Source organism: Solanum verrucosum, unplaced genomic scaffold (genome assembly GCF_900185275.1).
Source record: "Solanum verrucosum unplaced genomic scaffold, falcon-dt-bn FXZP01000160.1, whole genome shotgun sequence".
Classification (NCBI taxonomy): domain Eukaryota; kingdom Viridiplantae; phylum Streptophyta; class Magnoliopsida; order Solanales; family Solanaceae; genus Solanum; species Solanum verrucosum.
Genome location: NW_026020443.1, coordinates 614,767 through 686,855, shown reverse-complemented (window position 1 = coordinate 686,855; position 72,089 = coordinate 614,767). Strand labels below are relative to the sequence as shown.

Here is a 72,089-nt window from a genome sequence, read left to right as displayed (position 1 = left end):
TTTGAGTTGAGTATGCATGAGTTTAGTATAGCTGAGGCAATAGTTCTTTTTAGATTCCTTTCAAGCTTATGTCATGTTTAGTTTCCCCTCGCATGCTCGTACATTTAATGTACGGATGCCATTTGTCCTGCATTGCTTTATGATGCAGATACAAGTAACCGGGATTAACATCTTGCTCCTCGTTGATCCAGTTGAGCACTTAAAGTCAGTAGGTGAGCCTCCTTGCTTTTGGAGGACCCCTTTTTAATGCTTTATAGTTATTTCATTAGGATGTCGTGGGTCTTGTCCCGACGTCCATCTCAGTTGTTAGAGGCTTCATAGATAGTCAGATGTTGGTTCTTTAGTCTTTTCATTTTCATTCTATTATGTTGAGACTTGAGTTGTCACTTTGGCCAGTGAATGTTATTTTATTACATTCTTAGTTATCTTTAAGTTTCAGTTTACTTTTAAAGGTACAATATGTTGAGTAAAGTCTTCCATTGAGTAGTAAGCTAGGCCAAGGGTTATCTTAGAGCCAATAATGGTTCTTGAGTGCCAGTCCCGCCCAGTGTGTAGGCTCGGGTCGTGACAAACTTGGTATCAGAGCATAGAGTTCAAGAGTCCTAGAGAGTCTATGAAGCCGTGTCTGTAGAGTCCTAGTTATCGGTGTGAAGCGCACCACATCTATAATTAAGAGGCCGTAACATTTAGGAACTATCTCACTTCTTTCATACTCATTTCATGCGATAGAGTTCATCTCTATACAATTTCTTTCTAACTCATGCTTACGCGTAATCGATAGTGATCTGGGCTATGGTCGAGAGTGTCTTCATGGGGAGTTTCTTTTCCCGTGAGCTAAGAGAAGCAAAGGTAAGAGAATTCCTCTCTCTTAAGCAGGAATTTATGAGTGTTCATGAGTACAGTCTGAAGTTTACCCAACTTTTCTGCTATGCTCCGGAGATGGTTGCGGATATGAGAAGTAGGATGAGTTTGTTTGTTGCAAGTTTGTCTCGTCTGTCAAGTAAGAAAGGTAAGGTTGCGATGCTAATAGGTGATATGGACATAGCAAGGCTGATGATTTGTGTGCAGCAGGTTGAGGAGGATAAGCTGAGGGATAGAGAGAAGTTTAGAAATAAGATGGCTAAGACAGGGAATGAGTCCGGGTAGCAGAAGAGTAATGCGAACCGTTCTTCCTTCCATCAAAAGCAAAAGGAACCTGCTCCATCATTTACTAGTGCACCTGCACTAAGGAACAAATGTGAGTACAATTGTTAGAATTCGCAACACTTTAGAGCTAGACCTGCGCAGTCTCAAGGTAGTGTGGCACAAAGAGGTAATTGGGCACTTGCATGTGCTAAGTATGGCAGAAACCTCCCCGGTAAGTGTCGTGATGGTTCCACTGGTTGTTTCAAGTGTGGTCAAGAGGGTCACTTCATGAAAGAGTGCCCTAAGAGTCGGCAAGGTAATATTAATCAGGGCAATAGAGACCAATCTTCATCAGTTGCTCCACCAGACAAAGCTGCATCTAGAGGAGCTACTTCAGGGGCTGGCGGAGAAACAAACCGCCTATATGCTATCACGAGTCACCAAGAGCAAGATGATTCGCCAGATGTTGTCAATGGTATGATCCAAGTCTTTAACTTTGATGTTTATGCTTTGCTAGATCCAGGAGCGAGTTTATTTTTTGTAACTCCATATGTTGCAATGAATTTTGATGTTATTCCTGAGAAACTTCTTGAGCCCTTCAGTGTTTCTACACCTGTTGGTGAGTCTATTCTAGCTGAGAGAGTCTATCGTGATTGTACAATTTCTGTCAATCACAAGAGTACCATGGCTGACTTAGTTGAGTTAGATATGGTAGATTTTGATGTCATTTTAGGTTTTGTCTGACTTCATTCCTGTTATGCATCAATAGATTGTAGAACTCGAGTAGTCAAGTTCCAGTTTCCAAGTGAACCAGTTAGAGAGTGGAAGAGTAGTTCAACAGTGCCTAAGGGTCATTTTTTTCGTACCTTAAGGCGAGGAAGTTAGTTTCCAAGGGGTGTGTCTATCACTTAGTTCGAGTTAATGACTCTAGTGTTGAGATACCTCATATTCTGTCAGTTCCAGTAGTAAAAGAGTTTCCAGAAGTCTTTCCAGATGATATTCCCGAAGTCCCTCCTGAGAGAGAAATATACTTCGATATAGATATTCTTCCTAATACTTGTCCTATCTCTATTCCGCCATATAGAATGGCACCAACAGAGTTGAAAAAGTTAAATGAGTAGTTGAAAGATCTCCTTGAGAAAGGTTTAATTCGATCAACTGTCTCTCTTTGGGGCGCTCCGGTCCTATTTGTGAGAAAGAAAGATATTTCTCTTATAATGTGTATAGATTACCGTCAGTTGAATAAGGTTACTATCAAGAATAAATATCCTCTTCCGAGAATTGATGATATCTTCAATCTACTTCAGGGTGCTTCTTGTTTTTCTAAGATAAACCTCAAATCAGGCTACCATCAGTTGAAGGTAAGGGAATGTGATATTCCAAAGAAAACAATCAGGACCCATTATGGTCATTATGAGTTTCTGGTTATATCGTTCTGTTTCACTAATGCACCGGATAAAATTTAATATTACCTTCTTCTAGACAATATCAGGAATCAGATTTCATTGTCTAATACTTTTCTCATATTTATTTGGCATGAAACTGGAGCTGAAGAGTTTCATTTTGAAACTCAACGACGCCGCTACCACTTGGAACTTGCATATCCCTCACTTCGAGTCGACCATATATATTTTTTTAATTCGACATCTTATCCAATTTTATATTTCTAAAGATGTATATGGGCAAACGAAAGTTGTCGCTATTATATTATCTAGTCTACTACTTACTGTCGTGAATGTTCTTTTTATTAGTTGCTCTAAATTTTAGAATCTAGACATATTTAAATCTCTATTTGAATACTTTATTAGCCAATCACATCTAGTTTAATAACTTGAATAAAAAAAATCAGCTTGTTCTCTAGAGTCATGTTTAATAGTAAAAGGAAAAGAAAAGATTTTAATTACCTAAGATCTTTTTAACTACTCATGAATGTAAAACTAATCAAAGATGCTTGTTTCAACTTTGATTGTAGACTCACACTTTTTCTTAAACGGATCGATACATTTTAAATGATATCTATAGTTGATTAGGCTCACAGTTTTATGTTAAGGATAACAATATCAAAATCATTTTGAATATAAATTGGTTTCTACACTTTTCTTTTACTTTGGGTCCATTTGGCTAGGCAAAACGCGTATTTTTCAACTAATGAGACCATCTTCAAAATTTTAAATTTAAGAAAACTTTCATATCTATTATTACTTTCGTATTTCCAAAAACCTATATTGTATCTTTACGTTAGCTTAATTAATTAATCAAGTTCGATCGGTCAACCACTTTTAATGGATCTTGAGGGTGTTTAATACCTTTCCTTTATATTATTTGAACCCTTACCTAGAATCTTGTATTAATTAGACCTTAAAATGAAGTTAACTTTAGACAATAATTTAATCATTTATGTAACATATCGCTAAGTGAAAGAACTAGAATTAGAAAGAGTCATTTTTGGAAAGAATGAAAAATCTGGAAAATTAGTTATGTTAAGTATGAGTTTTTGATCAACTTCAAACGACCATAACTCCTACCTCAAGATGATTTAGGTGTTCTAGAAGATACCGTCGGAAATATCTTTGAATTATCTTTCCAACGCCGCCAAGTTTGTGCGATTTCGAGTTTGTATGAGGGAGATATCCCCATTTGAAGTTGGGCTGTCTAGATAAGGAAAGTCAAAACCGGATTTGAGAGGGGTATTGTGGTCTTTTCACTACCCAATTAATTAAATTTGTTTTTGGTAATTAAGTTGGGGTCTCTATTGATGGGATTCAGTTTACGCTTTTGAAAATTGAGTTAGGGTTTTGAGAGAAGAGAAAAGAGAAGACGAAGCAAGGAATTGCCAAGTTCTTGAAGGATTGCTTGTGGATTTCGTCAAAGGGTGATCCCTACGAGGTATGTGAGTTCACATAGCATTGGGTTCGTTCACCCACGCGCCAAACATGTTTATTTCAGTATGTTTTTTGTCCTAAAAGATTGAGAATTTGATGTTCTTGAGTTGTGTTCTTGAATTGCCTTCATTCTTGAATTTGGGATGAGACTGAGGAGTTCTTGAGAGTTTAATGTCGATTATTAGAATTGTTTTGAGTTAGATTCTAGTGTATATGTTCTGGGTATCTGAATCTAAAGAGGAATTGAGAAGAAGAATCGAATTTAGGCGAATTGGGGTTAGAAAATGAAGAAGGAACAAGTCGGGTAAATCTGGGTACCAGGTCCACGAGTTCCTCAGGATTGACAAAATTTTCTCCACGTTGCGGAGTGATCATGGACCGTTCTGCCTCAAAATTTATTTCGTGACCAAATAATTAAATACATCTCCACGTCGCTGACTTGCTTCCAGGCTATGATTTCTTGATCGTTTCTCATGTTTAACTATCTAAAAACACTCCTAAACAAATGAGATCTTTCCTATAACAAAGCACAATTCTTGAATCCATAAATTCAAATTCAAGGAAAGTTAAGAGCCAAGTCAAAAGAAGTTCATAGAGTCTTCCAAAAGTCTTTTACAAATCTTTGAACTTTGTTTTAAGACCTGTATTTTGAGTTCGGTAAAGAATAAAGATTGAAGTTCATTTCTTCAAAACAGTATATCGGTACTATGTATTCCAAAAGAGTAAAGACGTTTTCAAATTTAAACAAGAAAGGAAACTGAGATTTCCAAAAGAGACTTTGAGCTAGTTTTCAGTAAAGAGTAAATGCTTTCACAATTAAACAAGAGATGAAACACTGATTTCCAAGAGAGCCTTCGGGCTAGTTTTTGAGTAATTATCTGAAACCACAACAAGAGTTTTTGTTTTAAACATATGAGTTGAGTATTTTGGGAGTAGTATTTAGCACCGATGTAGGGACAAGTTCATATTAACTCAATGTCTCCATAAACAATGTAGCTAATGTGGGTAGAAAATGATCATACTTTTTAGATGATTCCTTAGTGCTTTTTAGCATAGACTAGTGGATCCACTTAGTTGAGGCATTCTATATCATGGTAAGGTATAGCACAATTCTAGCAGCATGGGTGAGACAATGTATCATTGCATTCGCTTATAGTGATGGTTGTCAGTTAGAGAAACTTCCACAATATTATATTAGTTTTATGTAAACTGAGTTGTTATTGTATTTCTTTAACACCTTGAGCTATCACATACTATTTTAACTGTTTTGTATAAACTGCACCTTTATTGTTGTTTCACTTTACATTTGAGTTGAGTATGCATGAGTTTAGTAAGATGAGGTAGGTGTTCTTTTCAGATTCCTTTCAAGCTTATGTCATGTTTAGTTTTCCCCTCGCATTCTCGTACATTCAAGATACAAGTATCCAGGATCAGCATCCTGCGCCTCGTTGATCCAGTTGAGCACTTAAAGTCAGTAGGTGAGCCTCCTAGCTTTTGGAGGACCCTTTTTACTGCTTTATGTTATTTCATTAGGATGTCGTGGGTCTTGTCCCGACGTCCATCTCAGTTGTTAGAGTCTTCATAGACAGTCATATGTTATTTCATTAGTCTTTTCATTTTCATTCTATTATGTTGAGACTTGAGTTGCCACTTTGGCTAGTGAATGTTATTTTATTACATTCTTAGTTATGATTGAGTTTCAGTTTACTTTTAAAGGTACAATATGTTGAGTAAAGTCTTCCACTGAGTAGTATGCTAGGGTAAGGGTTATCTTAGGGCCAGTAATGGTTCTCGAGTGCCAGTCCCGCCCAGTGTGTAGGCTCGGGTCGTGACAAACTTGGTATCAGAGCATAGAGTTCAAGAGTCTTAGGGAGTCTATGAAGCCGTGTCTGTAGAGTCTTAGTTATCGGTGTGAAGTGCACCACATCTATAATTAAGAGGCCGTAACATTTAGGAACTATCTCACTTCTTTCATACTCATTTCATGCGATAGAGTTCATCTCTATACAGTTTCTTTCTAACTCGTGCTTACGCGTAATCGATTGTGATCTGGGTTGTGGTCGATAGTGCCTTCATGGGGAGTTTCTTTTCCCGTGAGCTAAGAAAAGCAAAGGTAAGAGAATTCCTCACTCTTAAGCAGGAATTTATGAGTGTTCATGAGTACAGTCTGAAGTTTACCCAACTTTTCTGCTATGCTCCGGAGATGGTTGCGGATATGAGAAGTAGGATGAGTCTGTTTGTTGCAAGTTTGTCTCGTTTGTCAAGTAAGGAAGGTAAGGTTGCGATGCTAATAGGTGATATGGACATAACAAGGCTGATGATTCGTGTGCAGCAGGTTGAGGAGGATAAGCTGAGGGATAGAGAGAAGTTTAGAAATAAGATGGCTAAGACAGGGAATGAGTCCGGGTAGCAGAAGAGTAATGCGAACCGTTCTTCCTTCCATCAAAAGCAAAAGGAACCTGCTCTATCATCTACTAGTGCACCTGCACTAAGGAACAAATGTGAGTACAATTGTTAGAATTCGCAACACTTTAGAGCTAGACCTGCGCAGTCTCAAGGTAGTGTGGCACAAAGAGGTAACTGGGCTCCTGCATGTGCTAAGTATGGTAGAAACCTCCCCGGTAAGTGTCGTGATGGTTCCACTGGTTGTTTCAAGTGTGGTCAAGAGGGTCACTTCATGAAAGAGTGCCCTAAGAACCGGCAAAGTAATGTTAATCAGGGCAATAAAGACCAATCTTCATCAGTTGCTCCACCAGACAAAGCTGCATCTAGAGGAGCTATTTCAGGGGCTGGCGGAGGAACAAACCGCCTATATGCTATCACGAGTCACCAAGAGCAAGATGATTCGCTAGATATTGTCGATGGTATGATCCAAGTCTTTAACTTTGATGCTTAGACTTAGCTAGATCCAGGAGCGAGTTTATCTTTTGTAACTCCATATGTTGTAATAAATTTTGATGTTATTCCTGAGCAACTTCTTGAGCCCTTCAATGTTTCTACACCTGTTGGTGAGTCTATTCTAGCTGAGAGAGTCTATCGTGATTGTACAATTTCCTTCAATCACAAGAGTACCATGGCTGACTTAGTTGAGTTAGATATGGTATATTTTGATGTCATTTTAGGTATGGACTGACTTCATGCCTGTTATGCATCAATAGAATGTAGAACTCAAGTAGTCAAGTTCCAGTTTCCAAGTGAACCCGCTATAGAGTGGAAGAGTAGTTCAGTAGTGCCTAAGGGTCATTATATTTCGTACCTTAAGGCGAGGAAGTTAGTTTCCAAGGGGTGTGTCTATCACTTAATCCGAGTTAATGACTCTAGTGTTGAGATACCTTATATTCAGTCAGTTCCAGTAGTAAAAGAGTTTCCAGAAGTCTTTCCAGATGATCTTCCCGAAGTCCCTCGTGTGGTAGAAATAGACTTCGGTATAGATATTCTTCCTGATACTCGTCCTATCTCTATTCCGCCATATAGAGTGGCATCAGCTGAGTTGAAAGAGTTAAATGAGAAGTTGAAAGATCTCCTTGAGAAAGGTTTTATTCGATCAAGTGTCTCACCTTTGGGCGCTCCGGTCCTATTTGTGAGAAAGAAAGATGGTTCTCTTAGAATATGTATATATTATCGTCAGTTGAATAAGGTTACTATCAAGAATAAGTATCCTCTTTCGAGAATTGGTGATCTCTATAATCAACTTTAGGGTGCTTCTTCTTTTCTAAGATAGACCTCATATCAGAGTACCATGAGTTGAAGATAAGGGAATGTGATACTCCAAAGACAACATTTAGGACCTATTATGGTCATTAGGAGTTTCTGGTTATATCGTTCAGTTTAACCAATGCACCAAATATAATTTAACTATTAGCTTCTTCTATACAATATCAAGAATCAGATTTCATTGTCTAACTCTTTTCTCATGTTTATTGGTATGAAACCCGAAGCCGAAGAGTTTCATTTTGAAACTCAACGACGCCACTACCACCTGGAACTTTCATATCCCTCACATGGAGTCGACCATATATATTTTTCTGATTCGACATCTTATCCAATTTTATATTTCTAAAGATGTATATGGGCAAACGAAAATCGTCGCTACTATATTATCTAGTCTACTACTTACTGTCGTGAATGTTCTTTTTGTTAGTTGCTCTAAATGTTAGAATCTAGACATATTTAAATCTCTATTTGAATACTTTATTTGCCAATCACATCTAGTTTAATAACTTGAATAAAAAAAATCAGCTTGTTCTCTAGAGTCGTGTTTACTAATAAAAGGAAAAGAAAACATTTTAATTACCTATGATCTTTTTAACTACTCATGATTGTTGAACTAATCAAAGATGTTTGTTTTAACTTTGATTGTAGACTCACACTTTTTCTTAAACGGACCGATACATTTTAAATATTATCTACGGTTGATTATCCTCATTGTTTTATTTTAAAGATAACAATATCAAAATCATTTTGAATATAAGTTGGTTTCTACACTTTCTTTTACTTTGGGTCCATTTGGCCAGGCAAAACTAGTATTTTTCAACTCATGAGACCATCTTCCAATTTTTAAATTTAAGACAACTTTTATATCTATTATTACTTTCGTATTTCCAAAAATCTATATTTTATCTTTTCCTTATCCTAATTAATTAATCAAGTTCGGCCGGTCAACCGTTTTTAATGGATCTTAAAGGGTATTTAATACATTTTCTTTATAATAATTGAACCCTTACCTAAATTTTGTGTTTATTAGATCTTAAAATGGAGTTAACTTTAAACAATAATTTGAATCATTTAAGGTATCCTTTTTCACCGTAAATAATTAGGTGGTGACTCCTTAAGTTAGTTTATTACGTTAGGAATCATCAAAATATTGTACACTATTTTGACCCGGTTAAAATGTGGTATAACACCATCAACTCATCTTTTTTCAAAATGACACTAATGATTTATGGACATACTCTGGTATCAAATTTTCTACGTATCTTAGGCTGCATGAGCATTTATACCACATGTAATTCAACAACGCTTGATTTTACGCATGATGTTTTAAGATTTTAAAAGGTATCTTGGTATCAAATTATTGAGAGACCGGGATGCTTAGGAATAAAATTTAGATCGATTGTTGAAATACAACTGAATTTTCAATTTTGAGCATGTCTACATATTCCTACACTTGGAAATCTGACTGGTTATAGTTTAACTCAATTGGTTGAAAATATTATGATTGAGACAACCTTTGGTTAGTTAAAGTGACAAATAAATTTAGTATGAGGAAGAGGCTTGCAAACATCTCAACTACGAATGTGGAGCGCTTCACACCTGTAACACCCCAGATTCGTGAAGGAAAAATTTGCAGAATTTTCAGATTTGGCAGGTGCCCAATCCGCATCAGGATTTGGACAACTTTTAAGTCAAGGGTGTTTTTGTCTTTTCCCACTCTTCTTTTAATTCCTAAATTAAAAGGGTTTTAGTTAGTCATTTAAAATCCTAGAAACCTAACTAGAACTTACCTAAGTCATTTGATTAACTAAAACAAAAGAAAAGAAGAGAGTAGGGAATGATCACGGAAAACACTAGAAAGTCACTGGAAAACCCTAACCGCCACTGGAAAACGCTAGAAAGTCACCAGAAAAGTCAAGTCCATCCCTAGTTGATATTTTTTCGTGGAGATTTCGTCACCAGGTATGTTGGATTTCATTAATGGGTCCTTTTCGCCCGTTAGATCCCTAAAATTCAGACGATTCTTGATTCCTTGCTATGAACGAAATTAGGGTTCTTGAATGTTTCTTGATTTTGGGTTTTAAATGTAAGAATGATCCAAATATTGATTGGTTTTCAATGATTATGAATGAACCCTGGTAGTTTCTAAAGTTACAGCCAATTTTCATGAAGAGACTGTTTTAAAAATGTTCAGATTTAGAAATCACATTTTTAACTATATGCTCTAACGTCCAAACAGCATGTCACGTTTTAGCTATGTTTTAATGTTCCAAATTAGCATGTTCCGTCTTCTTCAGATTATCGTATGAATGTCAGAACCCTAGCTATGTATTTCTTTAGTTCTTGAATTACATGTGTTAGGTCAGACTTTATCAGAAATCAATTATACATGCCTCAGTATTATGCATCAATGTCAGTTTAAGTTGTTGCGATTAGTTTGCATGTCTAGTTTTGAGCTATCCAGAACAATTATAGAAAATCAGTCATAATCAGTTTACTACTAAATTCATTGGGACTAGCATAATACCGAGTTGGACTGGGGTTTAGCGTACCCAAATAGTCCCAAAACTACTAGACAAGTAGGTTGTAAGTCCCTTCCATGGGCAATAGATTAGTGATCACGCTAGCATGCCTTTATATCTCTGGCAGGGTATATTGGGTCCTCTCGATGAGGCGTATACATCGGACTCCACATTTAGTTCGTGTGGTTTTATTATCGGTGATTAGTAGCTCCCACAAATTAGTCAGACTCCATTTACATTGACCATGTTTAGTATTCAGTTTCAGCATGTCATAGCTGGTCATTGCATAGAGATCAGTCATGTTTAGTAATTTTCGGCATTCTATCATATCCGTATGTATGTCATTGCTTTTTGCTTGGTCAGTTATATATGTATTTCAGCGATACTCCATCCTCATGCTCGATACCTTTCAGTATTGATGCATATTTTGTGCTACATCTTTTTGTTATGTAGGTTCAGACTCTCAGCATCCAGATTGCACTTAGATCATTTTCCGATTTTCAGCTCAGCAGAGTAGTAGTGGTGAGTCCTCATCCTCCGAGAACCAGAGACATGATATCCTTACTGCTTTCAGTTTTTAGTTTCAGTTTTGCTAGATCTAGTTGGGGCATGTCCCAACATTTCTATTCTGTTTAGAGGCTTACTATTAGACATAGTTAGTTTCAACCTAGTATAAGTTAATATCTTTTGTATTAAACTCTCTCAATTATAGTATATGGGTATTCGCCATCTTTTTTTTATTTATGATTTTAGCTTCAGCATCAGTTATTTTTATTCATGTTAATTATTGTATGCTCAGATTATGCCAGCATGGTTAGCTTGGGATCACTTATAGTCCTAGGTCCCGTGTCCGCGTCTCGGGGGTAGCTCGGGGGGTGACAAATTTGGTATCAAAGCATTAGGTTTAAGAGTCATAGTATGCCTGAAAAGCCACACTAAGTAGAGTCATTTTCATGGGTGTGAAGTGCACCACATCTAATGAGCAGGATGCTACAAAGTGTTTTAGGAAAATCTTCACTTTCTTGTTACTCTTATCGTGCGTAAGGTATGATCTAACGATGTTCTACGTTTCAGTGATCATGCCTCCTCGTAGAGTTAACGCTAGGAGAGCTAATGCCAGGAAGGCGAACGCAGCTCCTCTAGTCCCAGATTAGGAAGTTTCAAATGCAGAGTTCAGGAATGCCATTCAGATGTTGGCTCAGAGCATGGCCAATCAAAACAACCAGCGGGTTCAAGCTCCTGTGAATGCTAATGTTGGGTCAGCTACAACTTGGGTGAGAGACTTTGTTAGAATGAACCCTCCAGAATTCTTAGGGTCACAAGTTGGAGAAGATCCCCAAAACTTTATTGATGAGGTCAAGAAGATCTTTGAAGTGATGCAGGTAACTGGGAATGATCGGGTTGAGCTAGCTTCTTACCAACTTAAGGATGTGGCTCATATCTGGTATACTCAATGGAAGGATAGTAGGGGTACAAATGCATCTCCTATTACTTGGGATTGCTTTAGTGAGACTTTTCTGGACAGGTTTTTCCCTATTGAGTTAAGAGAGGCAAGGGCCCAAAAGTTTATGAATTTGAGGCAGGGTAACATGACTGTTCAGAAGTATGGGCTCAAGTTCAACCAACTCTCCAGGTATGCTCCTCACTTGGTTGTTGATTCTAGGGCACAAATGAACAAGTTCTTGTATGGACTGTCAGACTTGGTTAAGACAGAGTGCAGAAATGCTATGTTGTTGGGAGATATGAACATCTCTAGGCTCATGACTCATGCTCAGCAGGTTGAGGGTGAAAAGCTTAGGGAACGGACCAAGGAGAACAAGAAGGCTAGAACAGGCAACTATGACTACTCTCAACAGAAATCGGGTGGTGGTAATCGCTAGCAGCAGAAATTTTTAGCATCTTCATCAGCTAGTGTTCCATCTCCCAGGTTCCATAATGATCAGAAGGGTAGGGTGTCAGGCTCTAACTCTCATGATGGTGTTTCAGGTACCAAATCATACCCTACTTGCCCTAAGTGTGGTAAGAACCATTCGGGCGAGTGTCTTGCTGGGAAAGAAGGATGCTTTGGGTGTGGTCAGTCGGGTCACAAGTTGAAGGATTGTCCTTCTAGACAAGGTCAGAGAGGAAATAGTAGAGCTCAGTCTACTACTACAGCAGCACCAGCAGGTCGCCCGACTCAGCAGGTTAACTCTTTTGGTACAGGTGGCGGACAATGCCAAAACAGGCTCTATGCTCTTCAGGCTCGACATGATCAGGAAGGTTCTCCTAATGTGGTCACTGGTACATTACGAGTCTTTAATCTTGATGTTTATGCATTGTTAGATCCAGGGGCTACTTTGTCTTTTGTAACTCCTTTCATAGCAGTCCATTTCAGTGTTAATCCAGAAACTCTCTCAGAACCTTTCTCAGTCTCTACTCCATTTGGTGAACCAGTTATAGCCAGATGGGTATACAAAAATTGCCCTGTCATAGTCTCTCAGAAAATCACCTCAGCAGATCTTGTAGAGTTAAAAATGGTAGACTTTGATGTCATTCTAGGCATGGATTGGTTACATTCCTGTTATGCCTCAGTTGACTGTAGAACTAGGATTGTTCGCTTTTAGTTTCCAGACGAACCAATCCTAGAATGGAAGGGTAGTAGCTTAGCGCCTAGGGGTCGATTCATTTCTTACCTTAAGGCCAGAAAGATGATCTCTAAGGGTTATCTCTATCATCTAGTTCGGGTGAAGGACTCTAGTTCTGAAACCCCAACTCTTGAGTCAGTTCCAGTGGTTAATGAGTTTCCAAAAGTGTTTCCAGAAGATCTTCCCAGAGTTCCTCCCAATAGGGAAATCGACTTTGGAATTGATCTACTTCCAGATACCCAGCCTATTTCTATCCCTCCTTACAGAATGGCTCCAGCTGAGCTTAAGGAATTGAAAGAGCAGTTGAAAGACTTTCTAGATAAGGGCTTTATCAGATCTAGTATTTCGCCATGGGGTGCACCAGTGTTGTTCGTAAAAAAGAAAGATGGTTCTCTCAGAATGTACATTGACTATAGACAGTAGAACAAGGTCACAATCAAGAATAAGTATCCCATTCCCAGGATTGATGACTTGTTTGACCAACTTCAGGGTGCTAGTCATTTCTCAAAGATAGACCTCATATCAGGTTATCATCAACTTAAAGTCAGAGATAGTGACATTTCGAAGACAACCTTCAGAACTTGGTATGGTCATTATGAATTTGTAGTCATGTCATTTGGACTAACCAATGCTCCTGCAACTTTCATGGATTTGATGAATAGAGTGTTCAAGTAGTATTTGGACTTGTTCGTTATCGTCTTTATTGATGATATCCTCATTTACTCTAGGAGTGAGGAAGAACATGCAATTCACTTGAGAGTGGTTCTGCAAACTCTCAAAGATCACCAGTTATTTGAAATTTAACAAGTGTGAGTTTTGGTTACAAGCAGTTGCTTTCCTTAGGCATATTGTGTCTAGTGAAGGGATTCGAGTAGATTCCCATAAGATAGAAGCGGTGAAAAAATGGCCTAGACCTACCTCAGCTATAGATATCAGGAGTTTCTTGGGTTTAACATGTTTTTACAGAAGGTTTGTGGAAGGATTCTCATCCATAACCTCACCATTGACTAAGTTGACTTAGAAGATGGTCAAGTTTCAGTGGTCAGATGATTACGAGAAAAGCTTTACAGAATTGAAAACTAGGTTTACTACAACTCCTATCTTGACTCTACTAGAGGATTCAGATGGTTATGTGATTTATTGTGATGTGTCCAGAGTCGGCCTAGGTTGTGTGTTGATGCAGCAAAATAAGGTTATAGCTTATGCTTCCAGGCAACTTAAGGTGCATGGGAAGAATTACCCAACTCATGACCTTGAGCTAGCAGCAGTGGTGTTTGCACTTAAGATTTGGAGACATTATTTATATGGTGTTCATGTAGATGTGTTCACAGACCATAAGAGCCTTCAGTATGTGTTCACCCAGAAAGAGTTGAATCTTCGCCAGAGAAGATGGCTAGAGTTCCTCAAGGATTATGATATGAGTGTGCATTACCATCCTGGTAAGGTAAATGTAGTAGCAGATGCTCTTAGCAGACTATCTATGGGTAGTGTAGCACATGTTGAAGAAGAGAAGAAAGAATTAGCAAAGGATGTTCACAGATTTGCTCGCTTAGGAGTTCGTCTTATGAGCATATCAGATGGTGGTGTAACAGTTTAGAATGGGCAGAATCTTCTTTGGTAGTAGAAGTTAAGGAAAAGCAAGACAGTGATCCAATATTGCTAGAGCTAAAGGGTGTGGTCCAGAAGCAGACAGTGGGATATTCTCCCAAGGGAGAGATGGTGTGCTTCTATATCAGGGTCGATTATGTGTCCCTGATGTGGGTGAGTTGAGACAACATATCCTTGCAGAAGCCCATAATTCCAGATATTCTATTCATCCAGGTGCCACTAAGATATACCGCGATTTGCGGGAAGTCTACTGGTGGAATGGTATGAAAAGAGATATAGCAGAATTTGTGGCTAAGTGCCCCAATTGCCAGCAAGTCAAGGTAGAACATCAGAGACCGGGAGGTATGACTCAAGAGATTGATATTCCTACTTGGAAGTAGGAAGTGACCAACATGGATTTCATCACAGGGTTACCTTGTACTCGCAGACAACATGATTCCATTTGGGTGATTGTTGATAGAGTTACTAAGTCTTCTCACTTTTTGGCGATTAAGACTACATTTTCAGTAGAGGATTATGCCAAGCTTTACATTAATGAGATTGTGAGGTTGCATGGAGTTCCTCTGTCTATTATCTTAGATAGAGGTCCTCAGTTTACCTCTCATTTTTGGAAGTCATTTCAGAAAGGTCTTGGTACTCAGGTTAACCTTAGCACAACATTTCATCCGCAGACAGATGGGCAGGTAGAGCGTACCATTCAGACCTTAGAGGACATGTTGAGAGCTTGTGTGATCGACTTCAAGGGTTGTTGGGATGACCACCTTCCTCTTATAGAGTTCGCCTACAACAATAACTACCATTCCAGCATTCAGAAGGCCCCTTATGAGGCATTGTATGGGCGTAGATGTAGATCTCCTGTTGGTTGGTTTGAAGTAGGTGAAGCAACATTGATAGGGCCAGATTCAGTCCTCTATGCTATGGAGAAAGTGCAACTCATCAGAGATAGACTTAAGACAGCCCAGAGTCGCCAGAAGTCTTATGCAGATGTGAGAAGAAGGGAATTAGAGTTCCAAGTTGATGATTGAGTTTTTCTGAAAGTGTCACCTATGAAAGGGGTGATGAGATTTGGCAAGAAAGAGAAGCTCAGTCCTAGATATGTAGGCCCTTACAAGATCTTGAAAAGGATTGGGAAAGTGGCTTACGAGTTAGAGTTGTCAGCAGATTTAGCAGTAGTGCATCCAGTCTTTCACATCTCAGTTTTGAAGAAGCGTGTGGGGGATCCAGCATCCGTGGTTCCATTAGAAAGTGTTGCGGTGAAAGATAGCCTTTCTTATGAGGATGTACCAGTAGAGATTCTTGATCGTCAGGTTAGAAGATTGAGAAATAAAGAGGTCGCTTCAATCAAGGTTTTGTGGAGGAGTCAGTCCGTAGAGGGAGCTACATGGGAAGCAGAAGCAACCTTGAAGTCCAAGTATCCTTACCTCTTTCCTTCCAATCCTACTCCAGCTTGAGGTAATAGTTTCTCTTCAGTTTTTCAGTCGTTCAGGCATCAGCTCAGTCTTAGAATCATGTTCCTTCAGTTGTACTTGCATTTTCAGCGTATTTGCATGTGCTTGGAACTCAGTTCAGTTAGAAATTCAGTCTCAGTGTTTAGTGGTAGGGATTACAGCTCTCTCCCTCCATTTTCAGCTAGTTTAGTCTTCATTCGAGGACTAATGTTTCCAAAGTGGAGATAATGTAACACCCCAGATTAGTGAAGGAAAAATTTGCAGAATTTTCAGATTTGGCAGGTGCCCAATCTGCATCAGGAATTGGACAGCTTTTAAGTCAAGGGTGTTTTTGTCTTTTCCCACTCTTCTTTTAATTCCTAAATTAAAAGGGTTTTAGTTAGTCATTTAAAATCCTAGAAACCTAACTAGAACTTAGCTAAGTAATTTAATTAACTAAAACAAAAGAAAAGAAGAGAGTAGAGAGAGGGGCAGCCGAAACCCTAGCCGCCGCCGAAAAATGCTAGAAAGTCATCGGAAAAGTCAAGTCCAGCCTTAGTTGATAGTTTTCGTGGAGATTTCGTCACCAGGTATGTTGAATTTCATTAATGGGTCCCTTTCAGCCATTAGATCCCTAGAATTGAGACGATTCTTGATTCCATGTTATGAACAAAATTAGGGTTCTTGAATGTTTCTTGATTTTGGATTTTAAATGTTAGAATGATCCAAATATTGATCCTTTTTCAATGATTATGAATGAACCCTTGCAGTTTTTAAAGTTACAGCCGATTTTCATGAAGAGACTATTTTAAAAACGTTCCGATTTAGAAATCACGTTTTTAACTATATGTTCTAACGTCCAAACAACATGTCACGTTTTATCTATGTTTTAATGTTCCAAATCAGCATGTCCCGTCTTCTTCAGATTATCGTATGAATGTCAGAACCCTAGCTTTAGTTCTTGAATTACATGTGTTAGGTCAGGCTTTATCAAAAATCAGTTATACATGCCTCAGTATTATGCATCAGTGTCAGTTTAAATTGTTGCGTTTAGTTTGCATGTCTAGTTTTGTGCTATCCAGAACAATTACAGAAAATAAGTCATAATCAGTTTACTACTAAATTCATTGGGACTAGCATAATACCGAGTTGGTCTGGGGTTTAGCGTACCCAAATAGTCCCAGAACTACTAGCCAAGTAGGTTGTAAGTCCCTTCCATGGGCAACAGATTAGTGATCACGCCAACATGCCTTTATACCTCTAGCAGGGTATATTGGGTCCTCTCAATGGGGCGTATACATCGGACTCCACATTTAGCTCGTGTGGTTTTATTATCGGTGATAAGTAGCTCCCACAAATCAGTCAGACTCCATTTGCATTGACCATGTTTAGTATTCAATTTCAGCATGTCATAGCTGGTCATTGCATACATATCAATCATGTTTAGTATTTTTTGACATTCTATCATATCCATATATATGTTATTGATTTTTGCTTTGTCAGTTATATATGTATTTCAGCGATACTCCATCCTCATGCTCGATACCTTTCAGTACTGACGCATATTTTGCGCTACATCTTCTTGTGATGTAGGTTCACACTCTCAGCATCCAGATTGCAGTTAGATCATTTTCCAATTTTTAGCTCAGCATATTTGTAGTGGTGAGTCCTCATCCTCCGAGGACCAGAGACATGATATCCTTACTGCTTTCAGTTTTTAGTTTCAGTTTTGCTAGATCTAGTTGGGGCATGTCCCAACATTTCTAGTCAGTTTAGAGGCTTACTTTCAGACATAGTTAGTTTCAGCCTAGTATGAGTGAATATCTTTTGTATTAAACTCTCTTAATTATAGTATATGGGTATTCCCTATCTTTTCTTTATTTATGATTTTAGCTTCCACATCAGTTATTTTATTCATGTTAATTATAATATGCTCAGATTATGCCAGCAGAGTTAGCTTGGGATCACTTGTGGTTCTAGGTCCCGTGTCCGCGTCTCGGGGGTAGCTCGGGGAGTGACAACACCCATACATAAGAGCTTACATGGACATAGTTTCCAAAGCTCTAAGTACAGTTTCACTCGGCATTGAAAATTTACTTTAGTGTCATTCCTGAAGCCTACACTCTAGATGTGGTCGGCAATTAAGAACCATTGCTGGTCCTTAAGCAAACTCTTGACATGACTGACTAATTAATGGAAGACTTACAAGTGATAATAGGCTTAGAAACAGAATTTAAAACATTCAAACTCAAAGTAAATACTCAACTCAAACTGTCTGTAAAATACTCAATAATACAGGTATAATAAGTTGCAAAACATCTCAAGAAAAAGTAAATACTAAGAGACTTTCAACTCTATCTATCTATGAAGCCTTTATAGTTCAACATAGATGTTGGGATAAGACCCACGACACCCTAAAATGACTATACTGAAAAAGAAAAGCGAAGTCCTCCAGAATGCAATGAGGCTCAGCAAAAGCTAATTGGAGTGCAAAATGATCTCAATGAAGTGCCTATTGATGATTCTAAACATATGTATATGCATCATAAAAAGATTGTCACGACCCGAGCCTACACCCTGGATAGAGCCAACACTTGAGAACCATTGCTGGTCCCCAAGCGAACCCTCATCCTAGCTGACTACAAGTGGAAGACTAACTCAAGCATACATAAGCATCAAATTGAATGAAACATTTTAAAACAGTTTATTGAAATAACAAATAACGTAAAGAAAAGACTGAAATAGATAACAATGTACTTAAGCTGAAGGTAAAGAAATAAATGAGTTAAATCATTTAAAACTTTAGAAAAACACTTACTCATCTCTGAACCTCAACATAGTAAGTGATATAATAAAAAAACACTTTTAACTTTATTTGGGAGATTCTCAAACCGATAACCATCACTATGAGCTACGTGATGATACATTGTCTCGCCCAGCCAGACTGTCCTATACCTTGCCAGGGTATAGAATGTCTCAACTAAGTGGATCCACTAAGTTATGCTTAAAAAGCAATAAGAAATCATTTAAAAAGTATTACCCTTTACCCATGTTGGCATACATGGTTTATGAGGACTTTGAGTTGTTTGAACTAGTCCCCATATCGGTGTTCAATACTACTCCCAATAATATATACTCATGCTCATATGTTTAAATACATAGCTTTTCCTCTGGTTTGAGATAATTGCTCAAAATACACTCTTAAAAGAGGTATCTTTTCTTGAAATATCTTTTGAACTCATAACTTATTTAGAAATTTCAGTTTCTCTTTTATCAAATGTAAAAATTGATGCCTCTAGGAATAACTAGTCCCCTTAAACTCTTATTCAATTCATACTTGAAAACTCTTTCTTAAAAACATATCAAAGTCATTTTTTAATATGATCATTGATGACTCGGGAAGTCATACTGCATAAACATTGATGGTATATCTAGATACCATATTGCTCATACATTGATGGCATACTCGATTGTCATATTAATCATGTTTTAGAAACTCTTTTTTTCAAAACTCATCTTTACTTTCTCAAAACTCAGTTTAACAACTCAAGTGTTGGCTTTAAAAAGCTTTTCAAAATTTATAACTCAAATCATAGGGTTCATGTGGAATTATGGACATGAACGACTCAACTCAGGGATCTTAATAGCAAAATGAAAACTCAGTACTCAAAACTCAAGACTCAAGAACGCAAGGACTCAAGAACTCAAAACTCATAACTCAACGATATTTCTCCTCTAAAAAATACTCAATTCATAGGGTTCATGCTGAAATATAGACATGAACGAATCAACTCAAAAATCTTAATGCATAACATATATCAATTCAATAATTAGGAAAAGAATTTCAAAAGAAATATGAACTCAAGAACTCAAAATCAACTTATCTCAAGAATACTCAAATCTAGGGATAGAATCCTAGATTACTCTTTTATTGATTTGAAAGTAGATGTAGGGCGTGGGGAAAACTAGTTCAATACTATGTTATACTTACATACCCTGAAGAACAAGGTTCTTGAAGAATCTTGAAGAAGAACTTGATTAAAAGCCTTGAAACCCTAGCTTGAAGGAGAAAAATCAAGAAAACCTTTCTTGAGATTTCTTGAATTAGTTTCTTGAAACTCTATGGCCAAGAATTAGGATTCTCATTAGTGATTCATAATTGTATGGAGGAGTTTGAGTTGGAAATAATGAAATTCTTGGAGAAAGACTTACCTTGAAGAAGAATCTTGAAAAAGATTGAAAGAATCTTGAATTGAGTCTTCTACTTTAATTTTTCCTTAGGGTTTTGCCTTAGGGTTTGAGAGAGAAGATAATGATGAATTAAGAGATAAAAATCTGATTATTTTGGGTCTTTAATTATTCAAGAAATTCGTTTAGGGTTTCTTAGAGGTAGAAAGACAAAAATGACCCTTTTTAATGTTTTTCCGTCGGCTAATTTATCACAGTAATGTATCAGGTTACTAATATGGTCATAATTTTTTTACTCAAACCTTGAATTGTTGATAAATTGGTGGCATTGGAAAGAAGATTCAAATACCTTTAATTTGATAGGTTATGGGCCACGTAACTCTTTATATTCTAATAGATATGGTCGTTTGAAGTTGACCCAAGTAGAATCTTACATCAAAACTTAATCGATAAGGAAACTTTCAACTCTACTTTATGCTAGGAGTTTATAGTGACCTTAATTGATATCCAAAATCATTCCCACACTAAAGAATTTACCTTTACACATATAGGCAATTTAAGAATCACCCGATATGACCCTACAAGTAAATGAAGAATGGTTCGAGTCTTAACTTAGAAATTTTTGGGGTGTTACAAAGATCCAGGTCGAATGACATCAGTACATTGAAAGAACGAGTATGTAATAAAGCTGAATGAATGATGACTGAAATTATAAGGCCGCAGAACTACTCACCTCAACTCATCTCATCTCAACTCAACTCAACTCAAAGCATAATTAAAAGATAGAATGTTTAAAGCTTTACAAGTAAAAGAGGCTAACTCAAGGATGTACAAGAAAATACAATGAAATACTCTTTAATCTATTAGGGAGATTTTATAACCAACAACCATCACTATGAGCAACATGAGGATACAACGTTTCGCCCACGCTGCTAGAACTTTCCTATACCTCGTCGGGATATAGGAAACCTCAACTAAGTGGATCTACTAAAGCTTTGGTCGAAAGTAATAAGGAGTCATCTAAAAAATATGATCCTTTACGCATGTTGGCTAAATGGTTTATGAGGATTTTGAGTTGTCTGAACTCATCCCCATATCGATGCTCAATATTACTCCCAATAAATATACATACTCATTCTCAAATGTATAAGACATACTTTTTCTCAATTTGAGGTGATTGCACAAATTATCCTAAAGAGGTAACTTCTCTGAAGTATCTTTGAAAACTCTTTATGAAAAAAAAAAGTTCTCTTTATCAATGTAAAACTAATACATTTGGGAATTAATTAGTTCCATTAAACTTTACTAAAAATCTCTCTTTAAACTTTACTCAAAACTCTTCTTTACTTTCTTAAAAAATCAGTTTATGACTATTGTTTGATTAAAAAGATTCTCAATAATAACTCCATGAAGACTCAAATACTAGGGTTCATGTTGAATAATAGTCATGAACAATTAACTCAAGAATCTCAATGCATATCATACAGCAACTCAAACTATTAATAATAGAAACTTTGAATTCAACAACAACTAATCTCAAGAATGATCAAAACTAAGGATGTAACCCTAGATTATTAATTACTGATAGAAATTAGATGTAGGCGTGAGACGAACTCAGTCCATCACTATGGTTAGCTTTACATATTTTGAAGAACAAAGTTCTTGGCTAAATAATTGAAAACTTGAAGAATGCTCAAAACCCTAGCTTTCTCCTATTGGATCCTTGCTATAAGACTTCGAAACGTTAATGAATGTAAAAGGAATGTTTTAAAACTATTTACATCCTTAACAAGGTTTAATAAAGTCGAGGTTTAGGCTTAGAAAGGGTGAAACACTACTAAAATACCTCTCTTAAAAGCTGACAAAAACTTTTTACGGGTCCATCTACGATTTGTGGTTTGTTCTACGAATCGAAGATCCCATCCGTGAGATTTATATTGAATTTTATGGCTCAAAATCTCATTTTACTGGTCCAATCTACATTCTGTAGAAGTTTCTACGAACCGTAGATCCAATCCGTAGAGTTTATATAATTTTCAGGCTTAAAAGTTCATTCTACCGGTCCAAACTACAGCCCGTAGAAGTTCCTATGACTCGTAGAATGGATCTCTAGGAATTGGACCTTAAAATTCAAACTCTCTGATGTTTGTGACGAGTTCACAGTATGTTCCTCAAAATTTCAACGGCCTGTAGAAACAAGTTGTAGGAACGGACTTTAGGCAACTCTGATATGATAATCTCTGGGAAAACGACCATAACTTTGAACTTCGAACTCAAAATAAGGTAAATTTGCTGGAGTTGGAAAATGACTCAAAGACCTTCAATGTGGTAGCTCATGGGCCACCAAATTCATTATGTTCTAGGAAATATGATTGTTTGAAGTTGACCTAAGTAAAATGTTACATCAAAACTTACTCAGTAAGGAAGTATTCAACTCAACTTTGTGCTAAGGGATTCTAGTGACTTTAATTTATTTCTAAATCCATACCCACACTAATGAATTAACCTTTACACATATGAACAATTTAAGAATCCTCTGATATGACCTTATATGTAAATAAAAATGGTTCAGGCGTTCGCTTAGAAATTTTTGGGGTGTTACATCTAGTGAGGGTTTAAAAATTACCCTAGATGCAAAACTAAAACCCCAAGAAATTCCAACATGCCTTATAACTAGGCTTCAATTTTATTGTGGTGGAAGTTGTTTCTCAAGTCACATCCTAAGAGTTTGATATTCTTCTTCAGAGTATGTCTTAGTCCACTGCTAAAGAAAATATCATGTTGTGTTGCATCCTTGTTATGCAATCTGCACTTGTGATTTGATGTGAGAATACATCCTCTTGAATGTCCTAGGAAAAAATCAGATAAAACTCATTAGTATAAACTTTAATTCAAATAGAGAAGTAATGTCGTTTATCATGTTTTGAATATAGTTTTCTCTTAAGATATTTGACGTCAGCTTTTTTCAATTTGACATATAGAAAAATAGGGTACACATCTTTCATTTTAAAAATTGATATGATTGGTTATTGCCTTTCAAACGTCAGTCTCCTAATTTTGACGTGACAGACGATGAGTCTATACTATGCAATATGCTCATTTCCTTCTTGGTAATATTGTCTGATGTTGGTGGACCTCTCAGCAATGCTATAATGATGTCACCACTTCTTATAATATAGTATGAATGACCCTTTCAACAAATAATATCACCACCTATGGTAATATAATATGAATAGACTTCTAGGCAAATGATATCACCACCTCCATTATAATATGAATCGCCCTCTCTAAAATTTGAATATGTAATGGACCTCTCGACAAATTATATGTGTAATGGGCGTCTCGACAATTTAAGTATGTAATGGCCTTCTCGGTGAATAAGATGTGTGATGGATCTTTCAAAAATTAGAATATGTAATGTCCCTCTCAATGAATGAAATGTGTGATGATGCTCTCGATAATTTGAGTATGCAATGGCCCTCTCAGTGGTGAATATGTGATCTTTATAAAATAGATGGTGATGAATTGGTAGGACAAATGTTTGTCCATGTTAGGACATATATGGAGCCATTGATAGGAAAAATTAGGTCCTTATTGATGGTTACTTATGGTCCTACTGCATACTCTGCATTCATATGCATTGTCTATCAACAATATACTTGTTTGTTTACTGCACCATCCAGTTTAATGGGGGGTGGTTGGGTTTGTTTGTTGTTTGTACCTATCGGGTTTATGAAGGTTTGGTTTGGTTATTGTTTGATTATATTCTCCCTATGTTGTTGTTGATCTAATAACTAATAGGTTGTGGCTTTAGATTTTTGGTTGTTAGTCCTCCTAACCTAGAGTCCTCCTAACCTAGAGTATTTTTGTTGCTTGTAAGTAGGTTATTGGCTTGTGCCAGGTATGTTCTTAACTTGGTTTCTTATTTCTTGTGTCCTACTTCTGTTCCTTATTGCTTGTCTATCATATTATATTCTGTTTAGGTATATGTGATATGCTTTCCTTATTGCTTGTTGTATATACTTGCTTCATGTCACACATTGAGCCTACATCCTTGATGTGGCCGACACTCAAGAACCATTACTGGTCCCCAAGTGAATCCTTAGCTTAGATGACTAATTAGAGGAAGACTAACTCAGGCAAATTTAGACATTAAAACTGAATTAAATCATTAAGTCAAAGTACCCAATTATATTATCTAAAACTACCAAATGAAAGCAGTAATAGTTTTAACAAAACATCTCAATAGAAATACTAAAAGACTCTCAATACTAGCTATCTATGAAGCCTCTAATGTTTAAGATAGGCATCGGGAAAAGACCCACGACAACCTTAAACAACTAATAAAAGTAAACTAAGGACTGTTGTCCTCTGAAAGTTAGGAGGCCTCACCAAAAGCTTTCTACGAGTGCAAGTGATCTCAATGAAACGCCTGTTGATGATCCTGAACACCTGTATCTGCATCATAAAAAGATGCAGGTCGAATGACATCAGTACATAAAATGTAAAGAGTATGTAATATAGCAAAAAAAAAACAATAATTGAACTGATGGTGGAAAACATGTCAAGTAAACAATATATGAACATGTAGTGAAAACCATTTGTACTTTACAATAAGATATGTGATAACAAATATGAGAATAGAAAACCTTACTTTATGGGGAGTTTCTCTAAAAGTTAACTATTAATATGAGCCTAGAAATGATACAACATTTCTCCCACATTGCAAGGGCCATCCTATATGTTGTCGGGGTATAGGATGCTACTGTAACTATGGATCCATCTAATAGGCCTTCTCAGAGGCAGTGAAGAGTCACCACAAATCGGTGCGATCCTATCCTACATTAACTATGTAGTTTTATGGGACTTAAGTTAAGAATATACTCTTACCCAATTCGGCGTTCGATACTACTCCCAAAATATTCAATATCCATTATACTCAATCACCTATTTACAAGGAAAGGGACTATTACTTTACTTTACTATTCACTTTGCTTTGCTTTGTTGAAGTACTTTTCAGAAACATCAATTATACTCTTTATGTTTCTCAACTGTCAAATACTACATATGAAAACATTTGATTCTTTGTTTAAAGACTGTTTAAAACTTGCATTTAAAATATGTACTTATGGACTTATCTTTCAAATCCAAAATCATTATATAAGAAAGTCTCATGTAGTTACCTTTGAAAACATGACTTTAATAAATCAATTGGGTGCATGTGATACTAAGCATGAACAACAATTTAGAATTTTGACAACAAAGTAGAAATCAAAACCTCAACTGATAAGGAAACTGAACTCAGAATTTCCAAGAAACTGTGGGTAAAACCCTAAACATAACTTTTGCTGACTAAGTTTAGATGTAGGGGGTGACAAAGAAAAATTCCAACACTATAAATAGCCTTACATACCTGAGAAGAATAGGCCTACTTTGAAACCTTGAACTAAGGCTTGAAGCCGAAGAACCCTAGTTTCTTCTTTGAGAGAACTTAGAATGTGTGAATTTGATTTGTCTGAGGGTTGGGTGTGAGTGAGGAGGTTATTAGGCCTTGAGATAGACTTACAAAAGTTAGTTGAGGGTAAAAGGTCAAAAATACCCTTCTAGGAAAATAAGGGGAGCATAAAAATCATATAAACGACCTTTTAACGAGTCCCCTCGGCCAAAACAACGTTTTGGAGTCCTCCTCACTGAAAATACTCTGCGGATAACCCATTGAGACTTTAGATAGCCCAAATGGAAAGAAGCTTAACATTTTTGGGATATTTCGGTTAGCTAACTTAGCGATTCACCAACCTATTCGGTAGATCGCCAAGTGGGCAGGTGAGATCACCTAATTTCCCAGCCCGGGTATGTTCTAGTAAAACAATCATAACTTTTAACTCCAAACTCAAAATATGGCAAACTTGTTGGCGTTGGAAAGAAGAATCATAGACCCTTATTTTATAGTTCATGGGCTACCTATTTCATTATTTGATGAGAGATATGATTATTTAAAGTTGAGCTAAGTAGAATCTTACGTCAAAACTTAAATGGTAAGGAAGCTTTCAACTCAACTTTGTGCTAGAGGGTTCATGTGACCTTAATTCATATCCAAATACATTTTCACACTAAAGAATTTACCTTTACACATATGAAAAATTTAAGAATCATACGATATGACGTTACATTTAAATAAACAATGGTTCGGGCCTTAACTTAGAAATTTGCAGGGTGTTACACTTTATCTTTGAAGCTCACTTAATCGATGCCTACTAAGTAATATTTTTGGTACTCAAACTACATTTCTGCTCCGTGCAAATTATAGTTTTATTTCTTGCTGTTGATTTGGAGTCCTTCGTACTACGGAGCAACTTAGAGTTCAGAGACTAGGGTGAGCTCCTAGCATTCAGAGTTATCAATTTCCATCTATTTTGGCTAGGCTTAGTCTTAGTCTTTATATTATCTTCAGAGACAAACTGTACTTATTTTGTAATTGTAAAACTCCTTGTACTCTTCTTTTTCATCTTTGTTCTTAGTAAACTTATTCTGATCCATGGAGTATATTCTTAGAGGGTATTTGACAAACATGTTGTATTGATGAATTTGTTGGGATTTTGAATTTCATTCTTATGCTTGAACTTGTTATGGGAATATTGAATTAAATTCCAGCCTTGTTCATTATTTTATTTAATCGAAAGAGGAATATCTTTGTGAATATTGTTGCACAATTTTGTTGTATTGGATCAATATATTTTCTCTAAAGTAATCGAAAGAGCTTGTAGGGGTGCACCAAGTTGATACTTACACTACCTTGCAGGCGCATATCGCATCAATTGCAAAGGATGTGAAATAGTTGACTCTAGCCCAGGCTCAAATGACACAATAAATAACGTGTGATTTTTGTTCAAGGAGGCATCCTACTCGTGAATGTCAACAAGGTTCATTTACAAAAGATAAGGTTAATGTTGTTGGAAACTTTTACAAAGGGAACTACCAAGAAGTAAACAATTTTAATGCAATGGGGCAAAAGCATCCCGAATTCTCATGGAGCTTACCAAATGGTAGTTTGAATGCGTGGTAGCAGAACAATGTGAGAGGCCAAGGACAAACACTTCAGGGGTACCAAAATCACCAGCAACAACAATATCAACCTCAACAAGGGAACCAATCCAATTTAGAAGAGATGTTTAAATGTTTCATCTCTAAGGATGATGATCGTTTTGAAATTTAAGGTGCTTATATTCAAAATTTAGAAAAGCAGGTTGGAGAGATTGCTAATCATATATCTGAGAGACCACTTGGAAATCTTCCAAGTGACACAGTAAGGAACCTAAGGAACTCAAAGCTGTGACTTTGCGAAGTGGAAAATAGTTAAACGATAATTGCAAAAACAAAGCTTGTGAAGTAACAAAGAGCCAAGATGAGAAAAAAGGAAGTAAAAAAGTAGTATGGAAGTCCAACAAAATTTAGAAAGGAAAAGAGAAGTTAGAACTAGAAATTGATTCTAAATACATGCCTGCATTGCCTTTTCCTCAAAAGATGAAACGGGAGAAGCTTGACAAGTATTTTGGTAAGTTCTTAGAGATGCAGAAGCAACTACGTGTGAATATTCTTTTCACTGAGGTAATCACTCTGATGCTTGCATATGCTAAATTTTTTAAGGAAATTTTATCCAACAAGAGAAAAGTGGAGGAAACATCAGTAGTCAAGTTGAATGCTCATTGTAGTGCCATACTTCAAAATAAACTACCTCAGAAATATGGTGTTCCAGGTAGTTTCATTATTCCATGTGCATTAGGGACTGCTAGACTTGAGAAATCCTTGTGTGGCTCAAGAGCTTCTATCAACCTCTTGCCTTTGTCCATATTCAAAAAGTTGGAAGGAAAGCTCAGAATCATGAAATCTATCCCAATGTCCTTACAGTTGGCAGACCAATCCACCATTATTCCTGAAGGGATAGTTGAAGATTTTCTAGTTAGGGTGGACAAGTTTGTGTTTCCAGTATATTTTAGCGTGGTGGATATGGAAGAAAATAAAGAGGTTCTGTTAATTCTTGACCGACCATTCCTAGCTACTGGTAGAGAAATACTTGATGTGTATGAAGAGAAACAGATGCTTAGAGTTGGAGAGGAAAATGTAGTATTCAATATGAAGAAGGTGGATGAGCTCAGAGTTATGACAACCAAGTTGGATAGACAGATCATGGCATGGGTGCATGCGCTTGGCCAAGCCTGATCAATGGATCCATACACTATTTCCGACATCGACTAAAGAGAGTCAGTGAAGTTCCTTTACTTTGCAGTTTCTTTATGCCATGGGGACATGTCATAGTTTAAGTGTGGGGGTGAAGGAATTGTAAATAACTAAAAAAATGAGTTTTTCTTTCTAGGGTAACTTCTTTGTTGTACTTATATGGGTTTCCTGTCTTCTTCTTTTACCATAGTCGTATTTGTTTTGAATCAAACATTTTTGAGGATGAGAGTCGTAGCATAATTGTTGAACAAGTGCTAGAGGTATAAATTGACTGATTCCTATCTAGAGGTTGTATTGCTTGCATAGTTGAAATTTGCTTACTTGTTGGCATGTAAAGTTGAGGCATTATCAGACCTTGAATATTATGTGGTGAGAAGACTTGATGTGTACTCATGTTTGAAAGAATCTAGAACTTGGCATGGTAGTTTTTTAGGGGAAATCCTAGGACTTTTTGTGGAAGACTATAATTATAGGCTTTCTTTGATTAACCCACTTCTGGCCTAAATTCATCGACCATTAATGATAAGTATCCCTAGTCAACCAATTTCATCCTTATAATAATCCATTTTTTATTAGACGATACATCCCTCTAGTCTAATCTCTATGTGTGTCACTCTTTTAATTAGAATTATAAGCGAAAGTGCAGAAAATTGATTTAAAATGAGACAACTGAATCTAGCCATCTGTTGAAAGACAACGAAAGTTGTTGGATGTGATTCCAAAGGAAGATGAAAGTTACCAAAAAGAAAATAAAAAGAAAAAGAGGTGAACAAGAAAGAGGGATATGACTTTCTACAAACAACCTTACCACAAATTATACCTGTACAAGTCCTATATGATTTTAACTTGATAAGTCCTACATTAGTGGATAATTACTCAATGGCCAATCCTATGGTATTTTTGAAAAAACATGATGTATTTCTTTGTGAGTAGGAGTGAAATGAGAGTTTTTTTTTTCCTATGATACATGAGCATAAGTCCTGTGAATAAATGGCATCTTCTTGTTGTGAGGAAGTTCATGAATTTATTTTTGCTTAAATTTTAGTGTCATCGAGTAGTCATTTAACGATGAACATTACATGCACCAATAGGGATGGTTGAAGTCGATTACTATTTCTAGTGACTGTGTGTCAAGGTTTAGAGAGAGTCAAGTTTGTTCTAATTTGCTCGGGACGAGCAAAAACTCAAGTGTGGGGGTATTTGATGGGAGAATAAGATGAGAAAGTTTAGACAAGTTTGAATGTGAATTTTGTAATTATTGGTCTACGTTTCATGTGTATAGGGTGGTCAATTCAAGTGTTGAACATGATTAGTGAAAAAGGCCAACAAGAATGTCAAATAAAGAAAAGAAAAGAGCAAAAAATGAGTACTCGCCTTTCTGCACGCCCAGCGGCGTGCTCGCGTGAAACCCAAGTTGCTTACTGGTTCTTCGCAGGCCAGTCGCGCATCCAAGCGCCTGCGTGGAGTTGAGGCGTGAAAACATTAACAATCAGGGTATTTTTGGAATTTCGAATAAAACCCTATGATATATTGTGCTGGAGCTTGTCCCAAGGAAGAGGATTGAGAGATTGACACCAAGAGAAGAGAAAGAAACACTAGGTTATGAAGAAGAGGAGGGGGAACACACAGTACACTACTTGAATTCAAAATGAAAGTTGGGATTTACTCAGAAGAAAAATCTAAGGCTTAAGAATACTCTAATAAGCTATCAAATTCGAGAGAATCGATAGAAATTTATATATGATAAATGAATGTGGTCAAATTCCAACTATCATTATGCACTTTTTTTAGTCTTGTACCCTAACTTTTATTGTTGATATTAAACTTCATAGTTACCAATTGTTTTTAATTATCATTTAGTCTATAAAAGTGGTTCATAACCACAATCAACTCCTTTATTTTGATCACCTGAATAATAGTTAGCAAGATTTGATTGAATTATTATTTGTACCAATCCCTTTGGAGACGATCTTTATACTATACTATCTTTGACTATCGAAGCGATAAACTTATAGTGTGTTTGTGCTGGTCAAGCGTCAAAGGGAACCAAAAGCATTTTCAAAAGGTTGTATCAAACAATTCACATGACAGACCGTATCACCTACGGATGTTAGGAAGCCATTACTAAGGGTCTTCCAAGCAAGCTACTAATGGGGCACGATGTTGCATGTGACAGACTGTTGCACCGTGATGGGCCGTCAGGCGAAGCGTTAAATGTATTTCAGAGGGTCAGCTGTCTTATTTTAAAATTTCAAATTTCCTGAAACTATATATAGTATTTTTAACGGTTTATTATCTTGGTTTTAGCGAAGAATATAGTATTTTTTAGGATTTATTTTATTATCGTGATTTAGCAAAGAGAATTGTACGCTAGAACGAGACTTTATTCAGAGTTAACTTGATTTTAATCAAAGCTTGAATGATTGACTTAACTTTTGTAAGTAAATTCTTATTTAATGAATGAAATTACATACTTTACATCAATTATCACGAGTGGCTAAACCCCACAATCAAGGGTTGTGGAATATGTGACGACTTAACCTAAATATAGAGTGTTACTTAATAAAACTTGTATTATGATTGTATACCTTATTAATTCTTTTGTATTAATCGAATCGAATAGTTGCCAATATTATAACTTGCCCTAGGTTTGACTTGTTTGAATAAAAATGTGTAAACCTAGGAAAAGAGATAATAACAAGGATTCAAGGTTTAAACCCATCTAATGATTGATGTTGTAACACGATTAACCAACTCCAAGTAAATTGACGAGTCCAAGGTTTGGACTCATATAGGGATTTGTTTATATAGATTTAGTGTCCTCAAGTGCTTATTTTGTGCCAATAACTGATGTTAAATCCTTGATTTTCAGGAATATGGATTGAGAAACAATGCAAGGACACTAGCTTGCAAAAAGGAACAAAACGAGCTGAAAGAATGAAGAAAGGAAAGCTTGGTGATTGCCAAGAATATGGATTGAGGATCAAAGCAAGGACACTAACTTGCAAAAAGGAAGAAAACGAGTTGAAAGAATGAAGAAAGGCAAGCCTAGTGATTGCTAAGTTCACTTGGCGAATCACCGAATGGCTATATGACCGCCCAAAGTTCCAGTGTGCCAAGCCCTGAGGGAAGAAACCAAGTCGGTGAGAGAAAAGATCAGTCGACGAATTGCCGAGTAGTTTCGCGATGTAGTGCTAGATCGCCCAAAGTTACAAACCTTGAGGATGCTCAATGCCAAGGCAGAAGGACGATGGAAGTGACCAAAGGGCGGCTCGTCGAGTGGTTCGGTGAGCCTGACTTACATCGCCGAATGAGATTTTGTAGCTTATTTTCGGCGACTATAAATACGTTTTTGAACATATTAGTTAGGAAAATTTTCATATCTAGTAGAAATCTTTTTATCAATTACTCTGGAGAACTGTTTTTCTCTAGCTTTTCCTTTAGCTTTGAAGGATTGAAGACTCACTTTTGAGAAATTGGAAGTGGGTCTTTGAGATTCATCAATTTGGACCATTGTAAAGACGAAATCTCTCCTACCTAGTTGATGGATAATCAATTCGGTAACGGTTTTTGGTTTTTATGATGTCTAGGTAAAACCCCAATTCTTGGGGTGTGATTATGTGATTATGGGTTGATTTAGCTTTGGGTATTGCTAATTGTTAGTTTAAATGCTATTTAAAACTGAGTTTAGTCATTGATTGTGGTTGAATTTAAGAATTGTAGTTCCAAATGCAATTTTACCTTCGTCTTCTTGGTTTGGTCGAGAAAGAGGTTTTAGAACTAAGCTTTTTGACTATGGTTTGTGGGCATTGGGTTGACCTAGGTTCAGCTTGAGAGAGTGAATCCTAAACCGAATCCCACACATTCAGCTCGAGAGAATGAATGAATTAAGGTCTGGGCTGCTCATATTTCGCATGCTTGTTGATGTTCGAGAGAAATCAACTTGATTCGGGGTAAATTGTTCGAGAGAAAGTTTACATCCTCTATAGCCTAGCTTACTCACTAATATTTAGCTATTTTCTAATAGTTGCAATTAACCATATGTCTACATTTGCCTATAATCAATCACATCCCAAGAACTCGTCCCATTGTTGTTATTTCTTGTTGTTTGTGACTGCTATTTGTAGTTGATAATCAAAACCAAAACCCTATTTGACATTCGTGTCACCCCCTGATTTGAATGATGTTTTTATTCGATAATTTTTATTCCAATGTTTGATTTGATCGCATTCATACTTCCTAATTGAATCTGAAATGTGTGCTTATACTGATTAGTTGAGTTTAGTTGAGTTTTATACTGATTACTGACCGTTGACACTTAGAATTGGATGTAGTGTCTTTGAAATGTTATTAATCAAAATGGCGTCGTTGCCGGGAAATGGTGTTGTTTGAAATTCTTTTGGTGAAGTTGAGTTGTGTTCTTGTTAGTTATAGTTGAATTCACTTATTTTTAGTTTTGGTTTTCGTGTGGCTTATTAAAACAGAGGAAATGAGTGTCAACGGAAGCAATGGGAGCCAAGTGGGCCACCAAGATGACATCGGAAACCTCATAATGTCAATGAATCGAATGTAAATGACCCAAATCTAGTGGGTAGAGTTGGTGCCATTCGCATGCCTCCAGCTGAAGGAAATGTTGTGTTCCACATTACAAGCACCATGTTGCAGCTCTTGCAATTGAAAGGGTTGTTTGGCAGGCTAGCTCATGAGGATCCCCATGAGCATATAAGGAACTTTGTTGATGTTTGCGGGCCGTTCTCCTTTAAGAACATATCCCAAAAGTCAGTTCGATTGAGGTTGTTCCTATTTTCTCTAATGGGAGAAACGCGTAAGTGGTTGGCTGAGTTGCCAAAAGATTCTATCACTTCGTGGGAAGAGCTTGTTACCGCATTCCAAGTGCAATTTTTCCCTCCTTCGAAGATGATGACACTTAGGGACAATATCCAAAGCTTCAAGCGTTTGGAGGGTGATCTAATTCATGAGACTTGGCTAAGGTTTAAGAAGTTGGTGTTGCAATGCCCAACTCATGGATTTCCCGATAATGTCTTGCTACAGTACGTTTACAGAAGCCTTGATTCGGTGAACAAGGGAGTGGCTGATCAACTTTCTCCGGTAGGTTTAATCCAACAACCTCACATTATAGGAGCCCAACTCTTAGATGGCATGACCAAAATTAACCGGGAATGGAACACCAACGTAGATCAAGTCTCTCCTCTTACTTATAAATTGACAAGGAACAAATGGAAAAAGATCAAGAGAGAGACCAGAACATGGCAAAGATAATGACCCAACTAGACATCTTAGCCAAGAATGTCACGGGTCCTGGTACTAGAAGTGTAAATGTTGTCGGTGTTGGTGGTGTAAATCCTGAAAAGACCAAGTTTGAAGTGTTGTACAATGAGGAGGTGAACTTCCTAGCCAACCAAGGAGGAGGTTATCGTGCAAACTACCCAAGACTGGGTGGTAACAAAGGTTGGAATAGAGATGAGGGTTGGAGAGACTGGGATAAAGAGTGGCGCGATCGTAACGCCACCTGGAAGGAAAGAGAGGGGGAAATGGATAGGTATGTGCCTCCCCATGAACGTCAAAAACCCAAAGATTTCTAAGGGTGGTCGGGCTGAGGATATGCTCTCGCATATTCTCAGCAAGGTTGAAGGGTCCGATAAAATTTTGAAGGAAATGAAGGAAGATGTATCAACTCTCAACCAGACGGTGACCTCTCATTCCGTCTCTATCAAGCAGTTGGAGACCCAAATTGGTCAGATTTCTTCGCATCTTAACCCAAGAAAATAAGGGGGGTTGCCTAGTGATACTATGGAAAACCCTAAGAAAGAAGTTTGAGTGGCTACTTGCGTCGTTCCACGACGTTAACTAAGGTGCTTCTTGGGAGGCAACCCAAGTTTTTATTGCTTTGTGTTTGATATTTGAATAACGGGTGTTGATTGTTAAGGTGAAAATTATTATGTGTTTAAAATATGTAGGTTGGCAAGCCAAAAGTCTCATTGGTGATTCACCGAAGAGGTCGGTAAGCCTGACTTGGACCGATGTTGGACTCAAGAAAATATCAAGTTGGAGTCTATCAAACTCGGCGGCCCCATGGACATATCGACGAGCCTAATTTTGTCTACCGTTCGGGCCTCCAAATCAACTAGAGGTCCTGTAAAACTCGACAAGGTAAGTCACCACTCGGCGTGTCGCCGAGTGGTTCAACTTGGACGACTAACATCGCTGAAAAAGTGCGAACTAGACGATTTTTGAAAGGCCAAAGGTTTAAAATTTCAAACTCTTTCACATTCCCTCACTTTTAACTTCATACAATCACACCCACATTTAGGTTTTCAATATTCTTGCATTTTATCGCTTTTTGGTTGTTGATCTTCAGTTTGGAGTGGAATTCTTTGCCGCCTAGCTTTACAAATTCATATTTCAGCATTATAGGTTGGTTTTTCGAACCTGAAACTCTTAATTAGCGATTAAAATCAAATGCATTGTCAAAGATTATATTGATGTACTGGGCCTCTCTGAAATCATAAATGTGTGCTAGTTTGCCGATTTTAATTTTGATATTGTGCCTAAATTGCCTAAATTGTTGATTCCCTGATTTTTATGCTTTAATGTTGATCGTAATCTTGTGGGTTGTGTAAAATCATTGTTAATCTATTCGGGTGAAGTCTGAGTTACCCAAATTGTGCTAAATGATGTGCTTCGCCCAATAATGGAGAGTTTGACGTCATTTTTGAGGTCTAAAGTCGTCAAATGACCAATTTTGGCCAAACCGGGGGAAGTCTGAGTACCCCGGTGGCATGGGTGTTATGGGTCTAAGCTTAATTGAGTAGTTATGTGGTTTGATTTTGTTTTTCGGGGGCTGCGGGTATGATTTTGGGAGTTGGGGTTGAAAATAGACACGTTGGGTAGTTTGGCGAGCTGGGTCGAGCTCGCTGAACCACTCGGCGGTTCACCGAAATCCCCCTTGATCGCCTTTAATTTCATGGTTTAGTTGATTTTGATTCTATAACTTTCGTAGACAAGCCTGAGCTCCAACACAAATAGTGGTTCCAGCGTCACTAGTTCAGGGTCCTCTTCCCCGGCTTCTCAACAGGCTAAAGGTCGAGGGACAGAGGACCATTCTTGAAGAAATAAAGGTTGTTCACAGATGGCGTAGTGGACAGATACCCCAATGTGTGGGACACTCTCTGGTTCCACAAGTTTGAGCAGTTCACCAGGTCCCGTGGCTCATATATTCCTTCATGGGTCCGGGAATTCTACACAACGTACGGTGACCTGGTATTGAAGGGAAAGAAGAAGGCCAGTACCTTCAGACCGGTAGAATCAGTATGGTCTCGGGGAAGTCAGTAAGATGCAACAATGATCATATCAACGTTGTATTGGATATAGAGTCAAGGGTTGACTACCTGAGCTTGGCTACTACTGAGGCGACTCTGGATGACCTAAAGGTATGGCTAGCTCCCCTGATTTATGACACCAACCCGAGGTGGATCGAGATTGGATTTCTGATTGAGAAGAAGGACTTAAATAGAGCAGCCCAATATTGGTTTAGATTCATTAGTAGCTCCATTATGCCCTCACAGAACGAGTCCATCCTAGGCCACCTAAAGACGGCCTGTCTCAGATCATTCATAGCCAAAAAGAGCATAAATTTGGGATTAATCATTGAGCAAGAGATGGCCATGAGGACCAAATAGCGCCAAACATCCCTTCCCTTCTCGATCCTGATTACAAAGCTATGCCACCATGCTTGAGTCCCTCGTGATGACAAGAGGGACATAAAGGTCACCCCCACATCCTCTACAAACATCTGACTTATAGACGTCGAGTACACACATGATGATGCAGATAGGAGGAAAGTAGCTCCGGTGGATGCATCCCTGGAGGTTGATGTTGACTCTATACCTGTAGAGGCATATTTGCCTACTTCGGCCTCTGGGCCTTCAGGTACACCCGCTAACATTCCTTCTCAAGCCTCAGTTTCTTCTGCTTACCAGCCCACCAGGATTATCAGGCAATGATCCTGAAGATGAGGCACCTGTCCCATTTTGCCGATGTTCGGGCAACCCAATTAGATTCCGCAGTGCCTTGGATGATTGAGCGAGCCCTCCTAGTGGCGTTGACACCCCTCTGGACATCTATTGACGCTCTCACAATGAGAGTAGAGGCATGTGAAAGTCGAAAGGGGGTTACTTTAAAGGTGACGACTTTGAGAGCTGAGGTTTTAAACTTGAGAAATAATGTGGACTATCTGAAGTCCACATACTTCACCTCCCTCTTCGAGTCAGCTGAGGATCGGGATGTTTCGGCCAATTCTGAGATGCCTCCGGCTACCAATTGAGATGTGCCTATGGATGACGTGGCTGTTGATGAGTCAGAGGCGGAGACAGATGAGGAGCATCTTGGGGAGAGAGATATTGCCGTATATGATGATCTGGCAAACTTGGAGGATGCAATGTTCGAGACTGCCTGACAGACTTCTTTGAGAGACACCTCCATGGTAGGCTCCAGTTGAGCGAGTGATGATGTTGCACCGGGCACTGATGCCCAGGATCAGAGTGTTGCAGCTGGCATTGATGCCCCAACAGATGGAGCGACTATGTAGACGGGACCTTTCTTTACCTCCCTCTCTGTCATTTTATTGACTTTTGAATATTTTTGTTGCATTTGAGGACAATTACCTTTTTATTTGTGGTGGGGTGAGGTATTTCCATACCTACTTCTTGTGACTATATTTTGTATATATTGGGTTTGTTTTTGGTTTTATGTGTTGATCTTGTTTTGGGATGTGGTGAAAAGAGAAGGTAAATCAAGAAGTGTGATAAAATTTCCCTTTGATCCAATGGTCTTAAAAAAATGGAACCCCTCCATATAAACATTGAGAAAGAAAAAAAGAAAAAGAATGAAAAAGTTGTGAAATAAAGTTCTGAAAGTGCAAAAGAAATGGGGTGTCCGAAAAGTTGAATAATGGGGTGAATTTTGAGCATGAACAAAAATGCTGAAGAAAACGAAGAAAAGTGATGTTCAGACCACATTTCATGAGGTAGCAGCCACTGAGTCTAAATGATCATACCTTCACACTCAGCCCCGTTACAAGCCTTGAAAATACTTTTTTGATCTTGAGTGAGCTGAAACAATTGTTGATTGGAAAATAAGGGCAAACCTATGGGTGAAGTCATGCATGTGTTCATCTTTGTGAGTGTGAGCGTTGTATGTGATTTCGAAACTATAAATTGTTGAAGAATTGTGTGTGAATATGGAATCATCTTTGTTATGAGGGCATGTGAGTACCTTTGTTGAGATTGAACTTGCATTTGAAGCAAATATTGTGAATTTGAGAATCTTTGATAATGTTGAGCCACAATTTGAATCTTCGAGTGCACAATTAATCCTTGCATGAGTAAGTTGAGTCTTGTTGTGTGCATTCATGATTGATTCTTATGTAGCACTGTTTGAGACATCTCTTTTGAACTGCGGAACTTGAGTTTTACTTGAGGACAAACAAAATTTTAAGTTGGCGGTGTTGATGAGTCCAAGGTTTGGACTCATTTAGGGATTTGTTTATATAGATTTAGTGTTCTCAAATGTTTATTTTGTACCAATAACTGATGTTAAATCCTTGATTTTCAGGAATATGGATTGAGGAACAAAGCGAGGACACTAACTTGCAAAAAGGAACAAAATGAGCTAAAAGAATGAAGAAAGGCAAGCCTGGTGATTGCCAAGAATATGGATTGAGAAACAAAGCAAGGACACTAACTTGAAAAAAGGAACAAAACGAGCTGAAAGAATGAAGAGAGGCAAGCTTGGTGATTGGCAAGTTCACTTGACGAATCGCCGAATGGCTATATGACCGCCCAAAGTTCCAGTGTGCAAAGCCCTGAGGGAAGAAACCAAGTCGGTGAGAGAAAGGAGCAGTCGGAGGATCACCGAGTAGTTCCACGATGCAGTGCTAGATTGCCCAAAATTATAGACCTTGAGGATGTTGAATGCCAAGGCAGAAGGGCAATGAAAGTGACCAAAGGGTAGCTCGCCGAGTGGTTCGGCGAGCCCGACTTACTTCACCGAATGAGCTTTTGTAACTTATTTTCGGCGACTATAAATACATTTTTGAACATTTTAGTTAGAAAAATTTCCATATCTAGCAAAAAACTTTTTATCAATTACTCTGGAGAACAGTTTTTCCCTTAGCTTTGAAGGATTGAAGAAATTCAATTTTGAGAAATTGGAAGTGGGTCTTTGAGAATCATCAATTTGGACCATTGTAAAGATGAAATCTCTCCTATCCAGTTGATGGATAATCAATTCGGTAACCTTTTTTGCTTTTTTATGATGTCTAGCTAAAACTCCAATTCTTGAGGTGTGATTATGTGATTATGGGCTGATTTAGCTTATGGGTATTGCTAATTGTTAGTTTAAATGCTATTTAAAAGTGAGTTTAGTCATTGATTGTGGTTGAATTTAAGAATTGTAGTTTCAAATGCAGTTCTACCTTTGTTTTTTTGGCTTGCTCGAGAGAGAGGTTTTAAAACCAAGTTTTTTGACTAATTGTTTGTGGGCATTGGGTTGACCTGGGTTCAGCTCGACAGAGTGAATCCTAAACCCAATCCCACACATTCAGCTCGAGAGAGTGAATGAATTAAGGTGTGGGCTGCTCATATTTCGCATGCTTGTTGATGTTTGAGAGAAATCAACTTGATTCAGGGTAAATTGTTCGAGAGAAAGTTTACCTCCTCTATAGCCTAGCTTACTCACTAATATTTAACTATTTTCTAATAGTTGCAATTACCCATATGTCTACATTAGCCTATAATCAATCACATCCCAAGAACCCGTCTCATTGTTGTTATTTCTTATTGTTTGTGACTGATGTTTGTAGTTGATAATCAAAACCAAAACCCCCATTTGACATTCGTGTCACCCTCTGATTTGAATGATGTTTTTATTCGATGATTTTTATTCCTATGATTGATTTGATCGCATTCAAACTTCCCAATTGAATCTGAAACATGTATCGCTCCTTGTGGGATTCGACCCCAACTCATTTAGTTCGGTTTTATACTTATTAACGACCGTTGATGCTTAAAATTGGATGAAGTGTCTTTGAAACGTTATTAATCATAAATATAATTGATTCTAGGTTGAAATGAGACAATAAAAAAGTGTAGAATTATATGCATTGATGATTAGAATACTTTTTGAATGTATTAATTAATATTAATAACTTAGAATAAATTTACTAGTTTGGAAGAAAATTTATGAGTCACAATTTTTCCTTAATAGTAGAAGATCAACATGATTATAAATAAAATTCATGTGATATATGATCAATAATATAATTTCTTTTTCGATGAATTAACTAAACCCATAATATTAAGAATTAGGGTCAAGAAATATTTATTTGACTCCACTGAGTGGAACCCTAATGAACCTATCACATATGGTTCTATTTTTGGGAATGAATTTTGTGTTTGTTTTAGATTAAAACAAGTCATTAAATAGGTGTAGAATTATATGTATTCATGATAGAATTTTGGAAGTTACATAACTTGTTTTATATGTATCCATAAATCCATAGAGGTGTAGAATTATATGTTTTCATAAATCCAACTTGAAGTTGTATTTCAAATTTTAAAAATAACTTATAACCTGTTTTTCAACTCATTGTTCACTTTTGAAGTTGTATTTAATTATATTATAATGTTACAAATGTTTTTTTGCAAGAAAGTAATACCAAACACAACTTTATCTTCAATTCCAACAATATTATTTTACAAAAAAATGAAAAAAAATTGGAATCTATGACCAAACACATAATAAGAGCCCATATGGATTGACTTGTTTTTTTTTCTTCCAAGAAAAAAAGTCTTTTAAGGTTAAAAAGTTATTTCAAATGCTTATTTCAAGCAATAATAACAACAAAAATGGAGAAGCTAAAACTGAAAAGTTAAGATTTCCAACTTAATAATTTTTGCTTAAAAGTAACTTAAAATAAGTCTATCCAAGCAATTATTTTTACACAACTACTAAGAAGGAGAACTTCATATTAAACTGGTCGATAAAACAACAGTGATTCAACTCACCATACCACATCTCCACAAGATGTTTCAGAATTCTCATGGCTTGCTCATGAAACTGGATAATGTGCTATTATATCTATAGAAGCTAAAAGCAATTCATGTAATGTTTGACATGCTCGGAGTTCTACGTAAATACGATATTTTGTTTTACCATATCTTTGTCATTTTACACCATAATTTCAAGTTCTACCCCAGGATTTTTGAATAGATCTCTATTTGCTCTTAATGATCTTTGTGACTACATCTTTCAATGGAATATTAGTGTCCAATGGCTGAAGAACTTCTTCCAACTCATGCCACTCAAGATCTTCGTTGTCGACATCTTCATATTTAACCCTGAACCAATCAGTTTTCTCGTCAAATTTAGTAACTTTTCCATTGTAATACTTGCCTCCAAATAACTTGTGAACTTCTCTTCCTTCAAACCATTGACCAAAACCTACATTCTTATGTGATTATGCATATGTCATTATTGGGCATGGTAAAAAAGTGTCGGTGTTTGAAGAAATGGGAGGCAACCCATTAATAACAATAACCAGCTCTCCCGATATCTCAAACACTCCAGTTGGTAAAGACTCTTCCACATCATTTTCTTTGGATGAAAAATCCATTCCAGTAGTTTTTCTAATCAACCCTATGATTAGATGACCAATTTTTTGTTATACAATTGAGATTAGCACTAACAAATAACAAAATTTTAAATTGAAACATCAAATACTATGAAAATAATAGTCTAAACACTTGTAATTGTTGTAATTCAGATGCTTTTCAAAGAAAAACTAGAGGGAAAAAATAATTAGTCTCAACATTTTAAAACACTATCATGAATATGCTAGATTTTGAGCAACTTTCGCAAGTATATAACTAGTTGACAATAAGTGAAGAAGTCTAACATCATGAGGAATATATATATATAATAGCACTCTCCAATGACCTTGTGAATTAATTAATTGATTAGAAAAGAATTTCTTGTATGTTCTTTTTATATAAAACTAAGATTATGCATACATTCGACATGTGTTACATATTAGTGTGAACAATACCAAAAATAAAACTAATGATAATAATTTCTTCTTAATCTAGAAAAAAAAGATTTAAAACTGAAAATTCCTTTTTAATTCTTTTCTCTTTATCATTCTTATTTACTTGCAAATTTGAGAGAAGCCCTGAACTACCAAAGCCATTTAGTAAATGAAAAGAAAATTCATAATTTTACCTCATTACACATTGTATCATTACCAAAAGAAGAGAAAATATGGAGAAACAATACTATTATAGTCACAAGATACATAACACTGCAGTTATTCACAAGAAAGCTAAACTCGTTAATAAAATTATCAGTATTAAATTTTTACACCAAGTTCACTTTGTACTAGGTGGGGTATGGGTAGGGTAGGTGTCAGCATACTTTACCCTAACTCATGGAGGTAGAGAGGTTGTTTCCAAAAGACCATTGGCTCAAGTAACTCATAACAAAGACATGATAAAAATGACATAAAGATACAAAGCAATCATAACAAATGATAACAAAATCATCAAATAATATTAAAAACAAGAAATAGTTGTAACTTTAAAATAATGTGATAACAAAAGCAAAAAACAACAGGTATTGTCAGAATTGAAGGGAGACAAACTACAAGATTAGTGCTTTTTCTTAATGATCTTGGTAACTACTTCTTCCAATGGAATATTAATGTCCAATGGCTGAAGAACTTCTTCCAACTCATGCCACTCAAGATATTCTTCGTCTCTATCTTTATACTTCACCATGAACCAACCAGTTTCCGCATCAAATTTAGTAACTTTTCCATTGTAATACTTGTCCCCAAATAACTTGCAAACTTGTCTTCCTTCAAACAATTAACCAAAACCAATATTCTTATGTGATTCTATATCAGTAACTACTGGGTAGGGTAAAAAGGAGTCATAATTTGAAGAAATGGGAGGCAACCCATTAATAACAACAGCCGGCTCTCCAGGTATCTCAAACACTCCAGGTGATAAACACCCATCCACGTCATTTTCTTTGCCTGAAAAATCCATTCCAGCAGTTCTTCTAATCAACCCTATGAATAGATGAGCAATTTTTTGTTATACAATTGAGCTTCTCACTAACAAATAACCAAAATTTTGATCCAAACATCAATTACTATGAAAACAATAGTCTCAACACTTGGTAATATTTGTAATTCAGATGTTTTCTAGGAAAAACTATAGGGAAAAAAAGAACTACTCAACATTTTAAAACACTATCATCAATATGCTAGATTCTGAGCAACTTTGGCAAGTATATAACTAGTTGAATATAATAATTACACTCTCCAATGACCTTGCAGATTAATTAATTGATTAGAAAATAATTTCTTGTATTTTGCTTTTATATAAAAATAAAATTATGCACACATTTGACATGTGTTACATATTTGTGTGAAAAATACCAAAAATAAAATTAATGATAATAGTTTCTTCTTAATCAAGAAAAAAAAGATTTAAAGGTGAAATTACATTTCTAATTCTTTTCTCTTTATCATTCTTATTTAATTGCAAATTCGAGAGAAACACTGAACTACATAAGTCACACAGTAAGTGAAAAGAAAATTCATAACTTTACCTCATTAAACGTTGTATCATTACCAAAACAAGAGAAAATATGGAGAAACAATACTATTATAGTAGGCAAGATACGTAATATTGTAGTTATTCACAAGAAATCTAAACTCATTGACAAAATTATAGTATTAAATATTATTTCTTTTACTATCAAGTTCACTTTGTACTAGGTGGGGTATGGATAGGGTAGGAGTAAGCATACTTTACCCTAACTCATGGAGGTAGAGAGGTTGTTTCTAAAAGACCATTGGCTCAAGTAACTCATAACAAAGACATGATAAAAATGGCATAAAGATGCAAAGCAATCATAACAAATAATAACAAAATCATCAATTAACATTTACAAAAATAAATAGTTGCAACTTTACGATAATGTGATAACAAAAGCAAAGAACAATCGGTATTGTCAAAATTGAAGGGAAAGAAACTACGAGAATAGTGCTAATACTATTGAAATGCATAAACACAACACTCAACTATGTACTAATCTTGTACCTAATTTTTTACCTCAAAAGCCCCTATATGAGGTCCCTTCCGAGATATCAGATATATAAGAATATCAGATTTTCTAAAGCTACACTTTCTTCCACTCTTTTTATTCATAATATAAGTGTGATTGTTATAAAATTTATACTTCCCTGACTTCTTTATGGTATAAATGATCTCCAACTCATTAAACAATTCACTCTCTTTTAAAAAAAAATAAAAACCTCTGAGCAAAAATAACAAACAATACCATGTATTTATAGCTAAACTAGAAGTTTGAATCCAAATATATCTTCTTAAGAGGAAGATGACTGATTGATTTGAAACAATGAAGGAGAAGACAACAAAGAGAAAAACATACCCCAAAATATTTAGATGCGATGGTGATATCTTATGATTTGAGTTAAATTTGGGTGAGAATTGAGGGATTCGCTAAGCCGAAGTCTACAATCAAAGCTCGAGGTATGTAATATTTCATATATGAAGAGGGAGAGAGAGAGAGAAATCTATTAATGGAGTTGATTGGGGCGGTGGCTAGGTTCCTTTAGGGTTGTTTAGAGAGGTGGAAATAACATTATGTAGTGTGAAATGAAGAGAAAATTGGGATTTAGAGAAGGTATAGATTTCTTAGTCTAGGATTTATGTAGACCGTTAAATGAGATTGATTGACGGTCATGATTTGATCCATAAAGTAAATGATAATAATATATATATATGTGTGTGTGTGTAAAGGATACAAATTTCAAATACTTTTCTTTATTTAGATTAATTAAAAATGATTATATTTATGCAAGAAATTATTTATGTAAATTATAATATCAAAATTTGTCAAACATATATATATAGACTCAACAACAAAGATTTAAATTGTGATTAATAAAGGTGAGTGATACTGTAGAAAATTATCAAATTAATTAAAGTTGTGGTATTATAATGTCATGACCCAAAATTGAACGTGATGACACTTGTCTAATCCCACCAAAACAAGTCAGCCTCATACCCAAAAATACGAAAAAATATGGAAAATAAATCAACAATAGCATAAGTCTGGAAATCTTAACCAATTTCAAATACCACCAAAATCTGATTGTCACGTGTAAAAGCCTCAATTCATAAAATAAGGGATTGAAAGATAAACACAAATCTCATTTCATTCTTTCTCGAATAGAACAAAACATAAAGTAAGGAACAAGAGGGCCCGCTGGTGTCATGACCCAGACCCCCGTGATTGGCAACCACACTAACCCTCCGGTGGGAGATCAACCATTAATACTAATTAGCTAACCAACTTAATCAAAATACTAAAGCATTTAAGGTTATAGAAGCAAGTTAAATTCTAAGGAAAGAAATAGGGAGTTCCCATGAACTCCAAATCAATAGTCTAACAACTAAACAAATGCGGAAGTAACACCTAGAACCTGAAAGTCAACGTACCAAAACTCCAACAAGATCCATAAATCTAAACAAGAAGGGTTACAACTCCAAACTAATGTACTAACAACTAACTAGAAAGTCTAAGTCCGAAATGTGGACTTAAACAGAAAGAGAACTCATGGCAGCCCGAAAGAACTGGCTCACTCTTGAATTCGAACGATCACTGATCTTCTAAGCGAGGTCTGTCAATAGCCGCCTGAAGATGCCTTGTACTCAGCAAAGAAAGAGCAACTGTAGTATCAGTACACAACCATAGTGTACTGGTAGGATCACGAGACTATCCCACTAAGTGCAACATACATAAGCCATTACAACATAATAAACATGCATACACCAAACATATACAATATCATTATCATTTACGAATAACGATCAAGTTTATAATTCTCAGTTATACAGTTATGTCAAGTCAATGGTCCTCTCATGGAACCGAAACCCAAACTATTAGTGTACCGGTTCGTGATACCCGATCCAATGTTTATGTCGAAACGTGGCAATAGATCCCATAATTATGCCGGAACGTGGCAACAAATCCAAGTTAGTGTGTCAGAACGCAACACCTGATCCATTCAACAAGCCACAATCACAATCACAATCACAAGTATATTCTCATAATCATACAATCAAGTCATGATTTCATGGAAACATCATTCATTTATCCCCATTTACAACTAGTGTGATCAATAATGCAACATTTGCATACATACATGCATCATAATGAAGCAAGAACAAACATATATCACACAATCAAGAAATCACAACTATCGCCTACCTCGAAACAAGCTTGAATCCCCTAAGAAACTTGATTCTTCCCTTTCCAAATTCATTCTGTTTGTTCTTGATCTACAAACGATCAATATAACATGGGAATCAATAAACAATAACTAATTTCCCGAATTACTAACAATTTTATCCACCCTAGATCAAACCCTTGATCCCAATATCCAAATTAGGGTTGTTTCCACCATAAATTCCAGATCAAAACCCTCCCCCATCGATAATTACCTATTAGATTACGTTCTACGAATCGAAAAATGGACTCGGGGAGTTAAAACCTTATATTTAGCCTCAAGAATGGTGGAAAACTGTCAAGAAGTTTCCTGGGTTCGTTCCTTAGCTCTCAAGTTCGAAAATTGCAGAATAAAATGTTTTTGGGGTTTATTTTCGACTTTAAGTTGCGTCTGTCCCACCACAACTGTCTCACCCCACTACAGCGGCAGAAATCCCGCTATAGCGGCTTGCACAGAACAGTGAGAAATTTTAATAATTCCAATACCCCTATTTCACAACACACCTTCAACCAACGACACTCAGAAATTACCCGTTCACGCCAAGATCAGTTTTGGGAGTTCTACTCACCCGAATTCAATTCTGTAAAGTCGTACGGGTTCCTTATCGTCTTAGCTATCTACTCATGTAATTAAAACCATAATTAAATCACCCAATAGCTACCATATTTCCCTAGACTTTAATGACTCCGATTCCATCCAAATCTGGACTAGGTTGGGAAAATCCAAGTTACTACGAAAAAGTTTTTCAGCCCAAAAATTTTCCCCGTTGGCTTTTCTATAACGACATGAACATGTCGTTATAATAGATACCAATTTACCCATCACTCGTCCCTGAGTGACAAACTTAGGAAAAACAGGCTAAAGAAAGAATTGAGTACTACCTGAATCGACGAACAATTGGGGATACTTGTCTCGCATGTCCTTCTCGGTTTCCCAAGTAGCTTCCTCAACTGGAAGATTCTTCCATTGAACCTTCACAGACTTAATCTCCTTGGTCCTAACTTACACACATAACGATCAAGAATTTCAACCGGTTCCTCCTCATATTGGAGATCTTTGTCTAACACGATTGAGTCCCATTTAATGATGTAATCCCCGTCACCATGATATCTCTTCAACACATGGACACATGGAATACCGGATGAACTCCAGATAGATGAGGAGGTAAAGCCAATCTATAAGCCACTGGCCCTACATATTCAAGAACCTCAAAGGGACCAATGTATCGCGGACTTAGCTTGCCCTTCTTGCCAAATCTCATCACCCCTTTCATAGGTGATACCTTAAGAAGAACATTCTCACCAGTCTGAAATTCCTATCTCTTACCTTATGGTCTACATACTTTTTATGTCTACTTTGGGCTTGAATACTTCTCACCTTATCTTGAACATCATTTACTAAATCAGCTCCTAAAGGTTTCACATCTCCAGCCTCGAACCACCCTATGGGTGATCTATATCCTCTCCCAAAAAGTGCCTCAAATGGTGCCATATCTATGCTGGAGTGGTAACTATTATTATAGGAGAACTCACACAAAGGTAAGAACTTATCCCAAGGCCCTCCAAAATCAATCGCACATGCCCTGAATATGTCTTCTAACACTTTAATAGTCCTCTCTGATTTCCCATCCGTCTGTGGATGGAAGGCTATACTAAAAGTGAGTTGTGTGCCCAATTCATCATGTAATTTCCTCCAAAACTTGGATGTGAATTGGGTACCACGGTCTGAGATGATAGAGAGGGGAACCCCATGCAACCTCACTAGCTCTTTCACATACACCATAGCTAATTGTTCAGCATTATAATATATTCTTCCCAGAATAAGCTGACTTAGTCAATCTGCCAACCACTACCCAAATAGAATCAAACTTCCCCAAAGTCTTGGGAAGACCAACCACAAAATCCATGGCTATCCTGTCCTACTTCCATTCCGGAATTAGCATTCTCTGAAGCAAACTTCTAGGCCTTTGATGTTCATATTTTACTTATTGGCAATTTTGACACTTTGCCACAAACTCCGCTATATCCTTTTCATGCCCGACCACCAATAAATTCTCTTCAAGTCTCGGTACATCTTGGTCACACCCAGATGAATAGAATATCGCTAGCCATGGGATTCTGTCAACAATTTCTGAATCAAGTCATCAACTCGAGGAACACAAATCTTTCCCTTAAAACTGAGCACACATTCTGCATCAAGACTGGTCTCTTGTGCCTTACCACTTTCTTATAACTTCAAATTTTATAATGGAAAATCGAAAATATCAGCTAAACTACCCATACTCACCAATTTTTGACAAAGCGTCTGCCACCACATTTGCCTTACCCGGATGGTATTGAATGGTCACATCATAATCTTTGAGTAACTCCATCCACCTTCGTTGTCTCAAATTCAGATCCTTTTGAGTGAACACATGCATAAAACTACGATGATTAGTAAACACTTCACACTTGACCCCATAGAGATAATGCCGCCAGATCTTAAGAGCGAACACTACCGCTGCCAACTCCAAATCATGTGTTGGATAATTCCTCTCATGCACCTTCAATTGACGCGATGCATAAGCTATAAAATTTTTATCCTACATCATCATAGCACCCAAACCATAATGTGAAGCATCACAATAAATAATAAAATCTTTACCCTTAAACGGTAATGCTAGAATAGGTGCGATGGTCAAGAAAGTCTTGAGCTTTTGGAAGCTCTCCTCACATTTTTTCAGTCCATTCAAATGGTATCTCCTTTTTGGTCAAATTTGTCAAGTGAGTGGCAATAGAAGCAAAGTTCTTTACAAATCAACGATAATAGCTAGCGAGCCCACAAAACTCCTAACTTCTGTCATAGAGCTAGGCCAACTCCAATTCTTAACCGCCTCAATCTTTTGAGGATCTACCATTACCCATTCTTTTGAAACTACATGTCCCAAAAATGCAACCGAAGTCAACCAAAATTTGCACTTAGGAAATTTCGCATACAACCTTTGTTTCCCAAGAACACCCATAACAATAAGAAGATGGTCGGCATGCTCTTCCTCACTTTTTGAATAGACCAAAATGTCATCAATAAAGACTATAAGAATTAAGTCAAGAAATGGCTTGAACACCCCATTCATCAAACTCATGAAAGCTGCAGGTGCATTAGTCAAACCAAAAGACATAACTAGGAACTCATAGTGTCCATAGCGGGTTCTAAACATCGTCTTGGGCACATCCTTAGGCCTAATTTTTAATTGATGGTAACCAGACCTTAGATCAATTTTAGAGAAGACTGATGCACCTTACAATTGGTCAAAAAGATCATCTATCTGAGGCAAAGGGTACTTGTTTCGAATGGTAACCTTATTCAATTGCCGATAATTATACTCATCCTCATATTACCATCTTTTTTCTTAACAAACAAAATTGGGGCACCACATGGGGAACCACTAGGATGGATAAATCTTTTATCAAGAAGCTCTTGGATTTGATCCTTAAGCTCTCTTAACTCTGTCGGGGCTATGCGATTTGGAGGGATAGAAATGGGGCGGGTACCAGGTTCCAAATCAATACAGAAATCTATATCTCTATCCGGAGGCATACCAGGCAAATCCGTAGGAATCACTTCTCTAAATTCAGACACCACATGAATAGACTCAATAGATGGAGACTCAACCTCCACATCCTGAATATGAGCCAAATAAACTAAACACCCTGCCCTACCAATTTTCTAGCCCGTATGGTGGATATGATCTTAGGTTGCTTAGGCTTGTACACCCCTTCCCACTCTACTTTTTCCCTTCCCGAAATTTCTAGAGTCACAGACATAGTATTACAATTATACACAACATAATAGGGGGACAACCAAGTCATGCCTAAGATTATGTCAAAGTCAGTCATCTACCAAAATCACCAAATCAGCCCTGTAACATCTCACAATTTGAAATAACTAGGAAGAAGCTAAGAAGTTGAAATAGTCATTTTTGGAAAGAATGAAAATTTGGAAATTTTGTCAAGTTAGAAAAAAAATGAGTTTTTGGTCAACTTCAAACGGCCATAACTCCTAGCTCAGGAGAAGTTAGGTGTAGTTCCAGATATGGTTGGAAATCTCTTGAAATTATCTTTCCAACGCCGCTAAGTTTTTGCAATTCCGAGTTCATATGAGTAAGTTATCCCCTTTGGAAGTTGGGTTGTTGGATTTAGGAAAGTCTAATCCGGATTTTTGAAGGGCGATTTAGTCTTTTCCTTACCTAATTATTATAATTCCTTCTTAGGAGATTTATTGGGATAAAACCAGTTTTTGGTCAGTTTAGAAAAATTAGAATTCACGCTAGGACTTGGAGAAAAGAGAGAAAAGGAGAAAGGAGAACAGAAATCAAGAACCGCCAAGATCGTCTAAGTTTAACTTGTGGAATTCGTCGGGGGTGATCCCTACATGGTATGTGAGATCACATAGCGTTGGGTTACTTCGCCCACACGCCAATCATGATTCAATTCAGCGAAATATGTTTGATTTGAAAGTAAATTCCTTGAGTTCTTGATGATATTTGTTTGAATTCTTGCGGGTTGAGTTGCTGGAGTTTTCTTGAGATTGATTCATGTTTTGGTTGAGTTTTTCGAGTAGAATCTGATTTATAATGGAGGTATAAGTGATTCTAAGTGTTTGGGGAAAGAACCATTGAAGTTTAGAGTTGAAATATGGAGAAGAAAAATCATCAAAAACCTAGGGAATGGGGTGGGGAGTCGCGCCAGCCAACGCACCCCAAAAGGGGCACTGAAGTTCACCCCTTGGGGCGACACACTAGCAAGCGCACCCCAGCTGGTCCTCTGAAGCTTAAGGGCTGGCGCCCCACGCCTCTTAGAGCGCCAGGGACGCCAGTTCTCCCCATTCTTCCCCCACATTTTTGTACTACTACCTAAGTGATGTACCTATGTTTCCTAGTTGATTCTAGCACTCTAAAGTACATCCAAACATCAAGAAATCATCCATAAACATGAGATCATGAACATTGTATCCATAATCCAATTCGAGGAAAGTTAAGATCAAAGTCATAGAAGCTAAGAGTCAAAGTCTAGAAGTTAAGAAGAAAGTCAAAGCAAAGTTTCTTAAAGTTTTCAAGTGTCTTTAACAAACGCTTTACCTTCGTTTTAAGGCTCAAGCTTTAAGTTAAGAAAAGAGTTAACTTGAATTTCATTTCTTCTAAAGTATATGGGGACTAAGTATTTCCAAGGAGATTTAAAATGTTTTCACACTTAAATAAGAACGAAAACTTAGATTTCCAAAGATCCTTCGGGCCAGTTTTCAAAAAAAGTAATCACTTTCTAAATGAAGCAAGATGGGAAACTTTGATTTCCAAGATAGCCTTTGAGCTAAGTTTTTGAACACTAATCTCAAATCACAGAAGAAGTATGTTTTTAAAACATAAGAGCCAGTGTATTTTGGGAGTAGTATTGAGCACCGAATTGGGGGCGAGCGTGAGTTTAGATAACTCATGTCACCATAGAACCATGTAGCCACCGTGGGTAGAAAAGGGTCATACTTTTTAGATGAATCTTTTTCGCAATAGACTAGTGGATCCATTAGGCAGTTCAGGTTCTATACCTTTGGCCGGATATAGGATGTGTTAGCAGCGTGGGGTAGATCGTTGTATCATCATTATAGTTTTTATGTGATGGTTGTCAGTTAGAAAAACTCCCAAAGAAGTTATTGTATTTTATATATATATCAGTTTATTGAATTTTTACATACATTTCCGAGTCATTGATATCTTTGCATTCACATAGAGTTAAAATAATGTTTTTAAATAGTTTTTCTTTATATTGCACTTGTTTTAAATTGCTTTTTATTAAAATGAGTTCAGTCAGGTTGAGTTAAGTTGAGCCAGGTAAGTTCTTCAGTTTCTTTTTGATTCTTTCTAGCCTTTGTTGTTTTAGCATTCCAACTCGCATACTAGTACATTCAATGTATTGATGCCAGTTGGCCTGCATCGTCTTATGATGCAGACACAGGTAACTAGGATCGGCATTCCGACGCATCGTTGATCCAGTGAGTAGTTCAGAGTCTGTTGGTGAGCCTCCTTGCTTTCCAGAGGATCCATTTCATTGCTTTCTAGTTTAGTTTATTAGGATGTTATGGGATCTATCTCAACATCCATGTCAGTTGTTATTAAAGGCTTCATAGACAGTCAGATGCTAGTCCTTTAATTCCTTTCATCATCAATTCTTATTGTCAAGACTTGGGTTGCCACTTTTGTCCAAGTTGAATATTTAATCTTTAACATTCTCAGTTATCTTATTATTCAATTCAGTTAAATGTCATTGATTATTATAGATATGAATATTGTCTTTCGCTGAGTTAAGTAAGCCAGGTCAAGGGTTCGCTTGGGGCCAGCAATGGTCTTCGAATGCCGGCCACATCCAGGGTGTAGGCTCGGGGCGTGACAAACTTGGTATCAGAGCCAAGTTCAAGAGTCCTAGGGAGTCTATGAAGTCGTGTCTATAGAGTCCTAGTTATCGGTGTGAAGCGTGCCACATCTATAATTAGGAGGCTGCAACATATAGGAATTTCTTCACTTCCTTCACACTCATTTCGTGCGTTAGAGTTTAATCTCTAAAAGTTTCCCTCTAATTCGTGCTTGCGCGTGTTTCAGATAATCATACCTCCACGAAGAGCTATCAGAGGTCATCCTGCTAGACGCAATGTTGAGGAACAAAAGTTACCCAATGCACCTGAAGTGCAACCACAAGGAGAAGTGACAAATGTTGAGTTCCGTGAGGCTGTAAGAATGCTCAGTCAAGTTGTGGCCAATAAAGTTGGGCAGCAAGGAGGAGCTCGACAGGGAGAGGCTGACACTTCATGGATTTGTGAGTTCTTGAGGATGAATCCCCCAAGTTTCACTGGTTCAAGAACTACTGAGGATCCACAGAACTTCACTGAGGAACTGAAAAAGGTATTCGATGTGATGCATGTTGTTGATACTGAGAGAATTGAGTTAGCTGCATATCAGATGAAGAATGATGCTAGGACTTGGTTTGATCAGTGGAAATGGGGTAGAGATGAAGATGCACCACCTGAGAGTTGGGCATGTTTTGAAGAGGCTTTCTTGGGGTGTTTCTTACCCCGCGAACTGAAAGAGGCTAAGGTACGTGAGTTCTTCACACTTAAGTAGGATTCTCTGAGTGTTAATGAGTATGGGTTGAAGTTCACCCAACTATCCTGTTATGCTCCGAAAATGGTTAAGGACATGAGAAGTAGAATGAGCTTGTTTGTTGCTGGGTTGTGTCGTCTATCAAGCAAAGAGGGTCGGGTAGAAATGCTTATTGGGGACATGGACATTTCAAGGTTGATGGTCTATGTGCAGCTGGTAGAGGAAGAGAAGCTGAGAGATAGAGAGGAGTTCAAGAACAGGAGGGCTAAGACAAGGAACGAGTCCAGGCAGCAGAAGAGTAATGCCAACCGATCATCTTTCCAACAGAAACAAAAGGAACATGTTCCATCATATGCTAGTGCACCTACACCTAAGAACAAGGGTGAGTACTATGGTCAGAATTCTAGGGCTAAGCCTGCCTATTCTCAGGGGAGTGTGGTGCAAGGGGTTAGTAAGCCTTCTGTCTGTGCCAAGTGTGGTAGGAACCATTCAGGTGTGTGTCGTGAGGGCTCCACTGGTTGTTTCATGTGTGGCCAGACTGGGCATTTCATGCGAGAGTGTCCAAAGAGCAAGCAGGGAAAAGGTAATGGGGGCAATAGAGCCCACTCTTCATCAGTTGCTCCACCAGACATAATTGCACATAGAGGGGCTACTTCCGGTACTAGCGGAGGAACAAACCTCTTATATGCTATCAGTAGTCGCCAAGAGCAAGAGGATTCGCCAGATGTCGTCACTGGTATGATTCAAGTCTTTGACTTTACTCTATATGCCTTGCTAGATCAAGGAGCGAGTTTATCTTTTGTAACTCCATATGTTGCTATGAATTTGATGTTATTCCTGAGCAACTTAGAGAACCATTCAGTGTCTCTACACCTGTTGGTGAGTCTATTCTAGCAGAGGAGTCTATCGTGATTGTCTCATTTCCGTCAATCACAAGAATACCATGGCTGATTTAATTGAGTTAGACATGGTAGATTTTGAGGTCATTGTTCGCATGGACTGGCTTCATGCCTATTATGCTTCAGTTGATTATAGAACTCGAGTAGTCAAGTTTCAGTTTCCAAATGAGCCAGTCTTAGAGTGGAAAAACAGTTCAGCAGTGCCTAAGGGTCTTTTCATTTCGTACCTTAAGGCAAGGAAGTTAGTTTCTAAAGGGTGTGTCTATCACTTAGTCCAAGTTAATGACTCGAGTGTTGAGATATCTCTTATTCAGTCAGTTGCAGTAGTAAAAGAGTTTCCAGAAGCCTTTCCAGATAATCTTCCGGAAGTCCCTCCTGAGAGAGAGATAGACTTCGGTATAGATCTTCTTCCAGATACTCGTCCGATATCTATTCTGCCATATAGAATGGCACCAGCAGAGTTGAAAAAGTTGAAGGAGCAGTTGAAAGATCTTTTAGATAAGGGCTTTATTCGACCAAGCGTCTCACCTTGGGGCGCTCTGGTCTTATTTGTGAGAAAGAAAGATGGTCACCTTGGGGCGCTCTGGTCTCAGTTGAACAAGGTTGCCATCAAGCATAAGTATCCGCTTCTGAGAATTGATGATCTTTTCGATCAACTTCAGGGTGCTTCATGTTTTTCAAAAATTGACCTCAAATCAGCCTACCACCAATTGAGAGTAAGGGAATGTGATATTCCCAAGACAGCATTTAGGACCTATTATGGTCATTATAAGTTTAAGGTCATGTCATTCAGTTTGACCAATGCACCTGCAGCGTTCATGGACCTTATGAATAGAGTCTTCAAACCGTATTTATATATGTTTGTTATCGTCTTCATTGATGACATACTAATCTATTCAAGGAATGAAGAAGTTTATGCTAGTCATCTCAGAATAGTTTTTCAGACTTTGAAAGATAAGGAGATGTATGCCAAGTTCTCTAAGTGTGAGTTTTGGCTTGAGTCTATGGCATTCTTAGGCCATATTATGTCTGGAGAGGGAATTAAAGTTGATACTCAGAAAATTGAGGCAGTGCAGAATTGTCCTAGACCCACATCCCCAACTGATATTAGGAGTTTCTTGGGTTTGGCTGGCTATTATAGAAGGTTTGTAGAGGGTTTCTCGTCCATTTCTTCACTGTTGACAAAGTTGACTCAGAAAATAGTAAAATTTCAATGGTCTAAAGCTTGTGAGAAAAGCTTTCAGGAATTGAAAAAGAGGTTGACTACTGTCCCAGTGTTAACCTTACCAGAAGGTACTCAAGGATTTGTGGTGTATTGCGATGCATCTAGGGTTGGCTTGGGTTGTGTTTTAATGCAGAATGGCAAAATTATAGGTTATGCCTCCAGACAGTTGAAAGTTCATGAAAAGAACTACCCAACCCATGACGTAGATTTGGCTGTTGTAATATTCACTTTGAAGATATGACATCATTATTTGTATGGTGTTCATATTGATATATTCATTGATCATAAGATCCTTCAATATGTGTTCACGGAGAAAGAGCTTAATCTCAGACAAAGGAGGTGGTTAGAATTACTCAAGAATTACGACATGAGTATTCTTTACCACCCAGGTAAGGCTAATGTGGTTGCCGATGCTTTAGGCAGGTTATCTATGGGTAGTACCGCCCATGTTGAGGAAGAAAAGAGAGATTTAGCTAAGGATGTGCATAGACTTGCACTCTTAGGAGTCTGCCTTATGGATTCCACATAATGAGAAATGGTGGTGATGAATGGGGCTAAATCATCACTAGTGTCAGAAGTGAAAGAAAAGCAAGCTCGAGATCCCATTTTGCTAGACTTAAAGGCAAATGTTCACAAGCAAAGAGTACTAGCTTTTGAACAAGGGGGAGATGGTGTATTGAGATATCAAGGTAGATTGTGCGTACCAATGGTGGATGGACTCCAAGAGAGGATCATGGAGGAGGTTCATAGCTCCAGATATTCCATTCATCCGGGTTCCACAAAGATGTATCGTTATTTTAGAGAAGTGTATTGGTGGAATGGCATGAAGAAGGGCATTGCAGAGTTTGTTGTTAAGTGTCCAAATTTCCAACAAGTGAAAGTAGAACACCAAAGTCCCGGTGGTTTGGCTCAAAATATAGAACTTCCGAAATGGAAGTGGGAGATGATAAATATGGATTTCATCACAGGCTTGTCAAGGTCTCGCATACAACATGATTCTATTTGGGTGATTGTCGACAGAATGACAAAATCAGCGCACTTTTTACCGGTAAGGATTACCCATTCAGCAGAGGATTATGCCAAGTTATATATTTCGGAGGTGGTAAGACTTCATGGGGTTCCAGTCTGCATTATTTCAGATAGAGGTGCACAATTTACTACACAGTTCTGGAAATCTTTTCAGAAAGGCTTGGGTTCAAAAGTGAACTTAAGTACTGCTTTTCATCCTCAGACTGATGGGCAAGCAGAAAGCACTATTCAGACCTTAGAGGATATGTTGAGGGCTTGCGTGATTGATTTCAAGGGTAATTGGGATGATCACCTGCCTCTCATTGAGTTTGCTTACAACAACAATTACCACTCTAGCATCCAAATGGCTCCTTATGAAGCTCTTTATGGGAGAAGATGCAGATCTCATATTGGATGGTTTGAAGTTGGTAAAGCAGGGTTGATAGGACCAGATTTAGTCCACCAAGCTATGGAGAAGGTTAAAGTGATTCAAGAGAGGTTGAAAATGGCACAGAGTCGTCAGAAATCCTACACTGATGTTAGGAAAAGGGCGTTATAGTTGGAAGTAGATGATTGGGTATATCTAAAGGTTTCACCCATGAAGGGTGTTATGAGGTTTGGTAGAAAGGGGAAACTTAGTCCCCAGTATATTGGGCCTTATCGAATATCCAAAAGGATGGGCAATGTAGCTTATGAGTTGGAGCTACCACAAGAGTTAGCTGCGGTTCATCCGGTGTTTCACATCTCTATGTTGAAGAAGTGCATGGACGATCCTTCATTGATCATACCAACTGAAAGTATTGAGATCAAGAATGGCTTATCTTATGAGGAGATTCCAGTTCAAATTCTAGATCGCCAAGTTCGCAAGTTGAGGACAAAAGAGGTTGCATCAGTCAAAGTCCTTTGGATGATTCAATTTGTTGAAGAAGCTACTTCGGAAGCCGAAGAGGATATGAAGAAGAGATATCCACATTTCTTTGAGTTCGGAGAAAATGCAGACCAAGGTACTAATTCTCTTCTTAGTACTCTTTAAATTATGAGTGAGCATGTTGTTTGTTTGCAATTGCTTGTTGGGTGTTTGAACTTGATGTAACACTCTTAGCCTAGTAAGAGTAATCTCAATCGAGGAAGAATGTTTCCAAGGGGGAGATATTGTAACATCTCGTAATTTGAAATAACTAGGAAGAAGCTAAGAAGTTGAAATAGTCATTTTGGGAAAGAATGAAAATCTGGAAATTGTCAAGTTAGAAAAAAAATGAGTTTTGGTCAACTTCAAACGGCCATAAATCCTAGCTCAGGAGAAGCTAGGTGTAGTTTCAGATATGGTTGGAAAGCTCTTGGAATGATCTTTCCAACGATGCTGAGTTTGCGCGATTCCGAGTTCGTATGAGCAAGTTATCCCCTTTGGAAGTTGGGTTGTTGGATTTAAAAAAGTCTAATCCGGATTTTTGAAGGGCGATTTAGTCTTTTCCTTACCTAATTATTCTAATTCGTTCTTAGAAGATTTATTGGGGTAAAACTAGTTTTTGGTCAGTTTAGAAAAATTAGAATTCATGCTAGGGCTTGGAGAAAAGAGAAAATAGGAGAAAGGAGAAGAGAAATCAGGAACCGCCAAGATCGTCTAAGTTTAACTTGTGGAATTCATCGGGGGTGATCCCTACAAGGTATGTGAGATCGCATAGCAATGGGTTACTTCGCCCACATGCCAATCATGATTCAATTCAGCGAAATATGTTTGATTTGAAAGTAAATTCCTTGAGTTCTTGATGATATTTGTTAGAATTCTTTTAGGTTGAGTTGTTGGAGTTTTCTTGATATTGATTCATGTTTTGGTTGAGTTTTTCGAGTAGAATATGATGTATAATGGAGGTATAAATGATTCTAAGTGTTTGTGGAAAGAACCATTGAGGTATAGAGTTGAAAAACGGAGAAGAAAAGTCGTCAAAAACCTATGGAAGGGGGTGGGGAGTCACGCCAGCCATCGCACCCCAAAAGGGGCTCTGAAGTTCACCCTTTGGGGCGACGCGCCAGCCAGCGCACCCCAGCTGGTCCTCTGAAATTTGAGGGTTGGCGCCCCGCACCTTTCAGAGCGCCAAGGACGCCAGTTCTCCCCATTCTTCCCCCACCTTTTCGTACTAGTTCCTAAGTGATGTACCTATGTTTCCTAGTTGATTCTAACACTCTAAGGTACATCTAAACATCATGAAATCATCCATCAACATGAGATCATGAACCTTGAATTCATAATCCAATTCGAGGAAAGTTAGGATCAAAGTCATAGAAGCTAAGAGTCAAAGTCTAGAAGTTAAGAAGCAAGTCAAAGCAAAGTTTTTTAAAGCTTTCAAGAGTCTTTAACAAACGTTTTACCTTCGTTTGAAGGCTCAAGCTTTAAGTTAAGCAAAGAGTAAACTTGAAATTCATTTCTTCAAAAGTATATGGGGACTAAGTATTCCCAAAGAGATTTAAAATGATTTCACATTTAAATAAGAACGGAAATTGAGATATCCAAAGAGCCTTCGGGCCAGTTTTCAGAAAAAGTAATCGCTTTCTTAATGAAGCAAGAGGGGAAACTTTGATTTCCATGATAGCCTTTGAGCTAAGTTTTTGAGCACTAATCTCAAATCACAGAAGAAGTATGTTTTTAAAACATAAGAGCCAGTGTATTTTGGGAGTAGTATTGAGCACCAAATTGGGGACGAGCATGAGTTTAGATAACACACGTCACCATAGAACCATGTAGCCACCATGGGTAGAAAAGGGTCATACTTTTCAGATGAATCATTTTCGCAATAGACTAGTGGATCCATTAGGCAGTTCAGGTTCTATACATTTATCTGGGTATAGGATGCGTTGCCAGCGTGAGGTAGATCGTTGTATCATCATTATAGCTCCTATGTGATGGTTGTCGGTTAGAGAAACTCCCACACAAGTTATTGTATTTTTATATACATCAGTTTTTTGTATTTTTTTTACATACATCTCAGAGTCATTTGTATCTTTGCATACACACAGAGTTAAAATAGTGTTTTTAAATAGCTTTTGTTTATATTGCACTTGTTTTAAATTGCTTTATATTGAAATGAGTTCAGTCAGGTTAAGTTCAGTTGAGTTGAGCCAGGTAAGTTCTTCAGTTTCTTTCTGATTCTTTCTAGCCTTTGTTGTTTTAGCATTCCAATTCGCATACTCGTACGTTCAATGTACTGATGCCAGTTGGCCTGCATCATTTTATGATGCAGACACAGGTAACTAGGATCGACATTTTGATGCATCGGTGATCCAGTGAGCAGTTCAGAGTCTGCTGGTGAGCCTCCTTGCTTTCCGGAGGATCCATTTCATTGCTTTCTAGTTTAGTTTATTAGGATGTTGTGGGGTCTGTCTCATCATCCATCTCAGTTGTTATTAGAGGCTTCATAGACAGTCAAATGTTAGTCATTTGAGTCTTTTCATCATCAATTCTTATTGTCAAGACTTGGGTTGCCACTTTTGTCCAAGTTGAATGTTTAATCTTTAACTTTCTCAGTTATCTTATTATTCAGTTCAGTTAAATGTCATTCATCATTACAGATATGAATATTGTCTTCCACGAAGTTAAGTAAGCCAGGCCAAGGGTTCGCTTGGGGCCAGCAATGGTAGACATAGGTGACTATGACAAACTTTCCAACTAGGGTAGAAACATGGATGGAGGCATCAAGTATATCACAAATCATTGCAAATTTTTAGGCAAATCGTACTAATACATAAGAACAAGTGGAACCCAGATCAAATAACACATTAGACATCCGATCACATACAAGAATAGTACCTCTGATCACTGCGTCAAACGCCTCTGCCTCACTCTTGCCCGGAAAGGCATAACATTGAGCCCTAACATCTTGACGAGCTATTTACCTGCCTGGCTGCACTGTACTTTGCCTACATTACCATTTCCTCTACCCTCATGACCTCACTGATTACCTCCTCGCCCACCTTGTGGACATCTTCGACCATTATTACCATTTCCCGTGGGTACCACTGCCCTAGACTGCTGATGCACGAAATCCGACATGAGCGGGTGGGGACAATCTCTCCTCATATACCCAGGTTCTCTACAATTGTAGCAAGTACGATCAAAATATAGCATGCTGCCCGCCGAAGGTTTGGCTACCTGTCTATCCTGAAACAAATTCTGAGGTGGAGTTCTAGAGTAATTACCTGTAGAAGCGGGCATAACGGACTAAATTGGTCGGGCTGCCAGTGTTGTCCTCCTTGAACCTCTAGAGTAAGACCCTTGAAAGTTGCCTGAATTTTTGGCTTTCTTAGCCAATGCCTTGGCCTGACCGTCTCGCCTCACCCCCTCCACTTTCTTCACAAAGTCTGTCACTTCATTAAAGCTTTTCCCTGCAGAGGTCATATGAACAGATAATACTTACAACTCAGAATTTAGTCCCTTAATAAATAAACATATACTCTCTTCCTAAGTAGTCACCAGTTGAGTAGAATATCTAGACAAGGCATGGAACTTGGCCTCATAAGCAGCCACAGACATACGACCTTGCTCCAAAGCCATGAACTCATCCTTCTTGCGATCTCTCAAGGTCCTAGGCATATATTTCTCTAAACACAGAGCATGAAATTGGGTCCAAGTAAGTGAAGGTAAAACTGAAGATCTGCATTCCACATAAGCTCTCCACAACTGCTTAGTCCTCACCTTGCAGTTGAAAAGTCACGAACGCAACCCCATACTGATGGACAATTCCCAACTTATGAAGCCTCTCATAGCAATCCAGGATGAGCTCATATGCATCCTCACTCTCAGAACCAAGGAACACAGGCGGTTTCAACTTCAAGAACTTAGTCAATATCTCATGCTCATTACCAGTCATAACATGACCCAATAAAGGACGGAAGAAAGCATCATTACCTTCATTTCCACCCACCTTGGGCACAGTGATAGCATTAAGGGGATTGGCAAGAGCTTGAGTTGCTTGAACAGAAGGAAGCACTCCAGGACCAACCAACCCTTTCAAGAATGACATGATCTGTTGAGCTAACACAGGGTCCAAAGGAGGAATACCTATATTCTCAGCCTGCACCTCTTCCTCTTGCCCAACATTATCCTTATCCTCATCCTCAACCTCTATGTTCTCCTCTATCTCTTCATGATGCGCAGGAGGGGTCTCATTTCTGGGAGCATCTCCAACCGGTGCTCCATCCCTAGTAAGTGCTGCCCTTCCTCGACCGCGACCTCTCGCTACAGATTCCTCAGCTGGAGCATTGACGAGAGCTACGGGACCAACGTCGTTGAATCTAGTATTAACCATCTACGGACAAAAGAGTGAAGGAGGTTAGATACCAATTTGAATCGACAAATACCAATTGGAATTAAGTTTTAGCACGAAAGGAGACGAGAAAACAGAGAGATTTCCTAAAGTCCTATAGCCTCTCGAACAAAAGTACAGACATCTCCGTACCGTTCCACAAGACTCTACTAGACTCATTTTGGTACATCGAGATCAACGAACCTAGGCTCTGATACCAACTTTGTGGCGACCCAGACCATCGTGATTGACACCCACACTAACCCTCCGGTGGGAGATCAACCATTAATACTAATTAGCTAACCAACTTAATCAAAATACTAAAGTTTTTAAGGTTACGAAAGCAAGTTAAATGCTAAGAAAAAAAATAGGGAATTCCCATGAACTCCAAATCAATAGTCTAACAACTAAACAAATACAGAAGTAACACCTAGAACCTGAAAGTCAACGTACCAAAACTCTAACAAGATCCATAAATCTAAACAAGAAGGGTTACAACCCCAAAATAATGTACTAACAACTAACTAGAAAGTCTAAGTCCGAAATATGGACTTAAACAGAAAGAGAACTCATGGCATTTCGAAAGAACTGGCTTACCCTTGAATTCGAACTATCACTGATCTTCTAAGCGAGGTTTATCAATAACCGCCTGAAGATGCCCTGTACTCAACAAAGAAAGAGCAAGTGCAATATCAGTACACAACCACGGTGTACTGGTAGGATCACACGGCTACCCCACTGTGTGCAACATACATAAGCCATTACAACATAATAAACATGCATACACCGAACATATACAATATCAATATCATTTACGGATAACGATCAAGTTCATATTTCTCAGTTACACAATTATGTCAAGTCAATGGTCCTCTCATGGAACCAAAACCCAAACTGTTAGTGTACCAGTTCGTGCTACCTGATCCAATATTTATGCCAAAATATGGTAACCGATCCCAAAATTATGTCGGAATGTGGCAACCGATCAAAGTTAGTATGTCGGAACGCAACACCCGATCCATTCAATAAGCCACAATCACAATCACAAATATATTCTCACAATCATACAATCAAGTCATGATTTCATGGAAACATCATTCATCTATCCTCATTTACAATTAGTGTGATAAATAATGCAACATTCGCATATATGCATGCATTATAATGATGCAAGAACAAATATATATATCACACAATCATGAATTCACAACCACCACCTACCTCGAAACAAGCTTGAATCCCCTAAGAAACTTGATTCTTCCCTTTTCGGATTCATTCCGCTTGTTCTTGGTCTACAAACGATCAATATAACATGGTAATCAATAAACAATAACTAATTGCCCGAATTACTAACAATTTTATCAACCCTAGATCAAACCTTTGATCCCAATATCCAAATTAGGGTTGTTTCCACCATAAATTCCAGATCAAAATCCTCTCACATCGATAATTACCCATTAGATTATGTTCTACGGATCGAAAAATGGATTCAGGGAGTTAAAACCTTATTTTTAGCCTCAAAAAAGGTGGAAAACTGTCAAGAAGTTTCCTGGGTTCGTTCCTTAGCTCTCAAGTTCAAAAATTACAGAATAAAACATTTTTGGAGTTTAATTCCGACTTTAAGTCGCGTCTATCCCGCCACAGGGTCTCACCTTGCTACAGCGGCTCCGCCTTGGTGGTAGAAATCCTGTTATAGAGACTTGCACGAAACAGTGAGCAATTAATAATTCCAATACCCCCATTTCACAACACACTTTCAACCAACGAATCCCAGAAATTATCCATTCACGCCAAGATAAATTTTGGGAGTTCTACTCACCCGAATTCAATTCCGTAAAGTCGTACAATTACCTTAACGTCTTAGCTATCTACTCATGCAATAAAAGTCATAATTAAATTGCCCAATCGCTACCAGATTTCCCTAGACTTTAATGGCTCCGATTCCGTCCAAATCTAGACAAGGTTGGGAAAATCCAAGTTACTATGAAAAAGTCTTTCGGCCCAAAAAATTTCCTCGTTGGCTTTTCTATAACGACAGGAATAGGTCATTACAGTTGAGATGACAAGTAGCTACCTCTCAAAATCCTCTAAGAGGCTCATAAAATGATGAAGGAGAAAGATCACTTGAGCCACTTGATACCTCAAAAATCCAAGTTCTTGAAAACCCCCAATTTATCATTTCAAAACCTTGATTAAACACTTATAATCATAAAAAATAATGAGTAAATGAATATTTAAGATTAAAAATTGTTACCCAAATATTTCTTCTAAACAACCTTGTTCTAATCGCCACACCAAAGCTCCCAAAACTTAAAAATGGAGAAATGGGGATGAAACCCTAAAACTTGGAAAACATTCTGTCCAGACTCCTCCATAAACGCGGACCCTTATTTGTAAATGCAAACTTTAATGAGGTCCGACATTTCGTGAATGCATGAGCCTTTCCGTGAATGTGGGAACCCACTCACAGGTCCCTCCGCGAACACGGCCAAGCTTCGCGAACATGGGGGACACAAGATACAAAAATATGAAAAAGGCAATGTGTTGATAGTTGTGTTTTGCTAATTGCCTTGATGTTGATCCTAACTTGTTGATTGATGAAATGCTTTGATGGCATCACTGTGGACTTGAATTTCTTGAGTTTATTGTCTCTTTCTTATTGTATGAATTTTCCTATTTGCATTGATTTATGTACATTGTGATGACACATGTGGTAATTATGTCGATGAGAAATGATTTCGGCTGATGGTAAGTGGTTCCGGTTAGTGATATTGTGCCGATGGAAAATGGTTCCGGTAAGTGATATTATGCTGATGGGAAATGGTTCCAGCAAGTGACATTATATAAAGCCGATGAAAAATAGTTTCGGTGAGTGATATTGTGTCGATGGAAAATGGTTTCGACAAGCGCTTGACTATTGTGATTTGATGAACCTGATAGTTGTGATTGATCTACTTGATACTTATGATTGATCTACTTGATACTTGTGAGTGACATACTTCAGACTTGTTGTTTATTGAATTGTGATGGTTGGACTATGATTATTAAGCATTGTGAGTTGTGTATTGTAAACTGTTAGGTTGGGTTGATTACTATGTCGTTTGTAGTTAAGGCAGTTTGGTTGGGATAAAAGGAGTACTCGTATTCTAGCTTAGTTTTACCTTGTTTGCTTGCTGAGTATTGTGTTGTTTGGTACTCACTCCTTGCTTCGACACTTGTGTAGGTTCCGAGTTCGGACCCATGTGATCATTATTAATATATTAGTTGCTTCTACACGTGACAACCAGATTTTGGATATTTTAGAATGACTAAGTTTTCCGCTCTTAAGCTATTATTGTTTTACTTTCTGTATTTCTTTCGTATTGTTGGGTTTGAGGTTGACTTGTCTTGGTGAGATTAGACGAGTGCCATCACATTCATTTTTAGATCGTGACATCATCGATCAATGCCAATTTTTCATATAGATTACAAACACATTCAACATTGCTCAACTCGGCTTCTTGAATAATCCTTAATGATGATATCTCAACTTCAGTTGGTATTATTGCTTCTATTCTATACACCAATAAATAGGTAGTTTCCTAATGTGTTGGCATTAGAAGACACATTTGATGCTTTTAACTATGAATAAATGCTAGTTTTTTAAGCAATGTTAGTGTCATTTAATGATATTTTTCTACTATTTTAGATAGGAAATCACACAACAAGGAAAAATAAGAAAAAAGGAGCTAAGCTCAGGACAAAGTACATCATTGATGGAAACCTGATGGACCGTCACCTGTCCGACAGACCATCGGGTATAACGTCAGAGGGAACTAGAAGCATGTTTGAAAGGGTGTATCTAACGGTTCACATGATGAACCATATCACAAGCGACTGTCCATCGGGAAGACCAGTGCTAAGGGTCTTCCAAGAAGCTACTGATAGGGCACAACTTTGCAAGTGACGGACCGTCACACTTTTGATGGTCGATCAGGCTAAGTGTCAGACGTTCTTCGTAGGGTTAACTGTCTTATTTTAAATTTCAATTTTCCTGAAGCTATGTAGAGTATTTCTTTTAGGGGTTATTTTATTATCTTAATTTTAGCGAAGAATTTAATTTTTTTTTATAGGTTTTATTTATTATCTTGATTTTAGCAAAGAATATTGTACGCTTGAATGAGACTTTATTCAAATTTGACTTAATTTTTGAAATCAATGATTGTATGATTGCCTTAACTTTGTAAGTAAATTTGTATTCAATGGAAACAATTTCATACTTTACTTCAATTATCATGAGTGGCTAAACCAACAACCAAGGGTTGTGGAATCTGTGATGACTTAACCTAAACAAATGGTGTTTACATAACAAAACTTGTATTGAGAGTGTATACCTTATTAGTTCTTTCGTATTAATCGATTTTAATAGTTGAAAATATTATAACTTGCCCTAGGTTTGACTTGTTTGAGTAAAAATGTGTAAAACCTAGGAAAAGAGATAATAACGAGGATTCAAGGTTTAAACTCGACTAATGATTTATGTTGTAACAAGATTAACCAACTCCGAGTAAATATCATTGATTTTAGGTTGAAATGTGCCAATAAAAAGTGTATAATTATATGCATTGATGGTTAGACTATTTTTTGTATGTATCAATTAATAACTTGGAATGAATTTCTACTTTGGAAGCAACATATATAGTTTATGAATCACATTTTTTCCTTAATAGTAGAAGATCAACATGATTATAGATAAAATTCATGTGATATATGATCAATAGTATAATTTCTTTTTCGATGAATTCACTAAATTCATACTATTAAGAATTAGATTCCAGAAATATTTATTTGAATCCAATGAGTGGAAACGAATTTTATGTTTGTTTTAGTCTAAAACAACTCATTAAAAAGGTGTATAATTATGTGTATTCATGATGTAATTTTGGAAGTTACATAAATAATTTATGAATTGCTATTTTTTTAGTAGTAAAAGATCCCGAAATTTATATTTTTGGAAGTTACATAAATAATTTTTGAATCACTATTTTTCTTACTAATTATAAAAGATCCATAACATAATTGTAGTTAAAATTCGTGTGATATGTGGTCAATAGTTTACTATTTGAAAGCTATATAAATAATTTTCGAATCACTATTTTTTCTTAACAATACAAAATTAATTAACATGATTATTGTTAAAATTCATGTGATATATGGTCAATAGCACAATTCTTTTTTCGACAAATTCACTAATCCATCCTAATGTATATTAGAGTTCATTTTTTTATTTGACTCCAATGAGCTGCACCTTTGAGAACCCATCAGGCCTGGTTCTCTTTTGTGAATAAATATTATATTTGTTACAAATTGAAATGAGCATTATATAGTGTAGAATAATACATATTTACAGTGTAATTTTTTTAATAAGATTACTTTAATAACCTAGAATAAATGTTAAGTGACATGTTATAATGTATTAATTATATTGATGATATATAAAATATTTATATCAACTATGTATAGAGCTTAAATTTATATTGCATCTTCTTTTTATAAATCCTTCTTTTGATGCTTCATTTAATAGAACTTGTTTGACCATAAAAATGATTCACTTTTTTTTCAAAATATTTTTTACTTTATTCAGTGTTCAGCCATGAAAATCATAAATCTAACTTGAAGTTGTATTTCAAATTTTAAAAATAACTTATAACTTGTTTTTTAACGCATTGTTCACTTTTAGAGTTGTATTTAATTACCTTCTAATATTACAAAAAAAAAAAAATGCAAGAAAGTAATATCAAACACAACTCTATCTTCAATTCCAACAATATAATTATTTTTTTTTGAAAAAGAAATTTAAAAAATTTGAAATCTATGGTCAAACGCATACTAAGAACACATATAGATTGACTTATTTTTTATTCTTCCAAAAAAACAAAACAAAAAAAGTTTTTAAGATTTTTCGTAATGTTTGATTAACAACAAAAATAGAGAAACTAAAACTGAAAAGTTGAGATTTCCAACTTAATAATTTATGCTTAAAAGCAATTTAAAATAAGCATATCCAAGCAAATATTTTTACACAACTACTTATAATGAAAACTTCAAAGATATTGCAGAAATGATGTCATTGGACTAATGATTATTAAATTGGTCGATAAAATTACAGTGATTCAACTAACTATACCACATCTCCACAAGATGATTCAGAATTCTTATGGCTTGCTCATGAAATGGGATAATGTGCTATTCTATCCACAGGAGCTAAAAGTACTCCATGTAATGTTTGACATACTCACAGTTCTACATAAATACGATATTTTTCTTTACCATGTCTTTGTCATTTTTACACCATAATTTCAAGTTCTACCCCCAAATTTCTCAATAGAACTTGGTTTTTTCTTAATGATCTTTCTAACTACTTCTTCCAATGGAATATTAATGTCCAATGGCTGAAGAACTTCTTCCAATTCATGCCACTCAAGATCTTCGTCATCACCATCTTCATACTTCACCCTGAACCAACCAGTTTCCTCGTCAAATTTAGTAACTTTTCCATTGTAATACTTGTCTTCAAATAACTTGCGAACTTCTCTTCCTTCAAACAATTGACCAAAATCAATATTCTTATGTGATTCTGCATCAATAACTACTGGGCAAGGTAAAAAGGTGTCATCATTTGAAGAAATAGGAGGCAATCCATTAATAACAACAGCCGGCTCTCCAGGTATATCAAACACTCCAGGTGATAAAGACTCTTCCACATCATTTTCTTTGCCCGAAAAATCCATTACAACAGATCTTCTAATCAACCCTATGAATAGATGACCAATTTTTTGTTATACAATTGAGTTTCGCACTAACAAATAACAAAAATTTAGATCGAAACATCAATTACTATGAAAACAATAGTCTCAACACTTGGTAATTGTTGTCATTCAGATACTTTTCAAAGCAAAACTAGAGGGAAAAAAACTAGTCTCAACATTTTAAAACACTATCATGAATGTGCTAAATTCTGAGCAGCTTTTGCAAGTATATAACTAGTAGATAATAAGTGAAGAAGTTTAATGTCATGAGGAAATAATATATATAATAATAATAATAATACTCTCGAATGACCTTGCAGATTAATTAATTGATTAGAAAATTTTTTTATATGTTTTTTATATATATAAAAATACAAATAAGATCATGCATACATTTGACATGTGTTACATATTTGTGTGAAAAATACCAAAAATAAAACTAACGATAATAGTTCCTTCTTAATCTAGAAGAAAAAAAAATTTAAAGCTAAAAGTACATTTCTAATTCTTTTCTCTTTATGATTCTTATTTACTTGCAAATTCGAGAGAAACTCTGAACTACCAAAGTCACACGGTAAGTGAAAACAAAATTCATAACTTTACCTCATTACATGTTGTATCATTATAAAAACAAGAGAAAATATGGAGAAGCAATACTATTATAGTCGGCAAGATACGTAATACTATAGTTATTCACAAGAAAGCTAAACTCATTGACAAAATTATTAGTATTAAATATTATCATTTTTTACTATTAAGTTCACTTTCTACTAGGCAGGGTATGGGTATGGTAGGTGTAAGCAAACTTTACCCTAACTCATGGAGATAGAGTGGTTGTTTCTAAAAGACCATTGGCTCAAGTAACTCATTACAAACACATGATAAAAATAGCATAAAAATGAAAAGCAAACATAACAAATAATAAAAAAATTATCAATTAACATTTACAAAAAGAAATAGTTGCAACTTTAAAATAATGTGATAACAAAAGCAAAAAAACGACAAGTATTATCAGAATTGATGGGAAAGAAACTACGAGATTAGTGTTAATACTATTGAAATGCATAAACACAACACTCGACTATTTACTAACCTTGTACCTAATTTTTGACCTCAAAACCCCCTATCTGAGGTCCCTTCCGAGATATCAGATAAATAAGAATATCACATTTTCTAAAGCTAAACTTTCTTCTACTCTTTTTATTTATGATATAAATGTGATTGTTATAACATATATACTTCCCTGACATCTTTATGGTATAAATGATCTCAAACTCATTAAGCAATTCACTTTCTTTTAAACATAAATAAAAACCTCTGAGAAAAATAACAACCAATACCATGTCTTTATAGCTGAACTAGAAGTTTGAATCCTAATATAGCTTTTTGAGAGGAAGATGATAAATTGATTTGAAACAATGAAGGAGAAGACAAGAAAGAGAAAAACATACCCCAAAAAGTTCAGATCCCATGGTGATAGCTTATGATTTGAATTAAATTTGTGTGGGAATTGAGGGATTATTCTAAGCCGAAGTTAACAATCAAAGATCGAGGTCTTTAGATTTCATATATGAAGAGGGAGAGAGATAGGGAAATCCATTAATGGAGTTGATAGGAGCGGCGTCTAGGTTCCTTTAGGGTTGTTTAGATGAGAGGAAATAGCATTATGTAGTGTGAAATGAAGAGAAAATTGGGAGTTAGAACACGTATAGACTTCTAAGTCTATAATTTATGTAAGCCGTTGGATGAGATTGATTGACGGTCATGATTTGATCTAGAAAGTAAATGATAAAAGATATATATATAAAGGATACAAATTTCAAATACTTTTCTCTTTTTAGGTTGATTAAAAATGATTATATTTATGCAAGAAATTATTTATGTAAATTATGATATCAAAATTTGTCAAACATATATTTAGATTCAACAACAAAGAATTAAATTGTGATTAATAAAGGTGAGCGATACTATAGAAAATTATCAAATTAATTAAAGTTGTGATATTATAATGTCACGATCCAAAAATGGACGTGATAACACTCTTCTAATCCCATCAAGACAAGTCAGCCTCATACCCAACAAAATGAAAGAAATGTTGAAAATAAATCAACAATAGCATAAGTGCGGAAAACGTTGCCAATTTCAAATACCACCAAAATTTGATTGTCACATGTACATGCCTCAATGCATAAAATAAGGAATTGAAAGATAAATACAAGTCTCATGTCTTTGTTTATCGAATAGAATAAAACATAAAGTAATAAACAAGAGGACCCATCGGGATGACAAGTAGCTACCTCTCAAAATCCTATAAAAGCCTCATAGAAAGATGAAACACATTCTATGAAAACCTAAGTTCTTGAAAACCCCCAATTTATCATTTCAAAACCTTGATTAAACACTTATAATCATAAACAATAATGAGTAAATGAATATTTAAGATTAGAAATTGTTACCCAAATATTTCTTCTAAAAAATCTTGTTCAAATCGTCACACCAAAGCTCCCAAAACTCAATAATGGAGAAATGGGGATGAAACCCTAAAATTTGGAAAATATTCTTTCCAGGGGTCCTCCGCGAACGCAGACCCCTATCCGTAAATGCGGACTTTAATGAAGCCTGACCCTCCATGAATGCGGGAGTCTCTCCGCGAATGCGGAGACCCACTCACAAGTCCCTATGCAAATGTGGCAAGCTTCGCAGACAAGGGAAACACAAGATACAACAACAGAAAACCAACCAAACCCACATTCTCTGAAAGGACTATCGAGATTTGTCCCGAACCTCGTACATACAAACCAAATTTCTACTTGACTGTAATCAACGTTCTGGACACAATGATATCATCAAAACACGAATCTGAGGTCCCCTTAACCCAAAATCTTTGAAAGTCACAAGAAACAAACGTAACACATAAAATTACCAAATCAAGCTCGAGATCTCTGAAAATTCAACCAAGACCTCTCATAAACATAAAATCATCCCCGGCCCCAAATCCAAAGGAACTGTCGAAAGTCTGATCTGATTATCCGAATCCCAAATGTTTACCAAAGTCAACCCAAAGGCTAAAATTTATAAACTTCCTACTTAGGACCTCAAATCCACGAAAAAACTCTAAATCTGAAACTGAAAACTCTCTCAAACTAAATTCCACATTGTGGGACTAATGGAATCGACAAAATTCTATTCTGAGACTCAAAACTTCAAAAGACATCGAAAACTACTTTTTAACAATGTTAGCCTTCCAAATATCCAAAATCTCCATAATTCATAACTTTTAACTCAAAACTCGAGACCAGTTTCAAAATCCAATCAGAAATGACTTGGGGCCAGTATCGGGAGGAGTAAAATGATAATTTTATAAAAATAATTCAAAAATGACCTTCCGAATTATTACATTATCCACTACTAAAAACCATTTTTTCCCTCAAACATAAAGTCAAAGAAAGTACCTGAAGCCTAAAAAACTGGGGATATCTAGCACGCATGTCAGACTCTGTCTCCCAAGTTGCCTCACCAGTTGAACTGTGCTTCCACCACACCTTCACTAAAGCAATCTCTTTGGTCCTAAACTTTTAGACTTGCCTATCCAAGATGGCTATAAGATCCTCCTTACAAGGACAAGTTTGGACCCAACATTACTAAATCAAGCGAAAACACATAGACTTATCTGACACGTACTTCCAAAGCATGAAGACATAAAACATAGGATGCATTTCTAACAAGCTAAGTGGCAAGGCCAATTTGTAGGCCACATTTCCTACTCTGCTCAGAATCTCAAAAGTTTCAATGAAATAGGGATAAGCTTGCCCTTTTCTCCGAACCTCATCACACCCTTCATGGGTGACACTTGGAGCCAAACATAATCACCCTATATAAGCATTAAGGCTCAAACTCTCCGGTCTGCATAACTTTTCTATCAACTATGGGCTGTCAATAGTCTACCCAAAATCATACGGACGTGTTCCATGGCATCTCTAAGCAAGTCTATGTCTAAAGAGTCCATCTCCGCCGAATCGA

General features: G+C 36.9%; 3 protein-coding genes and 2 pseudogenes across 3 annotated transcripts; 2 read left to right on the top strand and 3 right to left on the bottom strand.

Moving 5' to 3' along the window:
• The first annotated feature begins 27,584 nt into the window (after positions 1–27,584).
• LOC125808563 (uncharacterized) lies at positions 27,585–28,307 on the top strand. Its single transcript, XM_049488243.1, has one exon. The coding sequence runs from the start codon at positions 27,585–27,587 to the stop codon at positions 28,305–28,307; it is 723 nt and encodes a 240-aa protein (XP_049344200.1).
• Positions 28,308–40,532: 12,225 nt separating this feature from the next.
• LOC125808561 (dirigent protein 17-like) lies at positions 40,533–41,019 on the bottom strand (annotated as a pseudogene).
• Positions 41,020–42,049: 1,030 nt separating this feature from the next.
• On the bottom strand, positions 42,050–42,451 carry LOC125808552 (dirigent protein 17-like; annotated as a pseudogene).
• Positions 42,452–50,341: 7,890 nt separating this feature from the next.
• Positions 50,342–59,529, top strand: LOC125808560 (uncharacterized). Its single transcript, XM_049488242.1, has 6 exons — positions 50,342–50,347; positions 52,355–52,846; positions 53,180–53,435; positions 59,074–59,102; positions 59,221–59,226; positions 59,521–59,529. The coding sequence occupies exons 1-6, from the start codon at positions 50,342–50,344 to the stop codon at positions 59,527–59,529; spliced, it is 798 nt and encodes a 265-aa protein (XP_049344199.1).
• Positions 59,530–67,619: 8,090 nt separating this feature from the next.
• Positions 67,620–68,051, bottom strand: LOC125808550 (dirigent protein 17-like). The gene has a single exon (XM_049488237.1). The coding sequence runs from the start codon at positions 68,049–68,051 to the stop codon at positions 67,620–67,622; it is 432 nt and encodes a 143-aa protein (XP_049344194.1).
• Between the last annotated feature and the right edge of the window lie 4,038 nt (positions 68,052–72,089).

Coding starts and splice junctions, on each gene's coding strand:
- LOC125808563 (XM_049488243.1), top strand. CDS start 27,585: ATGCCTGCATTGCCTTTTCCTCAAAAGATGAAACGGGAGAAGCTTGAC.
- LOC125808550 (XM_049488237.1), bottom strand. CDS start 68,051: ATGGATTTTTCGGGCAAAGAAAATGATGTGGAAGAGTCTTTATCACCT.
- LOC125808560 (XM_049488242.1), top strand. Junction 52,847..53,179: donor GCGAACTGAAAGAGGCTAAG/GTACGTGAGTTC, acceptor TCTTTCCAACAG/AAACAAAAGGAACATGTTCC. Junction 53,436..59,073: donor AAAGAGCAAGCAGGGAAAAG/GTAATGGGGGCA, acceptor AAATGAGTTCAG/TCAGGTTAAGTTCAGTTGAG.